The 72089-nt window shown below is 37.5% G+C and overlaps 1 protein-coding gene across 2 annotated transcripts; it reads right to left on the bottom strand.

Annotated features, from left to right (window-relative positions):
• Positions 1-23080: 23080 nt before the first annotated feature.
• On the bottom strand, positions 23081-58744 carry CAND1 (cullin associated and neddylation dissociated 1). Of its 2 annotated transcripts, XM_043887838.1 has the most exons (15): positions 58314-58744; positions 49059-49202; positions 41683-41837; positions 39415-39538; positions 38223-38479; positions 38037-38142; positions 36847-36992; positions 33862-34154; positions 32145-32286; positions 30309-31802; positions 29313-29408; positions 26782-26951; positions 26541-26705; positions 25359-25466; positions 23081-24638 (listed from the first exon to the last, which is right to left on the bottom strand). In XM_043887838.1, the coding sequence occupies exons 1-15, from the start codon at positions 58379-58381 to the stop codon at positions 24414-24416; spliced, it is 3693 nt and encodes a 1230-aa protein (XP_043743773.1). In that variant the 5' UTR covers positions 58382-58744; the 3' UTR covers positions 23081-24413. The 2 variants fall into 2 exon arrangements, with proteins under 2 accessions (XP_043743773.1, XP_043743782.1); XM_043887847.1 differs by lacking the exons at positions 36847-36992; positions 38037-38142; positions 38223-38479; positions 39415-39538 and having other exon boundaries at positions 58314-58743.
• Positions 58745-72089: the final 13345 nt, after the last annotated feature.

Genomic DNA, 72089 nt, shown 5'->3' on the forward strand with positions numbered 1-72089 from the left:
GTGGCCTGTGTTCTCACGCTCCAGGCCAGAGGCCTGGCCCTGACGGCAGGCCCATGGTGGAGAAGAGCCCGAGCCTTGTCTTCCTTCCCGGCCCCCGCCAGCTGCCCTGGGAGAGGCAGAGCTGGGCAGGAGCACAGACAGGCTTTTCGGGTGCCTGGATGGAGGTCACGGCTCAGTGTGGTTCCAGGGAAACAGCCCTTGTCCGTATTGAGGAGTAAGGAGACAGAGTAAACCCCGCTCGAAGGATGGCACTGAGGCGTGGAAACTGTTCCACTGGTTTCTTCTAGGAGTGTATGGATTTTGGTCTTACACTGGTCTTTAATCCATTTTGAGTTTAAATTTGTAATGGGTAAGAAAATGTTCTAACCTCATTCTTTTACATTTAGATGTTCATGGCAACTTTTGATTAAAGTTGATCATTTTCAAATGCCATTTATATGCTTTAATGAATTAAATAACAGAGGATACTGTCCTCCTCCACAAAGTTTTGTTTCAGTTTGATTTTTTTTAGCCCTATACTTTGGCGACCTGATGCAAAGAACTGACTCATTGGAAACGACCCTGATGCTGGGAAAGATTAAGAACAGGAGGAAAGGGGGACAACAGAGGATGAGATGGTTGGATGGCATCACCGACTCGATGAACTTCACTTTGAGCAAGCTCCAGAAGTTAGTGATGATCAGGGAAGCCTGGGGTGCTGCAGTCCATGGGGTTGCAAAGAATTGGACACGACTGAGTGACTGAACTAACCTTGTGGGATCATGGAATTTTAAATATAAGCAACCTCGTGACTCATTTTTTTTTTCTTATAAGTCATTTCTTTATAGCCTAGTATCATTTGCCTGGAAAATTCCAAGGGCTACAACCCATGGGGTTGTAAAGAGTCGGACACGACTGAACGACTTCACTCTCACTTTTGCATCATTTCCTTAAAGGAAAAATTAACCTCAGTAAATCAAAAACTGTATCAGTTTAGTTCAGTTCAGTCACTCTGTCATGTCTGACTCTTTGCGACTCCATGAAATGCAGCACACCAGGCCTCCCTGTCCATCACCAACTCCCGGAGTTTACCCAAACCCATGTCCATCGAGTTGGTGATGCCATCCAGCCAATCTCATCCTCTGTCATCCCCTTCTCCTCCTGCCCCCAATCCTTTCCAGCATTAGGGTCTTTTCCAATGAGCCAACTCTTCTCATGAGGTAGCCAAAGTATTGGAGTTTCAGCTTCAGCATCAGTCCTTCCAATGAATACCCAGGACTGATTTCCTTTAGGATGGACTGGTTGGATCTCCTTGCAGTCCAAGGGACTCTCAAGAGTCTTCTCCAACATCTCAATTCAAAAGCATCAATTCTTTGGCGCTCAGCTTTCTTTATAGTCCAGCTTTCACATCCATACACGACTACTGGAAAAACCATAGCCTTGACTAGACGGACCTTTGTTGGCCAAGTAATGTCTCTGCTTTTTAATATGCTATCTAGGTTGGTCATAACTTTCCTTCCAAGGAGTAAGCGCCTTTTAATGTCATGGCTGCAATCACCATCTGCAGTGATTTTGGAGCCCAGAAAAATAAAGTCTGCCACTGTGTCCACTGTTTCCCCATCTATTTGCTATGAAGTGATGGGACCAGATGCCATGATCTTAGTTTTCTGAATGTTCATCTTTAAACCAACTTTTTCACTCTCCTCTTTCACTTTCATCAAGAGGCTCTTTAGTTTTCCTTCACTTTCTGCCATAAAGGTGGTGTCGTCTGCATATCTGCAGTTATTGATATTTCTCCCGGCAATCTTGATTCCAACTTGTGCTTCTTCCAGCCCAGCGTTTCTCATGATGTACTCTGCATAGAAGTTAAATAAGCAGGGTGACAATATACAGCCTTGATGTACTCCTTTTCCTATTTGGAACCAGTCTGTTGTTCATGTCCAGTTCTAACTGTTGGTTCCTGACCTGCATACAGGTTTCTCAAGAGACAGGTCAGATGGTCTGGTATTTGCATCTTGTATAGAGATCTATAAAAGAACTTTAAGAAGTCTACAAGCATTCTGAAACAGCCTTACGATTCCTTAGATTTTGAAACATTATACTGATGTCATAGGACTATCATATTCTAGAATTCCTTTATGTAGAAAATACTTAACTTTTAAATATCACATATTAAATAATGCTCTTTCTCCATTTTCATTACCATGTTAAACATACTAATTCCAAGAGTTAATATCACATTGAGTGACATAAACTATTTCCAATGTTTACTTCTAGAGAAAACTCCTTTTCTACCCCCACTGATTACTTCATTTCCTTCATAATTAGAATTATTATTCTCATATTCCTATACCTAAAGCTATTATTGCAGTCATGAAAATAAAATGCTGACACACCAGGCAGTTTTGCCACACCTATATCAAAGTAGTTCATCAAAAACAAATGGACAAACATTATTATTTTGAAGACTCAAAAATAATAATAGGCAACACAGGCATAGCTGACTTTTTATTGCATCCATTTATCCAGTCCTGACTACAGGAGACTTTTATTTTCCTTAAGTCTCTGTTGTTTGGATTTTTTTTTTTGCAATATGTGTCATTACCATTGTAAAGTATATTTTAAGTCTGTTAAAACTGAGTTAACTGCCAAGGATGTCACAATTCTTTCCCCAAACCCAATTTTAAAGGCGTTTTCAAATCTTAACTATTAAGCAGGTTTATAGCTTAGAGAAACAAGGTATCTGTTATAAATCTGAGGATGGCCTGTGCCATTCAGACTTGAGAATAATGTGCTTGAGAATATTATGCTCCAGAGATCCAGTTCCCAACTTCTCACCCTCAGGGTGTAGTAGGGTCAGCAACAGTACAATCATGACTCCTAGAACCTAGAGTCCATCATCACCATTTTCAGATCAAAAATAGAATGTTTCATTAAGCAGTGACTCATTAGTAAAAATGCACATTAATAAGTTTAAAAGATAATTAAGGTAATTTGCAAAAGAAATAAAGTTCCGGATAAAGAATGGGTAGATAATTTTCTTTGAGTGATGGATAACAGTGCAATAACCACCTGGTTACATAGCTCGCCTGAAGTATGGTTCCCTGGTGAGGCAGAGCAGACTGTTTAGTGCTGGCAGGCAGACGGAGCATAGGAAGGAAGGAGTTCAAAAAGTAACAGGGAAACTTCAGAGGTCATCTGACCCATACTGATCCTGATTCAAATCCTAGAGATGGTCACTGATGAGGAGTTAAGGCTGAATATCTTATACTTATCAAGGGGACATTTTAAAGTGATGAAAACAAACCAAAAAGGAAAGAAAAGGACATCTCGTTTAGAAGTAACTGACCAAACCACAGTTAAGCCATCTCTCCCACTCCTCAGCCTCTGGCAACCGTGAAGCTGTTTTCTGTATCTATGTGCCTGGTTTACCTAACTTTAGATTTCACATATGAGACTGTACACAGAATTTGTTTCTCTCAGTTTTACTATTGCAGTTCTCATAATGCCCTTGGGGTCTGTCCATGTTGTTGCAAATGGCAATATGTTATTCTTTTAATGGGTGAATAATATTTCTATGTGTGTATTTCAAAATTTCTTTTACATTCATCCATCAATGGACACTTAAATTGTTCCCCTATCTTGCCTGCTGTAATGCTGCATTCAACATGGAATTCAATATATTTTGCTTAGTGTTTTCATTTTCTTCTGATAAATACCCAGAAATAGTATTGCTGGATCATACGGTAGTTCAAATTTTAATTTTTTGAGAAAACTCCATACGGCTTTCCATAGTGGCTATAGCAATCTACATTCCTACCAACAGTGCACAGGGGTTTCCTTTTCTCTATATCCTTGTCAATACTTGTTATTTTTTAACTTTTTGATAATAGCCATTCTAACAGGTGATATCTCATTGTAGTTTTGATTTGCATTTCCCTGACGATTAGTGATGCTGAACATCTTTTCATTTGCCTATAGTCCATCTGTATATCTTCTATGAAGAAAATGTCTATTTACATCTTCTGCCTATTTTTTAATCCTTTGGCATATTTTTTACTATTGATTTATGAATTCTTTATACATTTTGGATATTAACCCCTTGTCAGAAATAGGATTTACAAATATTTCCTCCCATCCTATTGGCTATCTTCTCATTTTGTTGATGGATTCTTGGCTGTGAAGGTTTTTCATTTGATGTGGTGCCACTTGTTCAAAGTTGTTTTTTCTTTTGTTGCCTTTCCTTTGCATATTTTAGGCTCAAAAAATCATCATGAAGACCTATATCAAAGAGCTTACTGCCTATGTTTTGTTTTAGGAGTTTTATAATTTCAGGTCTTACATCAAAACTTTAATCCATTTTGAGTTAATTTTGTGTACAGTATAAAACAGTGGTCCAGTTTGATTCTTTTGCATCAGTTCAATTTAGTCACTCAGTTGTGTCTGACTCTTTGCGACCCCATGAACCACAGCACGCCAGGCCTCCCTGTCCATCACCAACTCCCAGAGTCCACCCAAACCCATGTCCATTGAGTCGGTGATGCCATCCAACCATCTCATCCTCTGTTGTCCCCTCCTCCTCCTGCCCTCAATCTTTCCCAGCATCAGGGTCTTTTCCAATGAGTCAGCTCTTCACATCAGGTGGCCAAAATATTGGAGTCTCAGCTTCAGCATCAGTCCTTCCAATGAACACCCAGGACTGATCTCCTTTAGGATGAACTTGTTGGATCTTCTCACAGTCCAAGCGACTCTCAAGAGTCTTCTCCAACACCACAGTTCAAAAGCATCAATTCTTTGGTACTCAGCTTTCTTTACAGTCCAACTCTCACATCCATACACGACTACTGGAAAAACCATAGCCTTGACTAGACGGACCTTTGTTGGCCAAGTAATGTCTCTGCTTTTTAATATGCTATCCAGGTTGGTCATAACTTTCCTTCCAAGCAGTAAGTGTCTTTTAATTTCATGGCTGCAATCACCATCTGCAGTGATTTTGGAGCCCAGAAAAATAAAGTCTGCCACTGTGTCCACTGTTTCCCCATCTATTTGCCATGAAGTGATGGGACCAGATGCCATGATCTTAGTTTTCTGGATGTTGATCTTTAAGCCAACTTTTTCACTCTCCTCCTTCACTTTCATCAAGAGGCTCTTTAGTTTTCCTTCACTTTCTGCCATAAGGGTGGTGTCATCTGCATATCTGCAGTTATTGATATTTCTCCCAGCAATCTTGATTCCAGCTTGTGCTTCTTCCAGCCCAGCGTTTCTCATGATGTACTCTGCATATAAGTTAAATAAGCAGGGTGACAATATACAGCCTTGATGTACTCCTTTTCCTATTTGGAACCAGTCTGTTGTTCCATGTCCAGTTCTTTTGCATGTGGCTGTCTAATTTCCCCAACATCATTTATTGAAGAGACTGTCCTTTCTCCATTATATATTCTTGGCCACTTTGCCATAAATTATTTGACATATATTTTGGGGTTTATATCTGGGTTCTCTCTTCTGTTCCAAGATCTATGTGTCTGCTTTTATATCAATACCTTACAGTTTTAAATATTATGTTGTTGTTGTTGTTGAGGTGCTCAGATGTGCCCAACTCTTTGCGAACCCATGGACTGCAGCACACTAGGCTTTCCTGTCCTTCACCATCTCCTGGAGCTTGCTCAAACTCATGTCCATTGAGACAGTGATGCCATCCAACTATCTTGTCATCTGTCGTCCCCTTTTCCTCCTGCCTTCAGTCTTTCCCAGCATCAGGCTCTTTTCCAATGAGTCAGTTCTTCTCATTAGGTGGCCAAAGTATTGGAGCTTCAGCTTCAGCATCAGTCCTTCCAGTGAATATTCAGGATTGATTTCCTTTCGGATTGATTGGTTTGATCTCCTTACAATCCAAGGGACTCTCAAGAGTCTTCTCCAACAACACAGTTCAAAAGCATCAATTCTTCAGCTCTCAGCCTTCTTTATGGTCCAACTCACATCCATACATGACTACTGGAAAAACTATAGTTTTGACTATCTGGACCTCTGTCAGCAAAGTAATGTCTCTGCTTTTTAATACACCATCTAGGTTTGTCATAGCTTTTCTTTCAAGGAGCACGCGTCTTTTCATTTCATGGCTGCAGTCACCATCTGCAGTGATTTTGGAGCCCAAGAAAATAAAGTCTGTCACTATTTCCATTATTTGCCTATCTATTTGACATGAAGTGATGGGATCGGATGCCATTATCTTAGTTTTTTGAATGTTAAGTTTTAACCCAGCTCTTTCACTCTCCTCTTTCACCTTCATTAAGAGGCTCTTTAGTTCTTCTTCACTTTCTGCCATAAGGGTAGTGTCATCTGCATATCTGAGGTTATTGATATTTCTCTAAGCAATCTTGATTCCAGCTTGTGCTTCATCCAGCCAAGTGTTTCACACAATGGACTCTCTACATAGGGCTTACCTTGTGGCTCAGTTGGTAAAGAATCCACCTGCAATGCAGGAGACCTGGGTTCAATCCCTCGGTTGGGAAGATCCCGCAGAGAAGGGAAAGGCTACCTACTCCAGTATCTGGCCTAGAGAATTCCATGGACTGATTGTCCATGGGGTCGCAGAGAGTCAAACATGACTGAGCAACTTTCACTTTCATTCTCCATATAAGTTAAATAAGCAGGGTGACAATATACAGCCTTGATGTACTCCTTTCCTTGACGTACTCCTTTAAACATCACAGGTTTGTAATGCAGTTTGAAATCAGGGAGCATGATGCCTCCAGTTTTATTCTTCTTTCTGAAGATTGCTTTGGCTATTCAGAGTTTTCTATGATTCCAGACATATTTTAGGATTATTTGTTCTATTTTTATAAAAATACCATTAGAATTAAATCTATAGTTTGGGTAGTATGGACATTTTAACAATATTCTTCCAATCCATGAGCATAAAATATTTTTGCATTTATTTGTGTCTTCCTCAATTTCTTTCATTAATGCCTTGTATTTTTCAACATACACCTCCTTGCACCTCCTTGATTTCATTTGTTCTTAGGTATTTTGTTGTTCTGATGCGACTGTAAATGATTATTTTCTTAATTTCATCTCCTGATTGTTTATTATTAGCATATAGAAATATAACAAGTATTGGATTTTATATTCTGCAACTTTACTGAATTCTAACAGTTTTTTGGTGGAGTTTTTAGGGTATCTACATACAATACCATGTCATCTGCTTATGCTGCCCTGCTGTGCTTAGTCATTTAGTCATGTCCAACTCTTTGTGACCCGATGGACTGTAGTCCGCCAGGCTCCTCTGTCCATGGGGATTCTCCAGACCAGAATACTGGAGTGGGTAGCCTTTCCCATCCCCAGGGGATATTCCCAAACCAAGGATTGAACCCAGGTCTCCCCTGCATTGCAGGTAGATTATTTACCATCTGAGCCACCAGGGAAGCCCAAGAATACTGGAGTGGGTAGCCTATCCCTTCTCCAGGGGATCGTCCCAACCCAGGAATCAAACTGGGGTCTTCTGCATTACAGGCGGATTCTTTACCAGCCAATCTATCAGGGAAGCCCGTCATCTGCATATAGGGTAGTTTTACTTTTTCCTTTCTAGGTTGGATGTCTTTCATTTTTTGCGCCTAATTTTTGTGACTAGGAATTCCAATACTATGTTGAGTAAAAGTAGTGATTGTCTTGGTCCTGATTCTTGTCTTGGTCCTGATCTTGGAGATTTCAGCTTTTCACTGTTGAATATGATGTTAGCTCTATGGGCTTGTCATATATGGCCTTTATTATGTTGAGGTACAGTCCCTCTATACTTGCTTTGTTGAGTTTTTTTCTTAATCATAAATGGATGTTGAATTTTGTTATTTTTTCTGCATCTATTGAGATGATCATGTGACTTTTATCTTTCAATTTGTTAATGTGCATTTCACATTTACTTATTTGTTGATGTAGAACTATCCTTGTATTCCTCAGATAAAGCCCAAGTGATCGTGGTGTATGACTCTTTTAATATACTGTTGATTTGCTTTGCTAATTTTTTTTCTGAAAGTTTTAAAAAAATCTATGTTCATCAGGGATATTGGCATATAATTTTCTTGTGGTATCCTTGTCTGGTTCTAAATTCAGGGTATTGCTGGCCTCATAAAGTAAGTTTGGAAGAGTTCTCTTTTTTTTTTTTGGAACAGTCTGAGAAGAATTTGTGTTCATTCTTTCAATGTTTGCTAGAATTTACAGAATTTACCAGGGAAGCTATCTGGTCCTGGACTTGTGTTTGTTGGTAGGTTTTTGATTACTGACTCAATCTCCTTACTCTCAGTTCATTCACATTTCTTATTTCATTATAATTCAGTCATTAGACATTGTATGTTTCTAGGAATTTATCTCTCTCCTCAGTTGTCCAATTTATTGGGATATAATTGCTTAGTCTCCTATGATCCTTTGTATTTCTGTGTTATCCACTATAAAATCTCTTTCCTTCTGATTTTGAGTTATTTTTTTCTTGGCTAATCTAGCTAAAAGTTTGTCAATTTATTTTTCTATTTTTAAAGAAACAGTTCTTAGTTTCTTTGACCCTTTCCATTGTCTTTTTAGTCTCTATTTCATTTAATTCTGTTCTAATCTTTATTTCCTTCCTTCTAACTTTGGGCTTCATTTGTTCTTTTTCTAGTTTTTTGAGGTGTTAAGCTAAGTTGTTTGAAACTTGTTTTTTGAGGTAGATATTTATTGCTACAAACTTACTTCTTAGAACTGCTTTTGCTGTATCCCATAAGTTTTGGTATGTTTTAGTTCCATTTTCATTTGCCTTAAAATATTTTTTTAAAAATTTCTTATTTCTTCTTTGACCCATTGGTTATTCTGGAGTGTACAGTTTAATCCCTATTTATTTGTTAATTTTCTTGTTTTCTTTGTATAATTTCTAGTTTAATACTATTGTGGTTGAAAAAGATGTCTGATATTATTTCAATCTTCTTAAATTTATTTACATTTTTTTGTGGCCTAAAGTGAAAGTGAAGTCGCTCAGTTGTGTCCAACTCTTTGCAACCCCATGGACTGTAGCCTATCAGGCTCCTCTGTCCATGGCTCTTTCCTGGCAAGAACACTGGAGTGGGTTGCCATTTCCTTCTCCAGGAGACCTTCCCAACCGAGGGATTGAACCCGGGTCTCCCATACTGTGGGCAGATGCTTTATAAAGTCTGAGCTACCAGGGACCTAACATATGATCTATCTTGGAAAACGTTCCACATGCACTTGAGAAAAATGTCTATTGTGCTGCTTTGGGATAGAATGTTCTAGGTATGTCAAGTTCATCTGGTCTAACATGTAATTTCAGGTTTATGTTTCTTTTGATGTATCTGGATGATATATCCATTGATATAAATGGAATATTAAGGTCCCCTACTATTACTGTATTGTCTTTTTATCTCTTTAGGCCTGTTAATATTTACTATATATATTTAGGTGCTCCTAGGTTGGGCACATAAATATTCCAAATTTATATCCTCTTGTTGAATTGATGCTTTATCATTGTCATGCCCTTCTTTGCCCTTATTAGAGTCTCTGTTTTAAAGTCTATTTTGTCTGATATAAACAACCCTAACCTCAGCTTTCTTTCCGTTTTCATTGGCATTGAATATCTTTTTCCAACCCTTCACTTTCAGTCTGTGTATGTCCTTATATCTGAAGTGAGTCTACTGGCAGCATGTAGACACGTTTTAAAAAATCCATTCAACTGCTTTATCTTTTTAATATTTTTATTTATTTGGCTGCGCTGAGTTTTAGTTGCAGCATGTGGGATCTAGTTCCCTGACCAGGGATCAAACCTAGGCTCCTTACATTGAGAGTGTGGAGTCTCAGTCACTGAACCACTTGGGAAGTTCCTGCTTTATCTTTTGATGGAAGAATTTAGTTCATTTATATTTAAATATTTGTGGCATGTGCTTATTCCCATTTTGTTAACTGTTTTCTGGGTGTTTTGTTATTTCTCTCTGTTCCTTTGTTCTTCCACTCTATTTCTTTGTATAATAGTTTGATGACTTTCTTCAGGGGTAAACTTAAATTCCTTTCTTTCTCTTTTGTACATCTGCCATAGGTTTTCACTTTGTGATTACCATGAAGCTTACATATAACCTGTATTTGAAAGTCTTTGTCTTTTCTTTCTAAGAAAAAGTCTTACCTAAGTTGATAAGTTTGAATGCATTCTAAAGCTCAAAATTTTTGCTCCCCCTCCACATTTTGCTTTCAGTGTTATACTATCATCTTGTGTATTCCCTGATTTTGTAATCAGTTATTTTACTACTTTTGTCTGTCAAACTTCATACTAGCTTTATAAGTGATTCATCCACTAATTTTATTATATATTTACTTTTATCAGTGAAATTTACTCTCATGTATTTTCCTGTCAATAATTAGTCGTGCTCTTCTTTTCAGCATAAAGTCCCTTTTAACGTTTATGATAAGGTTGGTTTAGTGGTGAATTCCTTTGCTTTGTCTGAAAAAAACTCTCCACTTCTGAATTATAGCTTTGTGGGGCTGCCTATAAGGTTGTCTTTAAACATTTTGAATATATCATGTCAATCCCTTCTGGCCTGCAAATTTTCTGGTGAAAAATATGCTAACTGTTGTAAAGGGTTCCTTCTATGTAACAAATTGTTTTTCCTTTTAAGTTTAATATATTCTCCTTGTCTTTAACTTTTGACATTTTAATTACAATGTGTCTCGATGTGGGTTTCTTTGGATTCTTATTTGGAACTTTCTGGGCTCCTTTGATCTAGATGTCTGTATCCTTCCCCAAGTCAGGGAAGCTTTCAGTCATTATTTTTTCAAATAAGTCATCTGTCCTTCTCTCTCTTCTCATTCTGGGTCCCTGTATAATATAATTCATTGGTCTACTTGATGTTGTCCCATAACTTTCTTAAGCTATCTTCACTTTATTCTTACTTTTGCTGCTCTGATTAGGTGAGCTCCATGCTGTGTTTTCAAGTTGACTAATCCCTTCTTCTGCTTCAGCTAGCCTGTATTGAATCCCTCTAACATATTTTTCAGTATTTATTGCATTCTTCAGCTCTATGACTTGATACTTTTGTTGAATTTCTGTGTTCATCCATTTTTCTCTCAAGTTCAGTGAGCATTCTCATGACCATTTCTTTGAACTGTTCATCAAATATGTTTCATAAATTTTCCCTGATGTTTTTGTTATTTAGAACATATTCTTTCACGTCTTCATTTTTCTTGAGTCTCTGTGTTGATTTCTGTGTATCAGATGAAGCAGTTCTCTCTCCCAGTCCTGAAGGAGTGGTCAAGTGTATTAGATGAACTTGTCATTCAATCTTGCCTTGGCTCTTGGTTGTCTCTAGAATCTTTGTGAGTGTCCGAACAGTTTATTTTTAATCACTCCCACGTACTGTGGATGGGCTAAAAGGGTGGAGTTCTGGCTCAGCACCTAGATGTACACTAATTGGAGCCAGACATTCGGGCTGCAGCTTTAAAGCGTGCAAATAAACACAATCCTGTGGAACCATAAATGGAGCCCTCCTGGCCACAAAGCCAGGTGATTCAGAGGTGTGCCCTGGGCTGGAGCCCCAGGTGAGTAGATACGCTTCTTTCTGAGAGATACTGGTCACCTGTAGCAAGGCAGAGGGAGAGTGCAAAGGTGGCATCCCCTACCCTAAGTTTCCTGAAAGCATCTCTGTAGACCTCCTCGATGTGTGTCAAACCTGAAGCCTGCCTCTTAGGCCAAAATTCTAGGACGAGCAAACAGGCTTCTTCACAGAAGCACTAGGGCTATGTTTCAGTCCGCCATCCGTGCAATGCTCTGCTGAGCACTCTCTCTCTCTGATTGAACAGTCCCAGGAGACCCAGGAATATAAGCCCCTTTGTCCACCAGATTCGTGTGTTCAAAGTCTGGCTCCTGGGCAAGCACACCAGCCACACCTGCCATAAAATCCAGGACATCAGACATGCGTAAGAGCTCCCTTCCTGGAGGTACTTCTGCTCTGGAGCTGGGCAGAGGGAGAATACAAAGATAGTGCTCACCTTCCCAGGTCTCCGCAAAGGTTTACTTTCAGCCCTTTGATGTGCGTGCGTCTAACCAGAAGCCTGCCCCTAAGGCTGCGATCATGATGGGCCTCTTGCACAGAAAGACTGAGATCCTGGATTCTTTGCCTTTTGGTAGGTTTTACAGAACTGTTGGTTACACTCCTGTGAGACCTATGAGCGTAAGCCCTGCTGGCCACCAGAGCCAGGCCACACAGAAATCTCCCCTGGCAGCAGCTGCACAAAGGAGGGCACCAGATAAGGGCCGAAGCTGCTCTCCAGGAGCTGAAGCAAGGCCAAGAGCAAAAAGGTTGGGTCTATCAGCCTCTGTTGCCCAAGAGCACCTCCGTGGCCTCTAAGAGTGTTAGCCTAGTAGCCTGCCTCTTTGGCCTCTTTCTCAGAAAGACAGGGTGTTCTTCAGTCTGAGTGTCCCGGGGATGGTAGTCTGCCAAGAACTGTCTCTGACTGTCACAGTCCCGTGGGAATCAGGAATGCAAGCCCTGCCCCCGGCCTCTATAGTCAGGTGATCAGAGTGTCCTTTGAGTTCCAGCCACAGAAAACTGGGGCATCAGATGTGTGTAAAGGCTCCCTTCTGGGAGATACTGGTGTCACGGAGTGGGCCAGACAGAGGAGGTGAGGATAGCACCCACTGAGGAAAAAGAAAGAATTGGCACCTGCGAGGGCCTTTGTCCCTATAAAGTGTCCCTGCAGGGCCCTGCCTCTCTGGTGGTTGCTGCAAGATTAGCTGGCAATTCTCCGTCACATAAAGCCTGGGCACTCTCGAACAACTGCTTTTTCGCTGGGCCCTGGGGTGAGTGATCATGTGCACAACAGCCCTTTGTGTCTCCTGAAGCCGCACTGGTTTTCAAAACCAGGCATTGGGGAGGCTTGTAACAGGCACAGGTCTCCAAAGTTGGGGTGCCTGATGTGGGATGCCTCAGGGAGGTTTGTTTCCTCCGTTTCCAAGGATGGATTGATGGTGAAACCATGTCTCAGCCTCGCCTACCCATCTTAGTGTGGCCCTTTTCTCATTTGCCACGTGAAGGAGCTGTTCCACTAGTTTTCAGGTGTCTTTCAGAGGAAATGGTTCCATATGTAGCTGCAGACTTGGGAGGTCAGTGGGAAGAGCTGAGCCCACGATCTTCCTGTGTTGGCATCTTGGACTGTCCTCCTGTATCTAATTCATATCCTTATCTTTGTTTTTTTTTAATCTCCAAATATACAATAATGTTGGCAGTCCGGCACTGACTTTAAATCAAATTAGCTTAATGTTTCACCATTTAGGATACTATTTATTGGCTTTTGCTAACCAGTCTTCAGTTTAAGTTTAGGAAGCCCAGGTGGCACAGTGGTAAAGAATCTGTTGACAATGCAGGAGACATGGGTTCAATCCCAATCGGGAAGATCCCCTGGAGTAGGAAATAGCAACCCACTCCAGTATTCTTGCCTGGGAAATCCCATGGACAGAAGGGCCTGGTGGGCTATAGTCCTTGGGGTCACAAAGAATCAGACACAACTGAGCACACATAATGTAATAGTTTAGGGACTCCCCTGGTGGCTTGGTGGTTAAGAATCTGCCTTCCAATGCAGCTCAGTTGCGTCCGACTCTGCAACACCATGGACTGCAGCACACCAGGCCTCCCTGTCCATCACCAGCTCCCGGAGTTTACTCAAACTCATGTCCATTGAGTTGGTGATGCCATCCAACCATCTCATCCTCTGTCGTCCCCGTCTCCTCCTGCCCTCAATCTTTCCCAGCATCAGGGTCTTTTTATAAATGAGTCAGTTCTTCACATCGGGTGGCCAAGGTGCAGGAGACGTGGGTATAATCCCTGGTTGGGAAACTGAGATTCCACATGCCACAGGGCAACAGAGCCCACGTGCTCTAGAGCTCACGCTCTGCACACTGCAACTAAAGCAGCCTGCCATGAGCAGCTCACGCACCACAACTAGAGAGACCCAGTGCAGCCAAAAAATAACATTAGTTTATGCTGACAGTTTCTAATACTGAGGCATCCTAATATTTTCAAGAGTGACTAAAAAGTTTCTCTCAATTTACATTTTATAACATCCCTCTCCCTCTTTACAAAAAGCCCAATTAATCATCAAAAACAGCATAAGAAAAATCAGAGTGGACTATTAAGCTCCTATAGTCAGTCATTCATGATTTAACATATTTTCCCATATACATTTGTTGCTTACTGTGTTTCATCTTCTTTATATATGTTAACCTTCTTAACAATTCTTTGCAGCTAGTACATATCCATTTTACAGATGGGAGAACAAAGATATTAACAAGTTACCCAAAGTGCCACAACTAAGGGATGGTATGGTCAGATGTGAACCCAAGTTTAGAGCCTAAACTCTTTAACATCTATTTTATGTTTCTCATTAAAATATTAGAGAAGACTTAAAGAAAAAAACAGAAGCTCCAAGATGGCAGACCAACTTAATGTGCTATTTATTGTCTCCAAATTCTACTGAAATGACAGTAAACATCTGTGAATGGAAATAAATCCAAAATAATATATAGAGCAGAAGGGAAGGCCCATGTAGCTCAAAAATTCTGACAAATTCCTAGAAGATAAGAAGCAAGGAGGCATTAGAGAAGTTACAAACCAGAAAAGCAGGGATCCTTTCCGTCCAGTCAAGCTTCAGAAAGGACTCGAACCTGTGAGACATTGGGTACAGAGAGGGACAAGGTTGTTGGCGGTACTGTTTTACATAAAGGGCTGTCTGTGAACAATTAGCCCCCTCAGCTCTTCCCAACCATCCTCCACCACTCAGCAATGTTTGCATAATGTTAGAAGAGAGGTACTTTCTAAAGAAATTGAACTATATTACATGCACAAAAGGGGGAACAGGCTCTAAAGTTGGGAGCTGGCCCCTTGATTATGTCCTTGACAACTGGCATCATGGGAGGCTTCTGCAGTCCTTGACTCAGCCTACAGGACAGCAGCCGACTACGTAAAGGAAGGGCTTCCCTGGTGGCTCAGTGGTAAAGAATTCACCTGCTAATGCAGGAGACACAGGTTCAATCCCTGGTCTGGGAAGAATCCCTGGAGAAGGAAATGGCAACCCCCTCCAGTATTCTTGCCTAGGAAATCCCATGGACAGAGAGGCCTGGCAGGCTACAGTCCATGGGATTGCAGAGCTGGACATAACTTCGTGACTGAACAACACATAAAATGAAAAAAGCAAGATATCCAGGCAAAAGGTATAGCTTTAACAAAGGTATAAAGGTTAAGAGCAGCATGGTGGCTGAGAGAAATATTTCACCCTTGCCTGAGGATAAAGGTGACTCCTAGGTGTGACAGATGCTGAGGCTAAAGAGGCTGACAGTAGCCAGGTCTAGAACTTTTACTTGCCCTTATAGGTAAAAAGGAGTCATTGAAGGATATAGCACAAGACTATGAATGGTCAAGACCATGGTCTTGGCAGCTGAGCGGCCTTGGGAATGAATGCTCTCTGGGTATCCTAAGGCAGCGGGTCCCAAAGTGTGGTCTGGAAAGGCATCAGGACTGTCAACGTAAAGGACAAAAAAAAAAAAAAAAAGCAAATTATTGTGCCCCACTCCAACCTATGGAACCAGACCCTCTGGAGGGCCCAGCGATCCATTCTAACAAGCCCTCGTGGTTAACTGTGATGCACACTCACTTGAAAACAACTCTTCCAAGGTAAAATACCTCTTGCTGCTAAGTCACTTCAGTCGTGTCCGACTCTGTGCGACCCCATCCTTGGGATTCTCGAGGCAAGAACACTGGAGTGGGTTGCTATTTCTTACCTCAAGACATTTCATCTCTTCCAAGAACCTTTTCCGCCCCATGTAGAATGGATCGCATCCTCTATTGTTACCCACTCTGTCCCCTGAATATAATTCTTATATAGTAGAATTCTGTGGTGTTTATGACGCCAGTTTTCTCCTGGTAACCAGCACTTCTTTATGTCAGATATGGTCTCTCACCTGCCTTTGCAGGCCTGGCAGGACCTAGCTAAGTACTTAAGAAATTAGTTTCCTGAGTGAACCGAAATACCAATTAAGAAACATCTGCAGTCATCCAATCAACAGATGAAGAAATGAGGTCTTGAACACACAGTACTGGGGATGGATGACCTGAGAAATATTTAGCAAATAAAATTAGCAGAAGTTAGTAAGAGTTAACAATTATATACCACACTAGGTACCAGGCAGTTTTAAGTGCTTTACAAGTATTCCTATTTAAACCAATAAGGTAGCTACTTTTAGATGAAGAAATTGAGGCTAAGTAATTTACCAAAGTCAAATAGCTACTATTGAGCCAAGATTAAAAGACAGAAGCCAGATGTCTGGCAGCAGGCATTTTTATATTCTTTGTTATTTACCACTTTTTGCCTCCAAACTTGTGTTAAGATTTCCAGCTTGAGTGGTTGGATAAATGGGTTGCCAACAGCAAAGACAGAAAAACTGGGAAAAACCAGGGGAAGATGCTGAGTTCAGGTTTAGCTATCCTGTGTTTGAGATACCTTTATGGGGTGTCCAGTAAGTGATTTGATATAAGTCTGAAATACAGGACTAAGGTTTACAGATTTAGTAATCAACATGTAAACCATGAGAGATGGATGAGATGATCCAGGGAGGATTATATATAATGAGAAGACGTGAACTGAAGGGCCTAGTGAATAATATTTTAGCAAAACTAAGATACAGTGGCCTCATAGGTATCAAGAAGCCCCCTGAACACAGTAACATCCTAGAAGTCAAGGCAACAGGTAGTCAGTCTCATGGAGGGAGTGATCAACAATACTGGTACCAATCTGAGTTCAGGTAAGAAAAAAGACTGAAGACCATTTTGGCATCTAAGGCTTCACTGTAATTGGTTTGTAATCATCACCTATAGAGGGATGAGAGCCAGATTAAAGTGAAAACACAAAAAATCAGGAAAGCATACCTAGTTCTCTACAGAGATGGTATCTTGTAGAAGATACAATAAAAAAACATTTAAGTCTTTTTAGATGAGATTTCAGGGTATTTCTGAGGGTCCAGCAGATGGAACTAGTGTTAGTGGTACTGAAGATAAAGGGAAGAGGAGGAGGACTGATTTAACCGAAGACTGGGACAGGCTGGGGGCTTCCCTTGGGGCTCAGCTGGCAAAGAATCCGCCTGCAACGCGGGAGACCTGGGTTTCATCCCTGGGTTGGGAAGATCACCTGGAGAAGGGAAAGGCTACCCACTCCAGTATTCTAGCCTGGAGAATTCCATGGATTGTATATTCCATGGGGTAGCAAACAGTCGGACACAACTGAGCAACTTTCACTTTCTTCTGGGACAGGCTGGAGGAAGGCAGGCTCTGGGAGAAAGCTTGGACTTGAGCAAAGGACAACCAACTCAACCTCTGAGATGAGGATGTAAAGATAGGAATGGATGTGAGATTCTTAGGTGGAAGGACTAGAAAATGGCCTTAATTTTATTGACAAAATGATGTTAATGGTAATCCATGGGGTATGGAGACAGGGTTAAGTGTAATACTTAAAGATTTAAGGAATGGGGGAGGGGGCATCCCTAGATGCAATAAAAGGACAAGTATTTCATGAATAAATCATTTACAAAACCCAGGAGATCCAGATTAGGTAAAGACAAAGGATAAAAGAAACAGAAAATGGTGGGAAATATAGATCACAGGACTCTGAGGTCAAAAGTCAATTTAGAGCAAGTGAAGGCAGACCCTGATGAACAGGAGATTGCAGTTAGAGTAAGACAGAGTTTAAGTTCAAACAGCTCTGGATGAGAATATCTAAGCTTGTAGCCTTCAGAGCGGTAGCAGAGACAAAGTTTGATCAAAACCAAAGACAACATTGAATGGTACCTACATAATTACACTTCAGAAAACATAAAAATTGCTGGCACTTGTAGGAGACTGCTGTTTTTGTATACAACTTGAAATGTGAAGATAAACAAAAAAAATGCTTGAGGTAGATGATCCATTTCCTATGGGCCTGGGAGCCACAGCTGGTAACAAAATCTGTCACTCTGGAAGGTGTGAAGATGGTTGTAGAAGATATGGAAAAGATGGAGAGGACCCATTGAGTGCAGGAAACGCTTAGAAGCAACTCAGTGGCGGGGTGATTGAAAAATCTTGTAAGAATAGGTAGGAACGTCTGTGAGTTGTTTACCACGACCTAACTCTTCTGCCCACATTTTGCCTGTCAAAAAAGGGCCCTCAACAGAGCTGACTATTCTCACCAAGGCCTCATGAACAAGTATTTAACTGTTAGGCATGACCTTACGACTTCTTGCCCACGGGAAAGCCCTAGCTGACAGAAATGACTCTCTGTGCCTCTGCCACAGCAACTCACATTCCCAGGGGCAGCTTGGTTATCCAGGGTCCCTGTGAGGTGCTAACCACAATATTATGCAGAATGATAACGTATTCTGAACCACCCATTTTGGGGACTGTTTGTATTGCAGCATAATATAACTGTGCTTATTCCCAGCAACCAATCAACTGTTGTACTGTCAATTTCATTTCAAACACCCTGAGTGCCCCTCTAAACTTATACAGGTTCAGCACAACATTCCCTTTCATACAGTTTATTAATGTCCTAATTCATCAACAAATGTCTTACGTTCCTTCCAATCCATTCTTTAAAGTGCACCTAAGTATTTCTAGGTTTGCCATCACCTCACCCCTGAAATTAAATCCACAATGTTTACAAAGCCCTCTATAACATCTGCCCACCCTGGCCTCTCCCATTCCACCCTAAGCCATATTCAGCTTCTGAAACACCATGACCGCTGTCTCTCTGCTTTTGCTAATCCTGCTCTCATTACATGGAGTCCATGACTTCCCTGGCTAGGGTTTGTCCTCAAGCCGAGACCAGGAACCCGTGCCATAGATCGTACACATATGCGTGTTTTCCCCGTACTGTCTCCAGTGGCAAGCACATAGTACTAAAGAGTATTGGTAGCAAGGCAAAGGAGGGGAAAGGTAAATAACTTTGATCCACTTAGAAGGATGAAGGCATGATAGTAACTTTTACATAAATCTTGAACACTGTAAGCAGGGGATATAGCAGTACAGACCAGCAGTGGGCCATCTCCTCTGGGTACACACATGTTCCTCTGCGAATGCAACTGATACTGAAACAAATTTCTACATCTTTTAAATGTAGGTTTTAAAGACTGAATTTTCAAGGTTTCCAAAATGAGCATTCTGAACTTACTAAAACTGTTGACCAATCAGCCTCATGAATACTTCAAAAAAATCATGTAAAAGGAAATTCAGTTTTATATTTGTTTATGCCAGTTCTGCTAAGAGGGACTAAAATGGTTCAGAAATTTGAAAGACTCACTCAATGATTGTGTTTCAAAGAATAAGCAACCTGATTTGTGATAGTTTTTCTGCCACTTGCCTCCCACCAACCAGTTTTTATTCACAAAGATTTTTTTGTCTGCAAACATCAACTAATCCTAGAAAAATAGCAAAAATGTGCTAGTCAGGTTTAAAGTTCAAATATATAATTTTGAAATTATACTCCCCCAAAATCACTATTCGGCATGTCTTTAAATATTACAGCTAAACAGGAAATTACCTGTACTGGAAAGCAAGTCTTTGTTCATTGTATTTACTTTCTTGAACTAAATTGTTCTCTTGAGAATATAAATGAGTAATTTTGAAACTCCACCTTTTAAGAACCCAAGTGTACTAGCTGCCCTTTTATATCGTACATCAATTGCAAAGCACTCACTGCCTCACATTGCCTGGTACAGTAGAAGCCCCTTTTATACTCTTATTTCCTTCAGCATGAGGAAGCACTTTACAGCCAGGAAAAAAAAAAAAAAGCCAGTATATTAAGTGGTTTAATAAAGACCATCCATTTAAATCAGAGGAGGTTGTAATATAGAATAGAAATATTTTCACTACATCATGATAGTTCTAATTAATTTGGTGGAAGAAAATAGATTGAAAACAGTACAGTGTATTTAAATTTAGTTAGAAAGATGAACTGACACCAAGAATGAAAACTTCTGCGTGTACAGAATCTCAGTTGGTTATAGCTAACAAGAAAAGGCTCTCTATAATAGTGGTTCAACTGGGGCAATTTTGCACTCTCCCCCTCTTTCCCTACTCCCCTGGGGACATTTGGCAATATATGGAGACAATTTTGGTTGCACAACTGAGGGTTGTTGATGGTACTACAAGTATCTAAGCGGGGAGAGCTCAGGGATGTTATTATTTTACAATGCACAGGGCAGCCCCCATGACACAGAATGATTCAGTCCAAAATGTTAGTGCTAGGCTGAGAAATCCTGATCTTAAAAGAACATGCATTTTTCTACTAAAGTCTAAACTGATTTCTAGAATAAGAAACTAGGAGTTTATTTCTAGACCTTTTAGGAATGCCTAATTTAGTTCATGGATGATGAGGATTCCAAGCAAAGCACACATCTGGTTTCTTAACAATACTGCATTAGGGTTATAGTTAAGATACCATCACACATATTTAGCTGCCCTGACCCATGTAAGCAGTTGGGTTTATATTAAAAATGAAATGTCTATGAAACAAGTAAAACAGCTTTTCAAAGTAACAGGATTATTACAGGCTATTAAATCATGAGGTCATCATGGTATCATATATTAACCAATTCCATAATACAATTCTTCAGAATTTCCCTGTGAGAGAGCATTCTAGAATAAAATCAATGTGCATCAACCACTAAGTTACTGATAATGGTTAAATACACTAATTCCAACACAACCTAATTTAGAAAGAAATTTCAGATAGCCTTTTCTCATCTAAGACTTCGGTGACACAATTCAATTTGCCAAAATAATCACTAATAATCATTTAAGATCAGAACTAAAAAGTACAAAGAGGTCAGGGTATCCACACTTTCTCCACTAAAAAGCATTCTGACACATTAACATTACGAAGTCTAACAAAGTAAAATTACCTGCAATACTCCCATTAGTTTTAATTAAAGTTGATTTTTGTGAAAAACAAATTCCATTTTCAATTAAGAGCTAACTTTGAAAGTTACAAACAGCAAAAACATATTGCTGATAACTCTTGCCTAAACTACAGGTGTTCACAAAGTCTTATTTTTCTAGTATTAATAGGAAAATCAGCAACTTACTGTACTATAAAGGGAAAATAATTTCAGTGTGCATACTTCTTAAGAAAACGACCACACATGGTGAACTTTTGGTAGCTTGCCACATGATTATTTCCAATGTGTTCCATTTTGTAGCCAAAGGTATTAGGAGTTTTACTTAATTAACTAGAAAAAAAAAATCCGTTAAAACCAGAATATCCTTCTCCCAAACAGTAAAATCGAACTGTTGTTACTACTGTCCATTTTCCATTTCACAAAGGATAAATTAAAATTTCAAAAACATGTGCGAGTCTGGAGTGGCAGTAATTTAAAAATTAGGATTTAAGAGCTAGAATCAACATCTGCTGAAATTTTAAAGCTCTTTAGTATAAAAATATTTACTAAGTATAATATATCTAGAGACTGGCAGTTAATTTTTACAACTTAAGTTTTTGGTAGAATTTTTTACCTTGGCAGAAAATGTTATTTTAACTTCTAAAAAACTGTCAACATTACTATATTTCTCTGTCATGTGGTTAAATACATCTTAAAAGGATTATTAACTAGTTAACTGAATTTTCTGACTGAGGATCTTGTGTATTTCATTAAACTTCAATCATGCCTATCTATATAATCATATTCACATATCTGAAACTGAGTTAGATATAAAAGGTATCAGAATATGCCTTTAAAACCGGTTAGATATGCCCATGTTATTTATCATTTACCCAACAAAAGTGCAAAAACAAACAAAAAAATGACCTGGTTATTTATGGTTATATAAAAATTATGTAAATATCAAACATTTGTTGAAGTCTCCATATTCCAATTTGTGAAGAATTCCCAATGGTTAAGCAGCTTTAGATATCATTAATTAATATATGACCACATTTTAAAAATTATCATGCAGTGCAACTGACTTTTTTAGGTTAGGCTTTGCCATATCAAATTTCCTTTCTGCCTTAGTTTCATAACGTAACAACTTAAAAACAACCCATATTGAACTGTCTTTGAAAAGAACTTGGTTAAATCTAAACAATTTAAATGTCCTCATCAGTGAACAGCTGTTTTATTCTCCTGAGGAACCATCATGTGCAGAACTGCTAAGCAGAACTTCCAAATAATTATTAAAAGACCAGTAAGCAGTATGAGTGATAGATTGTGACTGAACCCACACCTTCCAGAACCAGGACATCACCCACTAGAAGTATGAATTTGATCCGCACGGCTTAGCATTTAAAATTTGAGTATTCTTCTTTTACTAATTTTGTTATATATGTGAATATATACATTATAATATATATCATATATATAAACACAAATCATATCGACTACTAGAAAAGAGCAGAACCTCTTTTGTTAAAAGACTAGAATTTCACCTATATTAGAAAAATTAGCCATTTTGCAAAACTCAAAAAACAAAAAACTACAAGCATTTCAGAAGATAAAAAAAACTGAAGGTGAAATCCAATATGTGAAAAGAGTTTGGATTTAACTTCAATTAACTAAGACATTCACACAACATATGCATGTCAGTCTCCTATTTGGTCCTAGAGCCTATAGTATTGTAATTTATTGTGAAACCGTGAAACCAAATACTTAAAATATATCCACAACATCTATACCACGGTAATGCATAGTACATAATATACTAACAGCTTGAAATAAATTTCTATTACAGTTTTTTGCAAATTATGGTATGATTATCACCTGCCACACACTCTGAAACAGTGCCAACTTCATGTAACGTTTCATGTCCACATACTAATCAAAATCCTTACTGGTAATGAAGTCTTATGCACGATCATCTGAATACTTGAAGTTAAGCTGTTCATCTAATAACCACAGTATGTTATCAATTAAAATCACCTCATATTTGCATGTTAAAGCAGGTAAGTCAAACAGCAGGAAAAATATTTCTAATTCACAGTTTCAAAAATAAAGGGTGCAGTTTTCAAATATCTGAATGCTTAAAATTCATCACTCAACAACTGCCTCCTTCAATACATGTAAACTATGTTTGCACAGCATTAGGAGATGTCTTTTATTTCAGAAGTTAGTTCTTACTGTTTACAGGAGCACCACAAATTTGAAGGAATAGGCTACAGTGTGAAAGGAGCTCACTGAAGGATATGTTAAATAAAATTTTAACTACAATATAAGGTACTGCAAAGCTTTGCTTCCCCCCAAGCACAGATCCTCTCATCAGGAGTAGTCAACACTTACCAAATACAATATGTAAATTAACTCTAGAAGAAAGGGGGGGGAAAAAAATCTCACTCAACTAAAGGAAAATACTATTATTAGCTAACAAACCTGTGATAGCCAGCTTCAGAATTTTCCAAAAAATAAAATTCACACGCATACAGTTATTAGAATCGTTTGATATGGAATGTAGAGGTCCAAAGGAAATCAAAGAAAAATCTGACTAAGAATTTCTAAGGGGAAATGCACACACACAAATGGGTAACCAAGAAAAACTGAGTACTTAAATATTCAAATTTTAAATGTCTAAGAAAATTTATAATAGAAAAAGTGGCAAATTGTTGTTTTGACTTGATTTGCTGAAAACACCCGCAAATTCACACTGGCATGAAGAAAACCAAAGTTTCAAAAGTTCACTCCCCTCTCTCTCCAGATACGTGTTTTCTGTGCAAAAATAAATATCTGAAAATTGCACTAATACAATAATACTTATTTTAACTTTTGTATTATGAATAATCTGCACATGCTGCTTTACAGACAATACATATTTGCAAACTTGCTCATGCAAAATTAGTGTGCGCAACAGGGATATTGTTAATCCCCATACTTAAAAAATGATACCCTACTGTCTCTCGTAAACCGCCAACCCCTCTGAGATGTAACAAGTCTTACACAGGTAATTCTCGTCTGCCAGCTAAAAATCAATTTATGTTGCTGAAACAAAGTTACACAAGAAAAAGAAACATGGTTTTTGTCTTGCAGAATTTTTGATTTTTAAATAAGAGAAAATTTATAAAAGAAAGAAATTCATGGTCACAAAATTTTAACATTTTAATCCTAAACATTACAGGGTAAATATACTGGACCCTATCTCCATCAATCCTAACGTTTAGTTGTCATTTTAAATGTTGCCCTAACCACTAAAAACATTAGTGGTTTTACAACCTCTGGATTATGGAAATACATATTTCTGAAATAAATGCTACAAAAACAACAATGGAAGAAAGTCAAACTGTCTCCACGAAGGGAAAAAAAAAAAGTGGAACATTTTGAAGCTTTTAGATACTTCTCTTTTCATGTCTTATGATTAACCTGTCAAATCAGTGCATCATATGGTCAATGTAATGGTCCCAGGTTGAACAAATATCTAACTAGTGTCCATTGATTCCAAGTTAGTGGATGATGAATCTTTCTGGATACTCTCAAAGATGGCTGCCAGCTCAGGGTTAGAACTGATCTGCGACTGGAACTCACTCATCAGGGGACTCTTCTCTGCTTCTGGAATGGTTAGCAGCGCTGCCACTGCTCTCATGGCAGATCGCTTTAGTTCATCTTGCTTTTCAAACTCCTGCTTTACTGAGTTTGCTTTTACCTGGAACATTGAGTAAATTTATATTACATGCTATAAAAGGCAGCTCTTATACCAACAAAATCTAAGCACATAAAAATAAAGCAAAGCTACTCTTGCATAGATCCAAAAGGCACATTATTCTTCAAGCAGAGGTGTTTTGAAACTTTTTTAGCAATAGCTGTCTCCTTTTAAGGGAATATTTTATATAAGGCCCATTATAAAAACCAGAGTAGGATCTGCTTAGCAAGTCCTACTTTGTCGTCCATCAAACTACTGTTTGATGTTACCATATTTGTTCATTATTCTTCAAACATGTCATGTACTGAAATCTCTGTGCCTTAATTCATATAATCATTTTTGTATGAAAAGTCTTGTTTCACTTTCTGAACCTAAAAATAATACTGATTTTTTCAAGGTCCATTTTAAATACTGTCACGTGCATATATGAAGCCTTCTATGACTCCCACCCCCATTCACCTCCTCCAACAGAATTAAACACTTCATCCTCTTTTGTGGCCTTATCACTTTAACCATATCAGTACTTTAAAAATGTGTCACACTGTTACAACAAACTTTTAAGAACAGCATTTAACAGTGGTAAGCTTTCTAAAACATCCACAATTTTTGAAGCTAACTGCTACACAGGGTGCCAGCATAGTTAAATTTGGAAAACCACAGTACAGAATCAACTGAGAATCCTGAACATACCAAGTCTGGCCTAAAGCAACACATCAGTATTACCTTAGTTGTACACGTGGCACGTAACGGCTCAACAAGCCGGTCCAACCTTTGCAGCACTGCACTTGGACAAAGGGTAGACAATCTCACCAACATCAAAAATGTTAGCATCTATTATGAATAAAAAAGACAAAATTTAGATTCTGAATTTATTTTCTAAAGACAAATCCCAAATTCTGACAAAGCTTTTAAAAGAAAATGACTAGCCTGTGCCACAATGTTTCATTTTTATGTAGTCTGCCATTTGGAATCACACAGAATTCAAATCTTAGAAATTTTAGCTACAAGTACTAAAGTTATCTTTCATATGGTCCATGAGTACAGAACTAGAAAAGTGATTCTCAATCTTGACTGCACATGATTTAGAGCTGGGGAGCTTTCCAATTTACTTTTTTTTTTTTTTTTTACTTCACTCACTGGGATAGGATCATAAACTAACTCTTTTTCAAAAAGTTCATGTGCACCAAATGGAAAAAAATCAGTAAGAAGATAACTAGAAGAAAAGCTTTATAACAAGTTTCTACTGTCTTAGATTTTTCTAAAAAACAAACAAACAAAACCAAAAAGCCTGCTTATTCAGATTAATCCATTAAAGTCCAATAACCCATAGTCTTTTATCTTAAGACTATAAATTATAGAAGGATCCTATTCTTTCAGGGCTCTTTTCACTGAATTCTGGGAAAATCAGGTTATTCCATATTACATTATGGAAACATCAAAGTAAGAGTTCTGATAGTTGAGCTGAATACTGCTCAACTACCACTTCTGCCCTGCTTGATCAAAGGCCCTGAGTAGAAGATTTTTCAAATCACCCTTTTATAGTTCACATTTTAAATAGGAAGATAAAAAGCAGCTATGAGCAAAGATCATGCTCTAAGCCTAAGAGGTGGTAAAATTTCTTTGTGGTTGTGTCTACAGATAGCTTTGTGTATAACATCCTTTAACAACACTCTGATTCTCACTTCCTCTGCCAATGAAAAGGTTTCTGGATTTTCCTATGTGTCAACTGATGTTATTACACTGCACTGCTACTTTGTTTGCATATTAGAGAGTTTCTAACACACTAAAATCATGACAAGTAAACCAATCGTTCTCACTGAATAACAAGAGTAAATTACAAAGGTGAAAGTCACTAGCAAAAAGTATTCTTCTAAAACATTTTATCAACAGGCACAAACATCTCACCTTAATGTCATAATGGTCCTTCAAACCATCTTCAACGTGATTAAGAAATTCAAAGATATCAAGTCTATCCAGACAACTATCTAGAAGTGTGTACATACACTCAAAAGCTGCCTTTCTAATATCCAGGCCATCATCAACTGTATGCTTAAACGGACCCATTTCTACCTGTTGAAATACAAAGATATGTAAATATTCTAGAAAGTAAAAGACAAGCTTAGGTAAACAGTGTAATCTAACGTACCTCTCTTATAAGCTCCTTTCTAACTTTTGTTTCATTATAAAGGTGTGGAAGAACAGTATCCAGAAGATCCCTTATTAATGATGGCTTATTATGTGCTGCTGAGTTGAATGTGACCAAAGCTACTCTTCTTACATTTAAATCTGGATCTTCTAATGTTTTTAGGAAATCACCTGAAGAAGTCAAAGAGAAGCAACGTAGTTATATGGCAAGCTTAAAATTAAATATGCATTATATTGCTATTTTACTAGTGTTGGTATTATTGCTATTTCTTCATTGTGGATCATGAAATATGATGAAATACTAAGTGAACTATATAATTTCTTTTGACAACAGTTAAACCATCACATCGGAATGTGAGTGCATTTAATTGATATTCCTATTCTCAGCACCTTTAAATGCAGGAGTGAGGGCTCCCAAAGCTCCCAATTACTTTTATAGATAGTAGTTGATAAAAAGGTGGGTGGCAAAGAGAAGTGATGGAGTCAGCAACCATAAGAACTAGTAACATGAATGACTCTCCTTAAAGTTCAAAATTAGTACTCACCCTAAGAAAACTACCAACAGAAGTGGAATTGTTTTTTTACTCAAAAAGTACTTATTGAGCATTTATGGCATGAGGCACTGGGGATACAGCTGTGGGCAAGTTAAATTTATGCTCCTATGAAGTTTACATTATATGTATGCTATAGTTTACATCCCAAAGGTGAAATCTTAAAACCTGAGTTCAAAAGATAAACAAGGGTAAGGACAGATCCACTGCTGGAATACTGTTAACAAGTGTACAATTTATCAGATGACAGAGAAATGTGCCTCCAAAAGCTTATTTTTATCTTTAACAAGAAATGTATAAATTGACAAGAGGTCTAAGAGTAGAAAAGAAGGAAACTGAAGCCTGACATAAGACAAAAGTTAACTAGAGAAAGTGCCCAGGCACTCTAAACACAGATATAAGTCTGACTGTTCTTGCACATGGGGGAAAGAATATAGTGCGAAGATCTCTGGAGTCACACAGACGGTGATCCAAACCGCTTCACTTGTCAACTGTAAGACTGACTTTTAGCAATTTATCATAGGCAAGAGCCTCAGTTTCCCAGTTTATAAAGTGAGAATTATAAACTTTCAGGGCCACGGAACAGAATAAATAGCATGTACGTTACTGAACACAGGGTCTGGCACATGTATTCATTCGTAGCTATTCATCAATATGTTATCTCAACCCTATGATAAGTAATCTTTTAGAATACATGGTGGGGAAAAGGTGCCAGAAGACTTAAATGTATCACAACAGCAATTTGATAAAATGGGAAATGAAACAAAAGCTTCAAACATCATAGATTGGTAACCTCAAGACTGATCACCCAGGCAAGTTCTGACTACAAAAAAGGTTGAGAGACAGCTTGTGTTCAAAATGAATTTAAAGCTCCTCACCTCGGTCTGTTTAGAATTACTATGATGGTAAATTGCTTTTAAGTAAAGCTCCTAAAGTACTGTTATCATTATGGAAAAATAGTGACACAATCTAGGATCAGTGGTCCCCAACAACTTGGTCTAGGAATTTCAATTTTAAACAACCAGAATGATCATCATCTAACTGAGTAACTACACCAGTGACGCACACTTGCTGACTGTTGTCAACCTAGAAAGATGTCTCTTGAGATCTGGCACAGGTCTCTTCCTTTGTTTTATCTTGTGTAATGCCAAAATTGAGAGTAAACAAAGAAAAAAGAGAGGAGGAGAACAAAGGCAAGAATCTTCTGACAGAGACTTCCTATGAATTATCTCTACATCTCAGCATTCGCATCCATTTATTCTCTATGTCCCTCTTACTCTGAACTAGTAATCCCTTTGTGTAGTTCATTTAGACTGTGTTTTTACCCCTTCTGGCCCACAGCAGAATGGAATGAAGCGGCTAAGTTTCTATGCATACCCCTCTATCCTCTCTGCTGATATCCCCATTCTTTTGTCAAGAAAACATGAAGAATTAAGCTACTAAAGACTCTAGGGAAACTGATGATGAAAACAACGTAGGAAGTTATAAAATCATGAAAAATAATAGAGACGACCTTTTTCTTTCTTGGTTATCTCTTCTTAGGCTGACAGGGCTAAATACCTCAAGAATTATCTTTTTTAGTCTTAAATTTCCACCTTAAATTTAGAAGCCTCCACAGAGCCCCTTGGGAGCTAGAGGGATATAAGTAATAACAGAAAATTCAGGCATCACAGCTCAAATGAGATTCATGTACAACTGGGAAGAACTTCAGACTGGTCAGCTCACGTAACACTTCCCTTTACCCATTAGTTTACTTTAGGTCATTTCCAAAACACTATCATCAAATGTGTAGTTGACTTTAAAGACATCCTAGCATATTTACCTAATTTCAATTATTTGCAAAATTATGTTTTTAATGAAACAATTACCAGATCCTTAAAAGTATTTTAGTTCCTTGGAGATATATTTAGCTACTGAAATGATTTGGGTTTTGACAATTAACTACTATTTATGCAGTATTTTCATCTTCATTTCCACTTACCTATGCAGTTCTTTAATAGTGGATCAATAGGTTGTGGATGATCAGAAATAGTAAACTTCACAGCTGTAACCACTGAGCTTCGGGCATATGATGAACCTAATTAAAAATAAATTTTAAGTCTACTGGTATTTAAGTCCGCTAAAATCCATGGACATCTTTATCATTTTCAAACCACTTCAAGTAACATCAGTGTCTGTAACTCCTTAAAATTCCTTCTCTGATCAAGAAGGGTATTTCTTCTTTCCCTCAGGATACTAGTGGAGCAAAGTTTATTCATTTTGTGAAATATAATCTCGCTAGATCTCAAAAGGAACAATTTCTTCCAAGGAGGCAGCCTGAGAAACCAGCAGTGAAGGATCTACCCCTCCTAAAAGGGAACTGGTTTAACCACATCAGCAGATAAGATTATCAAATTTTTTATTAAAAATGGAAGCAATTTCTAAGAATGAATGGCCATTATTACCTTCTCCTTGGATAATAAGGGTTAACACTAGTAAATCTGAAAACTGTTCCCAGAATTTTTCATTTGAACTTAGTTCACCAATTTTAGTACTGTAATTAATATAAGCATGGTACTCTGGCTTTATCAATTCAAGAGACATCTATCTTTTCAACATTAAGACAAGAGAGTAACATTAAAATATATTCAACACTAGAATTGACACCAGATTTATTTAATCATTATCTAACTACACTCCAATTCTTTTAAACAACAAAATATCATTTGAACATGGCTCCATATCATAAGTTCTACATGTAACAAGATACAGCATTAGTCATCTTTCCAGGCAACCAAATACTAATAAGAATTTTTGGGGGGAAGGGAAGGGGAGAGGCTCAAAAGGGAGGGGAGATATATATAATGTATATATGTAATTATGACTGATTCATGTTGTTGTACAGCAGAAATCAATACAACACTGTGAGGCCATTTTTCTCCAGTCAAAAATTTTTAAAAATAAAAATTTTCTTAAATAAGAAAATCTAGGTACCCACCTGATATTAAATACCCCTTAAGCCGTGGAAGGAGAGTTTCTGGATCAATTAGAGTGAGTTTGCCTAGACATTCAGCAACAACATTTCTGGTTCCTTCTTCTGCACACTCACAGTGCTTTAGCAATAAGGCCCAGATGTTTTCAACATACGGTTTAAGGCCCACCACTGATGCAGAGCTAATAATTTCCTTCAAGGAATGAAGCAGTAGATACTGCCTTTTGGGTTGACTGGTTATTTCTTGTAAGACAAACGGCAGGTATTCAGGAAGGTTGCCCACACTAATGCTGCCTAATGCATAGGATGCAGCTGATTTGACTTCTTCACTAGGAGATGAGAAGGCTTCTAATATGACAGACTTTAGTTCCAGCTGCCCACTTAAGTCAATATGATGCCCAACTTCTCCAAGAGACAGTAGAGCTAAGAGGCGAATTGAATCTGTAGACCTTGAGTTCTTCACATCTTGAATAAACTGACCTACTACAGCTGGTCCTTCTTTAGGGCATGCTCGAGTAAGAGCAGCTACACATTTGGCAATAGAATAATAAGACTGCTTATGAGTAAGAGCTGTGCTCTGAGAATAAACTGGGCCAGTGAGCATGCGCAACAAATCCATATATCCTAGATTATTTGTTCCAGTAACAACCAGAGCTTGGAAAAAGTCTAGCATGGCGCTAAGAGCTCCCCCTTGCAATAAAGGTGATCTAACAAGTCCAATAAGTTCATTGAGAATGGATCCACTTATCTTTGAAAGGGAGGAGGGATACACTTTTGCTAGTGTGGTTAGAAAACTGATCGCCATCTGTGAAACATGCATATCACTCTCGCTGATAAGAGGTGGGAGCTCATCTAGAACTGCATCAATCATGGCAGCAGTCAAGCTGTCACTGTAGTTTTTAATTAGAATATCTAGAGCAGAAAGCGTGCCCAGTTTCAAAGCTCTCTGGTTTTTCCTGAGGAACGAGGCAAGGATAGGCACCCCTTCTCCCAGGACAGGCCTCAAATCTATCTTCAAAGGGGACCCGGCAATCAGTGTCAACGCCTTCACTGTGGTTAGCCGTGTAATCTCGTTCTTCAGTCTCTCCAAGAAAATCTGAAGTGTATTAGGCAAATCAGAGCCCAAATTGTCTCCAAGGTTGCAAATAATTTGTCCCATACAGGAAATAGCCCTTTCCTTGACTTCCTGATCAATGTCAGCTGCTTTTAACCTCTTAATGGTACAGGTAAATAGATCTTTGATGTAAGGAGTCGCATCAAACGAGGAAGGCTGATCTAAAGGACGAATTACTTTGACAAGTTGTTGAGTAACAAGAAGAGCTTCAGATGTAATCTTGTAAAATGGGTCTCCAACACAAGCCACCACTGGGGGGACCAAAGCTTGAACGTGAGGATGGAAGACTTGAGGAGAGTGGTTACAGAGGATTACATACAGACAGGACAAAGCATCGATCTTCAAATTTGATGAGCTTGATTTATCATTCAGTGAGAAAATGATTCCTAAAAACCCAACCAAAAAAGAAAAATCCAGTCTTTTTATGCATGACAACTTTATGAAAGCGAAAATATAAAACTAATCCCTAAAAGACTGCTGAAGTTTCCACTTTATATTATCTCTAAAGTAATAGAAATTCCACAAGCTCTGATAAATATTAAAGTAAAATATTTTAGGGTATGGTTTTAAACTTTTTACTTTTAACTTTAGATATTCAATATTCCTATTAAAAAGTTAGTTCCATGTGCAAATTAAGTTGTCACAAATCATCCTTTTCAAGGAAACAATTATTTAAGCTTATCTAAGTCTTAATAATTCCCAAAAGTGATATACTATTTCTTGCATACCTGGTACAAGTACAGGAATGTGTTGCGTTAGGGCCCCGGGTAATACATTTACCAGTTCAGTTAACATGTTAAAACAACACTGTCGGGTCTTCACGCTTTTCTCTTTCATCTGTTTGTGCAGAGCTTTAACAATGTTTGGAACCTGTAATTATCAAGTGCTCATTAGCTGGTTCAGTTATTAGTACTTCCTCAGTTCACTTAGCACAAATTACAAGGGATGGGGACAAATGGAAGAATTTTTCTGGTCAAATTCCTAATTCTGCTAACCGCTAACAATTTGTTCGATACAAACTTTGTTGCATCTACTATACATATTCTCTTGTAACTATATTTGCTTGATACTGATAAATAGAGAAAAGCTATCATTAGCTTTCTACAGAGCAACAGAATAGCCTTTCTTGATTAATTTTACTCATGAAATGCACAAGACTAAATAGAAATCTAAATAATAATTTTCAACCAAGACTTTAGGAACATAATTTATAAACTTAAATAGTACATATAAGCAATTAAATGAAAAAAGACAAATTATGGAAACGAAATCATTAAATGGGTCCTTGTTTTTGCTTTTCGTTGGCTCTTACAATGAAATCAACCTCACTTCAAATGTAGTTACAAGCAGCAGGAATATGAGTCAAAGACGTCACTTCTATATTTTCTAATGTTAGTGAAACCTAAATAGGGTATTTGCTAATAAGTCTTAAGGATAGCAGGATACAGACACATACCATATTGAACAATGATGTGAGAACTAGAGGCAAAAGAAAACACCTATCTAATTAATTCATCATAGCACCATCAAAATTTTTTGTGATTTTTATCTGCTTTCCATATACTTAAGTCAATTACTTATGTCTTGGATACACTTTCTTTTTCTTCTACAATTAATCTTCAGTGTTCACCTTTAAGTTCACCACAATCTTTTAAAATTTTTACTACTTAAAACAAAATAGCTATGACATGTACATCCCTTCTCCTGGTTTAGTTGTTTAGTCTCTCTCAAGATCTCTTCTGTAATCCATAAAAATGGACATATATGTACCCCATGGGGCTGCTTTAGAGACTACATATAAGATAGGAAAACACCTAGTGTGTACTAAATATTCAGTAAATGGGGACTATACAGACCTAATATTTAGATCCTAAAAAAGATGTCCTAAAGTGAAAAAATATCTATTTTATCAATAATAGGTGGCATATAAAATCAGTAATAATATCAATAATGATACATGGCATATAAAGCCTGTGTGGTAGGCTTCAGTGTATGTTTAAACAGAGCATATCATTTCCACCTTGGGTAGACAGTTTTAAGTAAACCATTACTACAAATGAGAAAAGTGAGGCTTAATAAAATGTCTAAATAAATTGTCCAAGACCACACACACACAGAGTCCTAATTTCTCTAAATTAGAAGAGAAAGAAGCTATGAACACAAGTAGTCCAATTCTACTGCCTTAAGATTTCTCCATTAATACATTAAAGATAATGATATTTTATTGAATCTTAAAGCTAATATTGTTCAGCCAAGAAAAATCAAGAAAACTTCAATCAGAATAAATTGTAAGTAATGTTATATGAGGATCCATAAACTATTATACAAACATATCCCAGAAATGTTTCTCTAAAGCTATTCTGGAACTCCTATTTCCATACAAAAACACCATTTTAAAAGATCACATTTACTAGCAGGACTTTCAAAACCACGCTTTAAACTGACCTGACTCTGAAGCATTGTTAAAGGTGTTTCTCCCTGTTCCATTGCGTCAGGATCACACAGCCAACTTTGCACAGGACGAGTTTGCTTCAAAAGAGAAAGGTACGCATGAAATACATCTGCCTTTACATTCTCTTCGCGCTCTTTAAATCTGGATATCAGTGCAGGAGAGACGGTCTTGTAGAATTCTGGAAGCATTTCATGCCTTGTGCTAACTACAGCATCCAAGCACTTAGCAGCTGCACGTCTCACTTTCCAACTCATGTCATCATCGTCACTGTATTCATCATCACTCCCTAAAGAGAAGTTTTAATGTTAACAGACTATTAAACATAAGAAAAGTTTAATACAGAAAGTAAACTGATACTCCTAACTAAGATAGTTTTCTAACTTTTAAGATATACAGCCAGAGATAGGTTTAAAAAGAACTAGTTCATAAACCAGAAGCAGTGTTTACTTAAAAATCTACATATAAACCTCTAAAGAAAAATGATCTGATTGTGTTTTTAATTTGTTAAACATGTTCTCGTTGATGATGAGAACACATTAAACACTATCATTTATTAACACATTAAACTCTTCAGATTACAAATATGTGTAAATGTCCCAACCTTTTAAATAATAAAAGTTTAAATAATAAAAATTGAATAAAAGTTCAACTCAAAAGATTCACTTGACACTTCAGGAAAATCAAACAACTGGGGAGTTTGTAAGATAAACCATAAAAAAAATGATTACCAATGACATATCACACTGTGAAACTAATTTTTCAGGGGAGAAAAAAGAATCCTGACATTAGCTTTGTTTGTGGCTACATGGCTTTCCACTAAATTTGTTGATGGACTATTAGGAACAAATATGCATATTCTCAACTTATCAAAATATTATCTTAATATAGCTTAAAGAAGCTATACTTTCTCAGTTACAACAATAAAATGCTGTCCACAGAATAGAGCACTAGCTTCTCCAAACTCCTGCTAAACATTACAATATTCTAAGCTTAAGTATTAATAATTCCGTCTCACTTATACCAAATACTGTTAAATCAAGGCATTTGATTTGAAGAAAAATTACAGGGCACTATCAAGTAGACTATTTAAAGCAAATAAAAGAAAAATTTCCAGTGGCAACCCAACTATGGGAATAACTTTACAGAAATATACTTTATTGAAGAAGTTATAAAAATTAAATAGCCTAATAACTAAAACTATGGTTATATAAGTCACAATAACACTATGATAAAAAAAAATTAGGTATCAGAAAATGATGAGGTGCAATACAGAAAGAAAGAATGCTAAAAAGGGAGATAGGAGTATGCAGTATGGGAAAGTCCTGAGATGGGAGACTGGATGAGGGAGGTATGTAAAAGAAGTGATCAGGTATAACCCCAAAGTTTTTGGCCTGAGAAACTAAGGAGAATAGAGGTGCTATTCTGAGATGGAGAAGTCTAAAGAAGAAACAGGTTAATGACCAGGCAGTGGAGGAAGGGTGGGAAGAAGATATTTTGGACATCTGGGCAGTGTACCAATTAAGCAGTTTTGCATATATGAACCTGGAATTAACAGGAAAGATCTGGGATAAAGTTTGGGTTTTCAGCATATTCATATTAAAGCCAAAAGACTAGATGAGATCAACAAGATTACAAGAAGTCAAGAACTGAGTCCAGAAATACTCCAATTTAGTGATCACGGTGATGAAGAGGAATCAGCATAGGGACAGAGAAGGAATAATCACAAAGACAGGACTAAAACCAGGAGAATGTGATTTTGTGGCAGTTAAGTAAGGAAATGGTGCTGGAAACTGAGGAACAGGCAGAGTCAAACATCTGAGGTCAGGAGCAATCACTGCAAGACTGGATTCAAAAGAAAACGGGGAAAAAGGAGCTGGAGAGCATTTATTCTTTTGAGTTCTGTTATAGTGCAGAGAAACTGAGCAGTATCTGTTAAGAGTCTAAGATGAGATTAAGAGAGCGTTTTTGTACCTCTCTTTTTTTTAAGATGGATGAAATTACAGACTTTAGAGCAAAGGCATTACCTAAATTCATTCAAAGAACCAAACTTAAAAGTATAATTAACAGGAAACCCACCAACACATAACCCAATAACTTACTTAAACATTGCTATTATGATTCTTTAAACAGAACAGAGACAACTACACACGAGCAACCCTGTGCCCTTTGCTGCTCCTTCCCAGTAAGAACCACACATCTCAGCACCACCACGTCAATCTCAGGGACCTCAGAAAATCTCAGCACCACCACGTCAATCTCAGGGACCTCAGAAAATCTCAGCACCACCACGTCAATCTCAGGGACCTCAGAAAATCTCAGCACCACCACGTCAATCTCAGGGACCTCAGAAAATCTCAGCACCACCACGTCAATCTCAGGGACCTCAGAAAATCTCAGCACCACCACGTCAATCTCAGGGACCTCAGAAAATCTCAGCACCACCACATCAATCTCAGGGACCTCAGAAATACTTGTATTATTCACGAAAGTTAAGTGGAGCCTCAAATAATACTTAAAATTTCTCATTAAAAGTAACTGCATAAAACAAACCAAACTGCTAGGAATATGTTATCTATAGGTACAATTTTAAAAATAAGATTCATTTCCCTCCTTACAAAAACACTGTGTAATCACTGGTAAGTACTTGCCAAAAGAAAAATACTTAGTAACATTTTTTTCAGCTTATTTAAAAAAATTAAATTGGGACAGAGTAATTTTGTTATCTACTTTTCATTCAACTTACTAACTGCTGTAACAAGTATTTACCTAGAACATGATTCTGAAAATGCTGCATACAGCTCAATACCTGGATGCACCATAAGTAAATTGACTTGCTCCCGCTGAGTATCGTGGTTATTCACACTTTCTCTATTATAGGCAAGCAAGCAAACAGTACATTCTGAGGCTAAGAATCATCTCCATCCATAATTAGTTCTTTCATGAAAATATAGCAAATCCTTCTACTTAATTTGAAATACCTTGGTCGTCATCATCACCACCATCTGCATCCATGGCGTTTTCATCTTCATCTTCATCATCATAATTATAATTAGGATCGTAAGTAAGATACTTAAGACATATATTTATAATGGTAGAAACATGGGGATACACTTCCTTAGGACATCTGTAGAAAAAACAAAAGCTGCCTTGAATAATTGTACTTATCTTCTTGATTCAATATCTGTCAACTTTATTACCAGATTTTGTCTTCCCTTTAACATAACATTGGAAAAGTAGTCTCCAGCCTTTTCAACACCAAAGATCCTTCATCCTTCCCTCTCACTGACTTCATGTTTTAGAAGAGATTTACTTTCCAAATTACTCTTTTTTAATCAATTTTAAGATGAACTCTTCCCTCCTACCACCACCACCACCATTTTAACAATTTCGAAGTCAGGATGATTCTTACAATAAATGGTAGGACATGGTTAGTGTGGGGTCATACAAAGAGAGATCTGTATACACTCTATCTTTTCAACATACAAGTATAACACAAAGGCCAAATAAACGCATTCTTCAGTAACTAGCATTACTGGTGAAAATGGCAGGATACATTAATTTAGGTTTGGTCTTATAACAAACTGCTTACTATTACTACAAACAGCAACAGTCAAGTCGCAAAACGCTGTGCTACAATGCTGTCAATCCTAGCCAGGAGTGGGGGGGAAAAAAAAAAACAATCTCGCTACTTAGCCAGTGTGATCTTCTCACACATAAACACAGTTATTATTAGAACCAAGGTTTTCAAACTGAGAATCACTGCCCTAGCAAAATAGATGTAACAGATCTCAAAATTGTTGAGGAGATACAAAATTCACTAGTATGTATTTCTAACCAGATAATTAATTTGTTCTGGTAAACCACATTAAGACAACTGAAAGACAATTATATAGACCTTTCCCAAGTTCTTTAAGTTCTAACAGTAAGGAGGAAACATTTCAAAATAAATGTGACAACTGTATTTTAAAATAAAGATGATATTCACCTCAAATACTATATTGTTATCACTTATTATTTAAAACTTAATTAAAACATCTGAAATCCAAAATTCAACCCAGCTGTGAGTAAAATAAATCCATTTTTCCTCACCCACCAAATCTGGATGTTCATTATTATACTGTTCTTAAGAAAAAATTTTATTTGAAAAATAGAGATCTTAAAAACTTGCCTTCTCACAAATGATTCAAAGGCTTGAATGCAGTACTCTCTTAATTCATCGTCATCTACATTACAAAATTTTACCACCAAAGGAATTATCTTCTCAAGGTATTCACCTAAGAAAAGCATATTGGTTCTTATAAATATTCATTAATATGTTTTAAAGAAAATTTTTAATTATATAAATATTTCTTACCTATTCTATGACCAGCTTGCCTACTAATAGCAGCAATACATTGTATGTAGGTTCTTGTTGTTGACATGGAATCATTTTTTGACAACTCTGACAACAGATGTTCAATAAGATCGACAAAAACTATATTTCCACAGCTCATAACCAGATGGCCAAGAGCAATAATGGTTCTTTTCCTCACTGCAAGTCTAGGGCTGGTCAACTGGGGGAGCAGACAGGTCAGAATTGAAGGATGGAAATTAACAAGAAGTCCTCCTTGCCTTAAAATAAAATAAGAAGAAAACAAATAAATTCAAGATGTCCAAGAACTACTACAATTTCTGCCCTCTGACCATCTCTTGATTACTTCTTCTCCCCATTGTCTTTTCTCTACAAATCTATACACGTAGTTTCAACCACTTTGTTGGTTCAACGCCTCTCTCTCTCTCAAATCATTTCACATGCGCAGTTCAGTGACTCAACAGCAGTCACACACGTGTGTCCGGTGCCAGTGCAGTGCTGAAGTCACACACAGGACAAAAGGTCTAGCTGAACTCCCACCACTTATCACATCAGTAAGACTCCACTCAGTCAGAATCATCTCCCACTACCTTCTGTTCATTCTACAGTCTGGAATACTAGAATTTAATGTTTCCCAACTCAAGACTACTCATATATTCTGATATAGTCTATCCTTAAGTACATACACCTGTGCTCTAACCACTTTACAAAACTAAATCCAGATGCGGTTTCCATAACAAACTTGTCAAAGTACACTATACTCTGCGTTAATATTTAGTCCAACTCTGCCTTACATTACAGGCATTTGGCTTATCGCCTATAGTGAAGTATAAGCTTTTTGTGTGCTCGGATAGCTCTTCGCTTTTACGGTGTATTTGTACCACATGAAGGCACTTGATTATTTTCAAGTTCAAGTGAATTAGCCACAAGTAATGATGACTGTATTCAAGAAAATAAAGGGTAAAAAAAACTATGCTGAATTATTTAAATTACATATTATTTTTCAAGCTACAAGAAATATCCTTGCTATGTAATATTACATAAATGTAATTAGCTTTTTTCTTCCCTCACCCCTAACCACACATTTATAAAACAATTTAAATATGAATAATTTGACATTTTATTATATTTATCAGAAAGTGTTAATAAATCCAAGTATCTGTATGTAAGTAATAGAAACCACAGTCATGTTTACCTGCTTAACATATCAGCCATAATATCTAAGGCTTCTAGCTGAACAGAGACATCTTCCTGCTTTGCTATTGCACTGGTAAGACGCCCAGTAATCTTTTTACATACATTAGCAGCTAATGCAGAGCCTGCATGAAAAAGGAACCATAATAATTTCAAAGCAAGTATGTTGAATTCCACCTTAAATTCATTCTAGTTACTAAACACTCAGCAACTCTAAACTTGATTTAGAAACTGACTCGAGATCCATGTCAGAAAAATGTTTCAAAATAGGCTGCTTTTCAATAAGTTATTAGACATAAACAAGAATTAGAGATAACTGCAGAAGAGTACATGAAACAGGGAAAACAATATCAATTCAGTAAACTCATACAGCACAACTATTTCTGTGCACCAGTGGGAATGCTAGCTATGGAGCTATTAGCAGCTATAATGTTTACACCTCTAAACTGGAAAGCACATTAACATTTTTCTCTACTTGAGTCATCTTTAGTAGTAACCTGATGAGAACCTTTCCAATCTAAGTAGAAATGTTGTTCCAGGAGACCCATCAATAAAGGTTATTAATGGTTTAAAGTAGATCTGTATTGTTACTGACCAGAGAGAGGAAAAAAAGGAAAAAGAAACTGTGAAAGTAAAAATTTGCATGGTTAACAGAATTCCTGTTAAGAGCCAGAAATCAGCTAAAAACAAACATGTTTCAATGAGAGGGAAAAAATGAGGAAAATTATCAATATAACTAATAAAAGGATGCTTGCTCCTTGGAAGAAAAGTTATGACCAACCTAGACAGCATATTAAAAAGCAGAGACATTACTTTGCCAACAAAGGTCCATCTAGTCAAATCTTTGGTTTTTCCAGTAGTCATGTATGGATGTGAGAGTTGGAAGAATTGATGCTTTTAAACTGTGTGGTTGGAAAAGACTTGAGAGTCCCTTGGACAGCAAGGAGATCCAACCAGTCAATCTTAAAGGAAATTAGTCCTGAATATTCACTAGAAGGACTGATGCTAAAGCTGAAACTCCAGTACCTTGGCCACCTGATACAAAGAACTGACTCACTGGAAAGACTCTGATGCTGGGAAAGACTGAAGACAGGAAGAGAAGGGGACAACAGAGGATGAGATGGTTGGATGGCATCACCAAATCAATGGACATGAGTTTCAGCAAGCTTCAGGAGTTGGTGATGGACAGGAAGCCTGGCATGCTGCAGTCCATGAGGTCTCAAAGAATCAGATGTGACTGAGCAACTGAACTGAATACAACTATAAATAACATACTTCAGAGTTGGTGAAATATTTTTGAAGTAACTAATTAGTAAGGGTAAAGTAACAATGACATGATACAGTGAAGAAAAAAAGCCCATCACCTCTGGGTTAAAAAAATAATGGGTATGAATCTTCTTCTTCACCTAACAAGTTAATCAAAACTTTGGATGAACTGACCTAATCTCTCTGAATTTCAATTCTCTTATCAACAATCTACATCATTATTAAGACCTCCCATGACTGACGTTTAGACAAAGTGAAATAGTACATATGCATCATCTAGCATGACGGCACAGTGATTAATAAATATCAAGTAAATGAATGAAAACTACATACTGAGACTACATTTTTACCAATATACATCTTTCCATGAAAGAGAAATTTCACTCCATTTGCAGATGAAACAGTAACTTTAGACTGTTAATTTAAGCCAATAGCTTAGTAGTCAAGACCAATTCTAAAACTTACATAAAAATTTCTGTTGGAGATCAAAAGCTAATTACTTGACAAATTCATTAACTGTAACTGTTCTAAACTTTTTAAAATTGTTAAGTAGTTATAAAAGGCTAAGCCTGAATTAAAGATACTAGTAAACTGAAATCTTTCATAGCTATCTTAATAGTGTTAAGTTTTACACCATAAATTCTAATGCAAAGCAAAATTAATACTGAAAATGGAAAGCTAATCAAAATAACTCATGATTTTAGTTATCTTTTCTCTCATTGCATACACTGGTTTAACTCTTTTCTGCAAGTCACTGTACATGCAATGATATAAAATCAAGTTCCAACATCAAAAATTTTCAAAACTGGCACTCCAAAGAAATACTTAAATTCAATCAAAATAACTGATTTTTAAGCAAAAATAAGACTCTAGACTCTTTTCCCTTCACTGTTCAAAGGGATGTTTACAAAGATCTCTCTCTGTGACTAGGAGGAAAAAAAATTAGAGGAGAAACACTTCCATTTATAAAAGGAAAATAGAAGGAAAAAACACTCTTGCTTACCACTGGAAGCTGGAGGAAGTTCTCCAATTACTGTTTTGAGGCCAATACTTGAAATATCTCGAAGCTGTTCTTTATCAGAAAGCATGTTAGTGCAGAGGGTATCTACAATTGTCTCTACTTGGTATTCTTTCACTTTACTCACTAAAGGACCAAGACTGTAACACAAAAAGAAAAAAAAAAAAAATTAACCTAGATAAAAAAACAGAAAAACAGACAAGTAGTATACGAATAAGAGTATTAAAAATTCTTGATTAATAAGCTTCTTGCAGTTTCCAATTTCTTTCCACTTATCTTCTTCATAGTATCATGAAACTCAAGATGCTTTCACCTGACCCCCACCCTTGGCAAACCCTTAAAATACACATCTTGTAACAATAAAAAAGCTAATTAGGAGTCTGTTCCTAACAAGAATCCCATGATTTACCTGCAATAGAAATTCCATCCAACCTATCACATTTTGCCAACTGTGATCCTTTCTTCCTACCATCTAACACCAACTTCATTCAATTCATATGCCCAAGAATTTATATTTCTTTTATTTTCTTGTTTTAAGCATCAAGCAATCAGTTGCAGAAAGCAAACAATCAGAACCTCTTCATGCCTCCAAAGCGTCTTCTATGTCTTTCACATTAGTACCTCATACTGCTATTATTTAGCACTGCAGGTAAGTCTGCCGGCTGAGGATGAAGGCAAGCTCTCCTTCTGTCCTTCCCACAGAACTTAGCACATAGATAATACTCGGGGCATGACTGTCCATTGAAGAGCCAGAGTACTCAAGACTACTGAATAACAAAAGTATGGCCCTGATCTTCAAAAATTTACCATCTGGTTGGTGAGGTAAGGAACTCACATATAACTATTGTAGAAATTAACTGAAGGCATTCACTACTCTGCGCAACTAGAAAAAAAAAAAGAAAGAAAACTTTTAAATGCAATGTTAGTATTTATTCACAGACAGGAGACCACACCTCAGAGACAAATTTTAGGTACTGGCATTTACTGGATAGTTAGAAAAAAGAGCATTTCAAATGGAAGGATCAGATGCTAGAATGAATACAATACACACTAAAGAGATGAGAAGTCAAAAGACTTGCCTGACTTAGTCATTACTCATATTAAACTTTCAAGGTCGCTTTTCAGGGACCCCAAATCAAACTTCCATTTGTTGCTATAAAATATTGCCCCAAAAAAGGTATTAAAAAAAAAAAGACAAAACAAACCAACAGGGACTTCTCTATTGGTCCAGTGGTTAAGACTCTGCCTGCCAATGCAGGGGACATGGGTTTGATCCGGCTCCAGGAAGATTCCACATGCCCCGGGGCAACTAAGCCCACGGGCCACAACTACTGAGTCTGCGCTCTGCAACAGAAGCCAGCCTCAAGGAGGAACCTGCGCACCACAGCCAGGGCGGCCCCTGCTCACCACAGCTAGAGAGAGCCCGCGCACAGCAGTGAAGGCCCGGAGCAGCCAGCAAAATAAATAAAAACCAACAGCAACAAAAGAAATAGAAAAAAGGCAAAATGGCATGCTGAAAGCTTCCTACATCAATATTTACAATAAACAATGAACTCAAAAAACAATGCCATCAAAGGGAAGAAATTATGAAACTGAATAGAAGGAAAAAAAGCAAGACTTAACCATCTGCTGTCTACAAGACACATAATTTAAAAATAAAAACAGACTAAAAGCTGAAAGTAATAGAAAAAAGATACACTATGCAAATACTAATCTAAAAAAAAAAAACTGGGGCAGCTATATTAACATAAGAAAAAATATATTCCAAGATACAGTATATTTAAAAAGGAACATTTTTACTCATAAAAACATCAGGAAGACATAATTATAAATATGTATGCCTCTAATCATACAGCTTTAAAATACATGAAGCAAAAATTGACATTATTAAAGAGAAAAACAGATAAACAGACAATGATAGTTGAAAATTTTAACACTCCTTCTCTCAGTATTTAATACCAAGAAGAAAAAATCACAAAGGATATATAAATCTGAACAACACTACCAGCTACCTTGACCTGACATTTATAATATACCGTACCCAACTTCCATAGAAAACACTTTCAAATATACACAGGGAGCATCCACCACAGTGAAGTCACTCAGTCATGTCCAACTCTTTGCGACCTGATGGACTATACAGTTCATGGAATTCTCAGGCCAGAATACTGGAGTGCGTAGCCTATCCCTTCTCCAGGGGATCTTCTGACCCAGGAATCAAACCAGGGTCTCCTGCTTTGCAGGCAGATTCTTTACCAACTGAGCTATCATATGCTGAATCATAAAACCAATCTCAATGAGTAGACAGAACAATACAAACCAAAACAAAATAAACTTCTGTAGAGTATGATTCTCTGATCATATGCAATTAAGTCAGAAACCATTAAAAATAAACACCCAGATAACCTCTAAATATTTGAAAATTGCTTCTAAAGAACTGGTAAATCAAAGAAAAATCACAATGGAGATTAAAAATGCTTCAAACTGAATGATAAAAAAATAATCACAAACTACTTGGAGAAAATATACCTTTAAATGTTTAAGAATTAGGAAAGGAAAAAAGGAGCGGAAAGAAAAATAGTTAAAAAAAAAAAAAGCAGCAGCGGCAGCAATCAGTAAAATAAGGCAACACACAATAGGGAAAATGACAAACCTTAAAGTCAGTTCTTTGATAAGATTAGTAAATATTGTAAATCCTTGATTAAATGAATTGAGGGGGAAAGAGAGAAAACAAATTCCTAAAATCAGGATTAAAAGAGGGGGATATTCACTGACAACAATTGTTAAGGTAGAATATCCCGAGGAATGAACAGAAAGTACTGTAATAATTATGAGATAATGCAATTAACGGTTAAAAGATCTAGTATTATTTTAATTGCTGATCCTCTTCAAATATTTCTATAGCTTCAACACAATTTCAATCAAAATTTGAGCAAGCTTATTTTTAAAAAAGAACCTGAGAAACTGATTCTAAAATTTACATGAAATAAAAAGAACTTAAAAACTCAAAATACTCTTGAGAAAAGAAAAATGAGTCCAGAAAACTTACAAGACCTTACTTCAGACTTCTACAGATCTGTACCAGTGTTTCTCAACCAAGGGAGACTTTTGCCCTTCAACAAAAATTTGGCAATGTCTGGAGACCTTTTTGGTTGCCCCTACTGAGGGATGGAGGAATGCTACTGGCAAAAATAGTGTGTAAAAGCTGAGAGACTGCTACATATCCAACAATACATGGAACGTACAAGATAGTTCCCAATAACAAAGAATTATCTGGCCCCAAAACCCAAAAGCACCAAGCCTGAAAGCCTGAGCTATGCTAACAAAACAGTATGGCATTGGCATTAGAATAGACAAATAGATCAGTGGAACATAACAGAGTCTGGAAATAGACTTAACATTTTTATAGTCAATTGACTTTTGACGGAGATGCCAAAACTGTTTTGACAGTAGAGAAAGGAAGATGCTTTCAATAAATGGTGCTTCAACAACTGGATATCCATATGGGAAAAAAAATAACCTCAATTTCTGCTTCATAAAAATTAATTCAAGATAGATCACAGGACTAAAAATAAAAGCTGAAACTATAAAGCTTTTAGAAAACAAGGGAAAATCTTTGCAGCATAATGTAAACAGATTTCTAAGAACACAGAAAGCAATAACCATAAAAGCTGAAACGAATTTATAAATTAAGTCAAACTAAATTTTAAAGTAAATTAAAAATTTAAGATCAAATTGGGAGAAAATAATTAAAAACATATATGTGCAAAAGGACATATACCCAGAATATATGAACTACAATTCAGTAGTAAAAAGAGAACCTCAATTTTAAAAAATAGGGAAAGTCCACAAAAAAATAAATGGCAATAAACCAAACAGCATTAAACATCAGTAGTCATTCAGAGAAATGGAAATTAAAACTACACCTATACACCAACTGGAATAGATAAATTAAAGAGCAACAGAACCAGGACTTCCCGGCAATCCAGCAGTTAGGACTCCATGCTTCCACTGCAGGGGGCACAGGTTTGATCCATGGTACGGAAACCATCTGGAATGTTGAGAGTCGTAGCCAAAAAAAAAGTAACACGACCAACCATTGATGATAATGTGGAACAACTGGTTCTTTCATGTAAAATGGTACAAATATTGTTTGGAAAACAATATCAGTTTCTTAAAAGTCTAAATGTTCATGCGTGCTAAGTCGCTTCAGTCATGTTCGACTCTTTGCAACCCAACGAGGTATCAGGGACCTCTATCCATGGGATTCTCCCGGCAAGAATACTGGAGTGGGCTGCCATTTCCTCCTCCAGGGGATTCTCCCCCACCCAGGGATTGAACCCGAGTCTCTTACATCTCCTGCATTGGCAGGCAGGCTCTTTACCACTAGTGCCACCAAATAAACAGCAATTTCATTCTTCCTAAGAAATAAAGACATATGTCCTAAAAATCATACAAGAATGTTCACACTACCTTTATGCACAATGGCCAAACCCTAAAAAGATATCAATGAACTACTAATCAGCAGCAAAAAGTCACAAAACACTAATATATCCAAAATAAAACCAACTTAAGGTGAACAATGTTGACCTCTAGTAAGAAGTTGTGAGGTAAGGATACAATTTTATGTTTTTCAAATGGTAATCCAGTTTTTTTTTAAAAAAAGGTTCAACTTTTCTCATGATGCCACCAACTGCATCATGTAGTTTCCATTCTATTTTCCACTACTGGTCTATGAATGTGTCACTACCTCACTGCTTTCATTAGATAAACATAACAGTATGTTTTCATATCAAGTAGGGTTAAACCAACACATCTCCAACTCCAGTGATTTTCAGGGCTTTTGTGGTCTATTCAAGCAAATATCCTGCCCCTCTTTGTTCTTCATACCAAAATGCTCTTTAGAATCAACCTGTCTAGCTTGTGGGGAAAACTTACTGATTTTTCGAGTTCAGTTACCATTAAAATAACCCAGAACTAACAAGTCTATTGAGTTAGTCTATCCAGGGACCTGAGATGTCTTTCCATTTGTTCACAAGTACATTTTTGCTATTGGTCAAGAGTATTTTAAAGCTTCTCTCCTATAAGTTTTTTTTTTTTTTTTTTTTTCCTATAAGTTTTTTAAAAGACAAAATTATATGCTTACTTTAAACCACACAATATCCTCACCCAAAGTCACCATTGTAACATTTGTTACATTTATTGCTAGGCATTTTGTCTTTCTGTTGCTGTAATAAATAGACATTTATTTCCATATCTTGTTTTATTTGCTTATATGAAGGCTAATTTTTGTTCATTAATTTTACAGCACACTCCTTCACTGAATTTTTTACTCTTTTCTTGATTGACTTGTTTTTGCCTATGACCTTTTAAAATTCTTTTATGTCTTAATTTCCTCCTCCTTGTCTTACAGTAGCTAATATCATCAAAAGAAACCTAATGAAGATAGAGAGATATTTGTGTTCCTGCCTTTAGTGTGAAAGTATCTGGTAATTTATTGACTTTTGGGTTGAGGTGTTTGTGCACTTTTTAAAAAAGGACCTATGGATTTCTTATTATTAAATGCTTTACTTGAAAAAAATGATGAATTCACTTTAATGATACAAAGCATCTCTGACCTGTTCTTCACTCTGACATTAAATATGATGCCAGTTTTCAGAAGGTATTTCATTCCTCTAATTATATTAAGTAGTCTAGGTGTTGTATTTTATTTTTTTCTTTTAAATGAAGAACCAAAGTTGAATCTCTTCCGTACCTTGACAACTAACCAGATAGTTTTTTTTCCCCTGATCTATTAACATGATGAAATAAACATATTAATAAAGCACATAATATTAAATTGTCCTTATATTCAAGATGAAATTCACTTGGTCATGGTAAATTACACTTAATATACTACTATTTTATTTTGAATATTTAAATGAAACTGATGTGTAATCTTCTCTTTTAGTGTTATATTTAGGCAGAATTTGTTATCAGTATTTTGTTTAAAAGTATTTTGTTCTGAAATAGTTCTAGAACTATCTGTACTGGAATTATCTGTTGTTTGAAGTTTCAAACAGTGTGCGGAAAGACTTTTGGGCACGGAGTTTCTTTTGGGTGATGAGTTCTTTGATAAATTTTTCAATTTCTTGATAAAGCTACTTAGTAATTTATCTATTAGGACTTTCCCTCCTCCTAGAACCTGTTCTTGAGTTTTATCTCCTAATACAGTATTTTTGTTTATATCTTAATTTCTTTCTTATATTACTAAATATATGTCATTTTCTACCCAACCTGTTAAATTTTAAGTATAAGAGATCATCAAAAGCTCAGGTTTCTAACACGATTCATACTCAAGTGAATAAAGATCTGTGTACCTCTCAATCTGAGACAAAGCCTAAAGGCTAGTAATTGTTCAGCACATATGTTAGACAAAATTTTATTTGTTAATAAGCACATACCAAAATAAAAGATGAAAATAACTACTGAAGTAAAACTAGACTCATTTGCTCTATTCTGCAACTTATTTTTTTTGAAGACCCATTTTATTTTAAACTTGCAAATGCCCCAAATTAAAGAAAGTTGTATTACATGTCTAGAAAAATCTATGCTGACCAATGATCTCACACTTTGCCTGTTTTTACAGCAGATGTGTAAATCCTTAGCCTAAAATAAATTTAAAGCCTTTATAAGAAAATTCAAAAGTAATAATGAGAATGCTCTATTTAAATTAATACCAAATATTATAGGCCATACGAAATGAGATTAAATTCTATAATTTAACTTAATAGGAAGCCAAAGGTTGTACTTACCAATAACTATGTAAATTTTAAAGATTTCTAATATTTGATATGCATAAATTAAAAAGATGCACTAATACCATTTACCAGGAACTCAAATTCTCTACCCACCTGTCAATATCACGCCTAAAAGATTCTCTCAATGCACCACTCTCCAAGGTAACGGGAATTCTTTGTAACCACTGTATCATCAGTGTTAAGTGAACTATGGTTTTAACTACTGCTATCCTTTACTAAGTCTTATTATTTTTCACTTCCCTTATCATTGGTTTTTAAACTCCACCCCACCTTGGAATATACAGTAAGTAGGCCTTTTAACCTAGCTAAAAAATCTGGCCAAACAAGTAAGAGAACTACTCTTTCTAAGGTGTCATAAGATATAAGTACCATTGTCCTAGCCAATATAGAAACTACATATAAGGATATGTGTCTACACATCAAGTATAAACACTAAGTCAAGTCACCTACAAACTCTAAAACACTCCACAAAGGCATAGAACAAAACTAAGAAAATTTACCAGTACCATATTGAGCTTTTTAAAAGTTGAGGTGGTAGGAAGCAAGTAAAAAACAACTCACCATTTGACAGCTAAATTCTGTACCTCTCCATTTTTATCTTCCAGTAACTTCAAAATCATTTTCACTACCTTTCTTTCACTATCATCATCCAACTTGATGGAATCTTTCTGCAGTTCTGTCATCAAATCATTTGTAGCCATAAACCTAATAAAAGATTAAAATTTGTCAGTAATTAAAATTTTTAAGCATTAATAAAAATCACTGTTTTCAAATCCAATGCTATCACTCGTATATAAGTCCTGACGTACTCTTTTAGATAAGGTTATCACTGGCTTTATTTTCCTCAGGTTAGTCTTGATTTCAAATTTATTGACAGGACCTTCAGTGAATGCTCATTCAGTCTAATAAAGCTGACTCTTGAGCAACGTGGGCATTAAAGGTGCCAAACCCCTGTCCTCCACATCTCATCAAAAATCCATGTATAACTTTACAGTCAACATCCACCTCCACACAATTCTCCATCTGCAGATTCAACCAATGGCAGATCATGTAGTATACACATGGTATGCATTTAATGAAAAATTTTCCCATGTTAAGTGGACCTGTGCAGTTCAAAACCATAGTTCTGGGGTGAACTATAATTGCATCAAGGCTTTTAGGGGAAGAAAAGTGCCTCTTTACTTTTACTTTGTGTGATTTGAATTTTATTTAGGAAGTCTTTAACATTAAGAATACCTTCCTGTGTAATACTGTTGTGTCAGATTGGGCGGCTCATATTACAAACCACTGGGAAAATTCCAAAATGCAAACTCTCACCTCCATCCCAACTCCCACCACCAGAATCAAGTGTATTTTCAAAAGGATGTTTTGAAGCAGAAAGCTGTTCCACCAGACATCCAGCCCCCTTTCCTTAAGAACCACCAAAGGACAAAGGACAAAGTTTTAAACTACACACAAGCATAATTCTTATAAAGTCTTGTTAAACTGCTTAAAAAGAAAAGCATTATGGTCAAATTGGGATAACACAAGTAAATTAAGCCTGTGCCTTTAAAAAATTAACACAGTTCTAACTGGAAGCCCCTTCCCATTTTACATGATGAAAAAAATGATTTTAAAATCTCGTAACAGTCCAGAAAGTTAAAAAAAAAAGAAAAAGAAAAAAACTGAATAGAACCATGCACGCAGTTCTACACAAAAGGCATGAAAAGCATCTTCACCAATTATTTTACTTAGATAAAATCCATTAGACAGGCATATCAGTTAGAAATCTAACTAAGAATCTAAGAATCTCTGAAATGTTAATCATGAGGTTGAAGAGAAAACACGGTGATAATCAACTTAAATTTAAAAAAGCATATCATCCCCATAAAAAGTTATTTTATAGTTCTGAAGAAACTACTGGTACAGAGATTCCTTCCTTTATTTACCATTTTTTTATTCACTGCTTGATATGCTACAAAGGCTGGATTATGAGCAAAGGACCCTCAGAGAACTTATACTCTAATAAAGAAGTTGATTGATTTCAAAAATCCATAATTAACAGTTAAACATTTTTAAAAGCTGAAATGAGCATCAGCAAAATTAGCAATAGATAATATTTTTAAAAACCAGAAAACTAGATTGAGATAGTAAGAATTACTTTTTAATTGTGACCCTGAAACCAGAAAGTTCCCTCTGGTAATCTGTTAAAAAGTTTGCACTGTAAATCTTAAAAAGAAGTTGTTTGACCAGTTTGAAAGCTGTCCACGGCAGACTGAAAAGCCAATTTGTAAAATGTCTCTTACACATTTATTGCTTTAGGTATGGCACTAAGGGCTGAAATGATAAACTCAGACCGAGTCCCTTCCTTTGAACTTTTCATCTCACATGGCAGACAAACAGGTAAATTGGACAAATCTCACACAAACTTTTAAAAATACTCAAGGGTGTGTGGCAATGACCACACCAAAGAACTGACAGTTTGGATTTCAAAGGTTTAAGACGGGTTTCCCTGGAGAAAGCTGGTTTGGGATTTTAAACCTGTGTGCGTGGTGGTGGTGCTGGGAGGAGCATAGCACCCCAGAGTGAGGAGCAATTCAGGGTGTCTGAGACACAGGGAAACCTAACGGGAAGATGGAAATACAGGCGGAGGTTAAGATGGGAAAGGTTGTATATACTCATCCACTACGTCCTGAGAACCTTTTATCTGTCAGGTACTGTACTAGGTGCTATGGATACAAGGGCTAGCAAAAGCAAACACAAGTGCTTCCTGCTACCTTGAAGCTTACCTAACAATCAAATTGAGGCATAATGATTTTTTTTTTTAACTACATATATGAGTATTTACATCATATGTAGTTAAGAACTGAGACAAATGCTATGAAGGAAAAGAACATGATACAAAGACAATGGGATAACAAAATAACATGACCTAGACTGGAAAGAAAATTGTGTATCAGAAAGACTGACATCCTAAATATGAACAAGAACTGTGTGTGGGGAGTGGGAAGGTTATAACCAAGTAAGCAAGGGCCAAAAGATTAAAGAGATTTGAAGACCTTACTAAGATTCTAGTCTTTATTATAAAAGTGATGCGAAGCTACTGAAAAGCATGTGAGGTAGAGACAAAGAGTAAGTGCAATGATCAGATTAACACTTTGCAAGTATTACTCTAGTTCCACTGTGGAAAATAGTTTGAAGAGAAACAAACTTCATTTAGCAGACTGAATGGAGAACAGTAAGGAGAGCTACTGCAGCGGTCTAAGTGAGAAATGATCACAGCTAGAATTAGAGTTATGGCAGTCAATGGAGATGGAAAAATGGACACACAGCCAATTCTCATTATTAGCAAAGTAAAATGTGTTGTAACCCCCAAATCAATTCTCCAATGCTTTCACGTCATTTGCAGACATGTGAAGAACCATGAAACATTTGAATCACACAAAGCACGTATCCGCACACACTCCCAGCTGACACTGCCCAAGGTGATGGTCTGCCTTATTTCACCTCTCAAACTGTAAACAAGCATGCTCTTCTCAATCTGTCTGGGGCCACTTTTTTTTTTTTGCATGTCTGTGCTTTTGTTGGTAATTTTGCTGTTTAGAGTGGCCCCTCCGGGGGCAGTGCTGAAGTGCTGGCTACTGTCCCCGAGAGCACACAAGGTCATGACGTGTCCTCCAGAAGAAGTACATATTAGACAAGGAACCACTGGGAAACAAGAAACAACCCCATTTGAGATTTACAAGATGAAAAATGAACAGGCTTTTGCAGTGGGTCAGACATGGGGTAGTGGCGGATGGGTTAAGCACAAAGCAGCAGGAGGGACGCAGGGTCTGGTCACAGCGGCTGTGTCTCCTGTCCCGGCGCAACGTTCCGGAGTAACCCCTGTCACCTTAGACGGTCCACTCACTCGTCTTACATGAGAGGGACTGAGACTAACAAGCCTGGTTTCACTACAGACTACACGGAATGGCCACTCCTCTGATCCAAATCAACAAAATCTCAGCAAAAGTGAAGACGTCAACGTCATGAATTACTGCCCTGAAGACCAACTTCATCTGCTCTTGGCCAAAAAAAACGAAGATTTGGGGGGAGGGGAGAGATGCTGAGAAAGGGGGCCCAGTAGCCTCTACAGTCCAGGAACTGTTCTGAGGTTCATACCTAAACTTCAATTATAATACCCAAATGAATAATCCAAACAGATCTTATCTTACAGTGAAAGGATGTTTTCCTATATATAATCACACAGAACACCCATTTCAGTAAGTTAACTTAGCAACACAAAATACCAAACACCCTCCTAAGAGAGTGACTGCAACGTCTGCTCTGCAACAGCTGCTCCTCCGCTTTACCACGTCTCCTTGTAACATTCAGGAAGGTCTCAGGTGATGGAATTGCCCCTTTCTGACAACATCCACTCTAACGCAAACCCCTGCCTCCTTAGACCTTCCCCAAATTATCCAAACAGGTACTAACAACCTCTAAAAGGTAACAAACCCAACCTGTGGGAGGGACACCTATACATATGAAAATTTCAAGAAGGAAAAAATGGGAAACAGTGTTTACATACGAAATAAACGAGCAAAGAAACCACTCACTAAGTTACCTGGAGATTGTTAGCACTTTGAGGGAGAGTAATTTCAGTCAGCTCAGGTGGGCAACCTCTTAAGAGTTTATCTCATCTATGGGAATTAGTGCTGAAGGTAATGATCAGCTGTGATATTTAGGAAGAAAATTCTAATGGAAGAACTACCAACGTACTGGATTAAAAAGAGGCCTGAGATAAGGAGACTAATTTGAGAAATACTCATCAGGGAACTAAAGTAAAGAAGAAAGGGTGATATCAAGGGTTCCAACTGGGACATTTGGTAGATGGTAACATTAACAGGACAAAATTGGAAAAAAGTTTTAAGGTGGGAGAGGAGGAAGTTGTGAGCGAGCGGACTTACTTCTCTGGGAGTCCCAGGTGGGTTAACCCACAGGCAGTGTCGTCTCATTCACTCAGATATATATTCTGGGGCTGCCATCATTAGAAACTGTGCCAAGGCTCTGCAGAATGTTACAGGCTAGACGGCCAGAGACTGCAACTTAACACACGTGGCTTATTTCTACTGAACTCAAAGTTCCCTGAGGAGGAAACTTATTCATCTTTAATAAATCCAATGTGGAGAGGCAGAAATAATGGTAGAAAGAGATACTCTGTACTGTACAGTGAGTGGCTTTCACAACACTTCTAATACACAAACACAATTTTGCTTGCTTGCAACAGATTTAAAGGCTATTGGCAAACTGCATCTTCCAGTGAACAGATTACCTTTCAAAGATTTCATACACACCCCACTGCTCTCTCACTTTTTCTCATTACTTCTCTTAGTCATGAATCAACTTGGGACAGTCTTAATACTGTTCATGTAAATAAAACTAGTTTTTAGTCATCTTTCTTCTTCCCAGTTTCCTCAATGAGGTCCCTTTCTCCTCTTGTTCAGTGGTGAGACCTAACCATTGCTGACAGTGAGTGGTTGCAGTACCTGTATCCACACCTCCCTCCAAATCACATTAAGTGAAATCACATAAAGTACTGCCATCAACAGGCAAAGTACTTAAAAAATGCTCAGTAGTCACCTTCTTAAATCTCTACAAATCTATTTCTTCTGATTAAACCTACTTTTCTTCAAGCACAAGCAGAACAGATAATTTAGTCTCTCCTGTTATAACTGTTGTCATTCGGTCACTCAGTTATGTTTGATCTTTGCAACGCCATGGACTGCAGCACGCCAGGCTTCCCTGTCCTTTACTGTCTCCTGGAGTTTGCTCAAACTCATGTCCACTGAGTCAGTGATGCTATCCAACCATCTCATCCTTTGTTGCCCCCTTCTCCTCCTGCCCTCAATCTTCCCATAATACATTATTGTAAATGCCCACACAGTACTTTCAACTATTACAGGATCTGTAAGATCCCTTCCAACTCTGAAAGCCAATGATTCCATAACAGGCCTGAGATTTTTATTAGCATTTTAAATAGCTTTCAAGAGCAAATATTTTCCAATAGTCCAAACACATAAATAAATTTGGTGACAAACCGTTATCAAGCTGGGAAATTCTACAATGCAGTAAATTATTTTAAGATCACATCAAATAATGAGTAGATTTTACAATGATTTCTTCAAGAAGCTTTCCCAATACTTATTTTTTTTTCCTTAACTCTGGAATTAAAATGCAATTCAACTAAAACAAGTTATCTATTGAGAACTACCAGGACCAAGGCCCTAAATAAAGTGGAGGATTCAGTTCAATAAGACAAGGTCCCTGCCGGCGTCTAACAAGGTTATCTATACCCTCTCCCTGAGTGGTGTTTTGTATAGAGTGCTCTCACACCTGCACTCATCTTCTCTAACTAGAGCTTCAAGACCTAGCTCAGATCACACCTTGCACGTGAATCTCCTTGCTTTCATGTTCTCTGCCACTTATGCCTGAAAGCTTAATTCAGCCCTGGGTTACTTATCTTTTTACAAATGTCTTAACCATTCAACAAGCATGCAGGTAATACTGAAGGCAAGCACTAATCTTCAACTTTTTGGAGTCCCTCTTAGGGAATTTAAAGTGTCTTCTAGCACAAACCATTCCATAAGCCTAACTTACAAATGAAATTGAAGGTCTTATTCTTAATGTCCCCTGGTAAAAACCTTGGTGAAGTAGAATATGGTAGTTAAGAGTTTATGCCCTGAGGGTATCTGGAAATCCTACATCTACTACTGTCAAACTGACCTTGGGCAAGCACTTATTGCCAGATCGAAGCTTCCTCAACTGTAACAGAGACTGCTTGTATCCACTTTATTAAAGTTGTAAGGATCAAGTGTATGAAGTCCACAGTAAGTATTAACTATTACGTACAGAGAGATAAAACAATGGTAAAAAATTTTTTTTAGCTTTTGATTCCCTGGAATACTTTAATTCAGTTGGTGGTGAAGTACATGAAAATAAAAGCAGAATATCATTAGTTACCTCAACCCACTGAATATTTAGGATTAATATTTATAAATGAAGCATTTGCATTATTTGTGCATATTAAAGTTTTCATTCTGTTATCTACAGAATCACCTAGCACTAAGCCTTACCATCCCATCTTCAAAGAATACAGTATACTAAAACACGAAAGAAAAAGGACCCTAGGTTTTGGTTTTCTCTCCCAATAAATTTGAGCCTATAATTTAAGTCCTACAACAACAAAAAGATTCTTTAAAAAATGCTGACACTCCAAAATTTAGAAGCCTGCATCCATTTCTTTACCCCCCTCACATTAAAAAACTATGTAGTTATTCAGAGACCTGAAAATCTGGCCCTGTAAGGGACGTTTTGTAATCATTCATGTCCAAGTTGCTCAAAAGTAAAAATTTAATCTCAAAGTAGTCTGCCCAAGATATCAGATAGCTTACAACAAAGAATCCTACAGAACTAGAACCTATATTTGTGACTAGTAGTCATATTCTCTCTGGATTCCACCATGAGGAAAATGATTGTTTCTTCCTTTTGGATGTACTGTTTTCTTTCCCCCCTTAGCACAAGGTAAAGTAGTCTGCATACATTAAGATTTTCTATAACATTAATTAATCTTATCCTCAAGATCCTTCTAGCATTAGGTATTTTAAAACATGTGACTACAACTATGATATTTCCAGCAAAATAAACAAGCATATAAATTTCTAAAGACAAATTAGAGAGCATCATTTTAAAACAGAACACATGTATTCAAATACAGAAAAATCTTGTACTTGACCACAAATGCTGTTTTAATTAATCTCTTAAATGTCAGTTATTTAATATACATAGTGCTTTGGTTTCAAAGACTTGTCTATTACTAAATGGTGTGAGCATATTACAAGTCTTTTTTTTTTTTATTACAAGTCTTAAAAACATAGTTATTAAGAGTATCTTTATGACAAATTACTGAAAGTCAGTTACTGTTCCTAGGCATATCTTCTATAACATTCACCAACTATTAGAAATATATCATTTTTAGGAGATTAAGTAATCCTCCAAGCAATGTTTTGATTTATTCAAGCCCAAACTGGTAGATAACCCTTATCAAGTTCAACACTGAGTATTACTCTTCCACATAATTTGTAAAAAAAAAAAAAAAAAAAACCACCCTCAAGCATATATGTATTACTTTGTTTTACTAAAAATGTAAGGAGGCTTCAGTCAATAATCACATATGCAGTATTATCACATGACTTGATTTCTGTATTTTCAATGGCTTGTACGGAAAGCAAGCAAAGCTCCAAAGGGAAACAACATTCTAATCCTGTAAGGAACAAACAACTTTTATTTCCCCCAATAATTTTTATTTTCACCCTAGAACTCACAAACCTAAAAATACCCCAAATAATCATCTCTTCCCAAAACACTAAAATATTTATTATGAGCAAACTAATTTTAAAAGTTTCGAATGCAATACTTAAAAACTCCCTAGGTAGCAAAACTTTTTGAAAATCATTCTTGGATTTGAAGCCACAGAACCAAAATGTATTTCATTGGCTATTTTAATATACCAGCATATCAATTTAACTAGCAACACGATTATTACATTTTTCATAATTCTTACACAAACAGAAAAAATTTCCCCCAGGACCTAAGGTTTGGGTATGTTCTCAGGTTTTAAAAGGTAACTGTTCATACAAAAAAAAAAAAAAAAAAAAACCCCTTCGGCCGAAATTCAAATTGAAGACTATTTGTTCTTCACTTTAAAACGCACAGAAAATACAACCACTAGTGAACAAAACAAGTATCAAAAAATATAAAAACCCGCTTCAGATTGGGAGCTTATTTAAATTTAATTCGTGATGGAACAGAAGGCGGGAAGCAAAGAATATAACAATTACTACCGTGCAAAAAAAGAAAGGAGAAAGAAAACAAGATAATCTGTGAAAATATAACAATTCTTCAATATGCATGTGACGAAGGTCTGGAACCAACAGCACAAGTCTCCAGGAACAGAACTTTATAACAAACCTTCATATTCACCGCCCCCATACTAGAAAACTCCCTTCAATACGATCCATTTGTTCCCTTTACTTTTTTGTTTAAGGTTCAGCAATTCACCTTTATGGTAGTAATTTTGAATATAAGGAAATAAGACTGAAACCCTGAGTTCCTGCTTGGGTTTTTACCTGCCAAAGAAAAACGACAAGAGATGCTGGCGGGAAAACTCTAGGAGTCAAGTTTCCACCATCCTGGCTCCCCCTCCACCTTCTTACCACCTTCACTAAAGGGATAATCCAAAGGAAAAGTTTATAACTCAACCCCGAAGACTTGTGAGGAAAAGCAAGTCGTTCAAGCAGAATGCACCTAGGCCCGCTCACATCTGCGGGCAAGGAGACGCAGCTGGGACCCCGCGGGGGCAGCTGCAGCAGCTCGGGGCCCACGAGCAGGGCGGCCTAGCGCCTTGGGCAGGCCGGCGGGTAGGCCTGGCCTCCACGTCTCCAAGCCTAGAGTGACTCCCTTGCCCACAGCGGTGCGTGATCTCGCCCCTTCACGCTACCTGGGACGCGAAGTCACGTCCTGGGAAGGCAGAGCATGCGGTGGGGGCGGTGGGGGACGCAGAAGGGGCCTATGACCGGAGATGGGCAACGGCCTAGAGGAAATAACGGGGGGAGGGGGCTAGAAGGTGAGCGAGGGAAGGGGCCTGCTGGGATCGGGGAGCGGAGGGTGGCCTGGAGGTGTCGGGAAAGCCGAGGAACCAGTTAAGGCCAAAGGGGTGGGGCAAGGCCTGTGTGAGGGCCAGGGCCACGGATGGGGGACGCCCGCCGAGGCGGACTGAGGGTCGGATTTCGGCCTCACCTGAAGTCCTTGTCGCTGGATGTCATTTTTTCCAGCAAATTGGAGATGTGGTACGAGGCGCTCGCCATGTTGACGGCCTCAATCCCGCCCGCCGGCGTTGCTGGTGCTGCTGCCCGCCGCCGCTGGGGCTCCTCCTCTCGCTCGCGGCAGCTCCCGCTTCCAGGGTCGCAGCGCGACGCAGACGCTGACTAGGGAGGCGCCTCGGCAGGCTACCCCCTCCCCGGCAAGGCGTGGGCCTGTCCCGGGGGAAGCAGAGGCTAAGGGGCCGGCCTAACGACGGCGCTGCTCGCCGGAGAACGGGCTCATGAGCAGCGTGGAGTACAGCAGGGCCTCTCCGAAGAGTCGGACACTTCCACTCCCTCCGCACTCGTTCCCTAGGGCAAGAGGCCAAAACCCACCTCCTTCGCTCCGGGGGCGGGCACGGTAGACGCGGGACGCTACGGAAAGCTAAGGTCAGAGTTCACGGAGGTCTCCCCACGCACGCTGTGGAGACGCCAGATAAAGGGCAATCCTGTTGGCTGAGGCCCATGTCAATCTACACGTGATCCGCCTTTCAGAGGCCTGCCTACAGCCAAAGGAGCTGATCTCGCGATACTTAAAAGCGACGGTTAAAGGACCGGGTGGCTAGGGGGTTGAGGATACCTTCATCCGAAAAAAACTTGTTTCCTGTACGACAGTAAGAAAAAAAGTTTACGATGTTTAAGGCGCACAAGGCCTGGGAATAAAACTAATTAACAGGTTAGCTTGGGGCACCAACAGAATAATTATTAGAAGGAGCTTTCGTTTGGAATCGGACGCGGGGCCTACATCCACTTAAACACGATGGTGTAATGTTGCCACGTGAAAACCACAAACCCCAGAATTCAGTCGGCATGTTATACTGGGTTAGGGTATGATTGGCTGAAGAAATTTGTAGCTTCCTTATTGGCTCCCGTGTGAGGAGTGAATGCTGGGATTTGTAGTCTGGCAAGGCAGCCGTGCTGGCTGAAACCTTTGGAGCGCGGCGGGCGAGGTTTCTGCAGCAGATTCTAATTTTCTCGTACAGCTGTATTTGGTGTTATGGGGTGTGTGCAGAGCTAGGCTGCTGCGGTCTGGGCAGGCGCATTGCGGCTGAGTTGATGTTCTTGGTAGAGGCCTAGTAGCGACTTCTAGCACTCCTCCAGGAATGTCATAGTTGCCTCGTTCTCAGAAGGCAACCAGTGCTTCTGCTTGGGCTCTCAACGTGCATTGAAGAGCCAGACCCCTGAAGGAAGAAGGACGTAATAAAACCAACGGCCATGACCGATGATTGTATTCGGGGCTTACTCCTTTTGTTTAGAATTACTAAACGATTACCCTCTGTGTGCAGCATTTGTGGAATTGACAATCCTGCAGCTATTTCATTGTTCCTTAAAACATACACAGACAGCAATCGCGTATCAGATACCAAATCACGTGTGAAGGTGGCCAAGTTTTTGTCGCCTTCATTCGAATTGAAGCTAGCTAAAAGGCCTTCCTAAAAAAAAGAGAAATCCTAGTTAAGAGAGGAGGAAAATACAGTCTCAATCTGTTATTGCTCCTGTTGGGAGAAAAAAATTTTAGTGGCTTCTTCCAAGTGTTAAATCTCAACGTTTCTCTACCGTTCTTTCCTATATCACCAAATGTTAATTTAGTGTCTTTGAAAAGACAGACATAGGCAATAACAAAATAGATGAAACATGATCTGTTCTCATTATTCACATTTAAATGTCACCTCATTACTTGTTTACCATTTTGTATTAATGCTGTTTTCCTCCGCAGTAGTACCATATCTCTTCCCTCATTTTTACCCAGGTCTGCTATTACTAGGTCCATGAGTACTTCAGCCATAATTCCTTTCTGCTCTGAACAACATTTTCAGAGTATTTAATATAAACTATACACACACCACACATCACACACAAGCTACTCATTTAACTTGTGTGAACCCCAAGGCCTAAAATCTCAATAATTTAGTGATAACCCCCCTCTTTTCTTTAGCCCGAATCTAGTAAGTCTAATACATCTAATAAGTCATGTATCTGCCTTCTGTGTGTATAAATCCTTTCATTTATCAGTTTACAACTGAACTATAATATTTGTAGTAAGACAGCTTAAATTTCAATCCTGTTTACTGCTACTTATTAACTGTCTGAGGCAATTCATTTTAAGCTCTCTGAGCCTCTGTTTCTTCAAGGGTGACACAATGATGGACAGACTGTTTCTCAACAGGGCTGGTTTAAGAGTCAAATGAGCCATTGCCTTAGTCGGCCAGGATTGCCATAACAAAATTGGGTGATTTAAACAAGAGAAATTTATTTTTTCAACAGTTGTAGAGGCTGTAAGTCCAAGGTCAGTGAGCCAGTTTCTCCTGAGGCCTTGGCTGGTAGACAGCCACCTTCTCACTGTGTCCTCACGTAGCCTTTTCTCTATGCACCCACATCCTCCTATCTTTGTCATAAGGACACCAATCATAGGGCCCCACTTTTTAGCCTCATTTAACCTTAATTGTATCCTCATTTAACCTTAATTACCTCTTTAAATGCCCTGTCTCCAAATACTGTCATACTGGAGGTTAGGGCTTCAACATATGAATTTGAAGAGGAGGGGCAGAATTCAGTCCATAGCAAATATCCCATATAAAGTGCTCAGCACATTGTCTGAACATAATAATAACTAATTTTTTCACACTTGCAAAGGTCATGCAAAGAATCTTATAAAAGTTGACTATTATTATTACTATATTCTCTGTCTTGTCCCTATCCCAAACCATCCTACATAACCAGTTTAGAGTTTGCCGAAACTTTGTTTTTGTGGTGTTACTCACCAATTTTATAAGTTCCCTGGCTCTCTGCTACTGAACAAAGTCCAAATGTTTGAAATCAGTGACTTCCTTCATCTGTTCCTAATCCTTTCTGATCTTTCCCCTACTATTATAGGAATTGCTCAGGAATTCTGCTTATAGGAATCTGCTTTTTAAGTATGAGAGACGCAGAGAGGTTAAGAAACTTGCCGGAGATAGCAGTGAAGAGCAATCAGGATTAAAACTCAGGCAGTGTTGCTTCAGAACCCATGCCTGCAACGTCTGTACTGGAATGCCTCTCACCTCCCCTGTCTCCCTTCCTAAGATCTTGAACCAATCATCATGTTTATATGCTAGCCTCCAACTATAGTGTAAGTTCTTTAGAGTTTATACCAACTTCAAATCACTTCTGCTCCACTTAAGTTCTTACCCTGTGCCAAATTCATAGTAGGCACTCAATAGTACTTAATTTTATTTAGTATTCTTGACCACTTAGAGGTTTAATTTGTATATCACTGAGTATAGCTTGTCACTCAACAGTGGGAAAACGTTTTCCTTTAAGAATCTGTAAATGCTAAATTAATGATAAGTGCAAAAGAAAATAAGTCTAGATAAGGCTATCTTCTTAGAATTTTCTTCTTGGCCAGTAGTTATAATGCAAAACTGAGGCAAGAAATTTGATTTTTTAAAAAATGGTGGGATGTTTAAAGAGAACAGCATTGAAACAAGTATACTATCAAGGGTGAAACAGATCACCAGCCCAGGTTGGATGCATGAGAGGGGTGCTCAGGGCTGGTGCACTGGGAAGACCCAGAGGGATGGGATGGAGAGGGAGGCGGGAGGGGGGATCGGGATGGAGAACACATGTAAATCCATGGCTGATTCATGTGAATGTATGGCAAAAATCACTACAATATTGTAAAGTAATTAGCCTCCAACGAATAAAAATAAATGGAAAAACAATTTTTTTAAAATAAAAAAGAGAATATACTAAAAAATGGGGTCTTTCTAGCTGTTGGGAGGTCCTTCAAATATGAACCAGTAGTTTAGCTTGTTTCTCATTTACTGTCTACACTGTGCCAGACACACCTTCCTGTCTATATCAGGACCACCTTGGGAAGAGAGGATTCAAGGAGAAATGTGGTTATTAGTTTGCAGAGTGATGGGTCTTTCCTCCTCTTCCCACTCAAAAAGAAAAAAAGAAAAAGAAAAACCCAAACAAGAAAACAAAAGAAACCCACTCAGAGAAAATGAGTCTCTCTATATGAAAAGAAGGACTTGGAAAGCTTTGAGGTTTGCTCAAGGTGTTATTCCAGGTGAAGGAAAATATTTGACAGAGTGCATGAGACAGCAGTAATCAGAAAACAAAACAAGAGAGAAACAGTTCATATAGGTGCCCCAAAGCTTCAGATTAATCACCCTTTGCTTGGCCACCTATTGATCTATACCTGTTTGAGGAGGGCAGAAGAGAAATGGAGGCTAGAGCGGGATATTGCATTATAGCAGCTGCATTCCCTCTTATTTTTAAAGATACCCACCAAGGGTGGTGGCCATCACCCCTTACAGAAGTGACTTTGTCACCGTTGTCCTCCAGTGCCCTCCGTCTGGTGTGGCAAGGATGCTTGTGTCTCCAGTGGGCAAACCAAACAACTCTCTCCGAGGGGCTGACAAGTTGGCTTGCGTGCCCTCTCTCTCTGCCGTATGGAGACACAGAAAGACGGTAGTCACCTGCAAGCTAGAAAGAGAGCCCTATGGTATTCTGTTATGGTAGCCCAAGCCAACAAAAGTCTGCAGCCACCTGATATATTCAAGCATAGAATTTCTTAAGGTCCTGCCCATTACCATCTCAAGGGAAAGAGTACCATAAAACATATTTTGGTAATCATTGTTCCATTGCTAATTTTTTTCTGAACTGAATGCTGAACTGGTGATGTGGAAGAAGAGGGTCTTGGTAGAGAATAAGTTTAGGTGACGTTTATCTTAGTACAGCCTTATGCCAAGTACATGTGAACTGTACTTAGGTCATACATTTGCTGTAAATTGAGCTCTGTACTTACTTCTTACATTTGCTGTAAATTGAGTTAAAGGATCTAAGGAACATAGAGCTATTTTTTCAACTAGTTATTAATTTTTGAAATATAATTGTTGAATGTCAAAGCTGACATGTTAATAAGGGAGGTAAAGGGCAGTTCTGAATTGTGTTTCAGTATAGACAGCTTTGCACACAAATGAACAGATACAAAATGCTTCCTATTACAGATCATTTGTCAATACTGAATTCAACTTAGGTGCAAAAGGAAGTAAATGCTATACAACACTTATCTTAAGATTTATTTCCATTTGATTGAAAACACCCCAACAACTAGAGTTTTTCCTATAATCTACTGTCTTCTATATAACTGATAGAAGTTCTTAATTTTTAGTGGCACTCTAAATCAAATTTAATTGTCATTCTGTGAAGGAATTACTCCTTTAGAGATAGAAATACATTTGCATCATATTAGATAAAATCACAAAGATTAAGTCACAAAGTTTCTTCACTTGGAATATCTTCCATTTCTTTCTCACTTTTGACTTTTTTAGTAATATTGACCATCATCTGGCATTTTAAAATTATAACATTTTCTGATATGAACTTATAAAGGCACTGTCCAGGATTTTCAGACAACTAAAAATAGAACTTTTTAAGTGTAAAGCTGGTTATCAGTTTTGGCAGAAGGATGCAGGAGAAAGGGCTAGAATTCGGCAAATGCCGCATTTTGCTATAAATACAAATGTTTGCTGACGATGACTTGTCCTGTTACTTTAAAAGATAATCTGCTTACTGCCAAGTGGAAGTTTTAATTTGAGGGAGGGGGGAAAGGTGTGAAAGACTGAAGAGAAATCCTGAGCCCACAGAATCAGGGATTGGAAAAAAAATCAGAAAAAATAAAATTGAGGCAGGGGAAAATTACCAATTTTAGTGAAAACGAATTTAATGAAGTGGTACTGAGATTCTCTCAGCAATAAATATTTATACAGTGATATTAGTCCATTATTATTACTTATACTATCAGATAAAATGGTAAAAATATCACCTTCTAGAAAAAAATGCCAACCATAAAATATATTTTTTGCTCTTATCATTTTGGAAAATACAGACTTTTCTGTGTGATCAAGTAAACTCTCTTTGTACTTTGTGGAGAATGCAATAAAATTTTCCATCAATCTGTAAGTGTGAGAGCTTTGTTATAATGGAGGTAGTTATTAACATTTAAGATATGGTGCAACCTAGAATTGGTTTAGAAGAAAATGTTTATTGATTGAGGCAAACTATTACTTTTAACAGTATAACCAAAGCTTAACACAGGAAAAAATATTTGCAGAACATTTATTTGACAATGGACTTGTATTTAGAACTCATATAACTCCATAATAAGACAGAAACCTATGCTTAAAAATAAGCGAAAGATTTGAAAGACACTTCACTGAAGAAGCTACAGAATGACAAATAAATGAAAAGGTGCTCAATATCATTAGTATCAGGGAAAGATAAAGCTACACGAGACATCACTACATATTTATCAGAATAGTTCAAATCAAAAAGAGTGATCTTACCAAGTGTTGGAGAGGATATGGCAGAACAGGAACTCATGTACTGCTGGTATAGAACAGTTTGGCAGTTTCTTAAAAGCTAAAATAATCTACATATAACAGGTATTCCATTCCTGGGTGTCTACCCAAAAGAAATGAAAGTATATGTCTACACAAAGACAAGAAAATGATTTTTTCTTACCAGATTTATTTGTCATGCCAGACTGGAAACAACCCAAATATTTGTCAACAAGAGAATAGATAAGCGCATTGTAATGTATCCATACAGTGGAATATGTCCTGGAGATAAAGAGGAGCAAAACATTAATACACACCTATGGATGAGTCTCTGAATCATCATTCTGAGTGAAATAAGTAAGAGAAAAAAACATACATAATCTATGAGTCTATTTTTACATAATTTTAGAAATTGAAAGCCAATCTGTAGGGACACAGAGCAGACCAGTGGTTGCCTAGGAATGAGTGTGGAGACAGGGACAGATTATTAAGGGCTCCAGGACAGTCTTGGAATTGATGAAAATGTTTTTTAATTGCAGTAATGATTTCACATATGTATATAAACAAAATGAAAAGGCACCCTATAGATTGGGAGAAAATATTTGCAAATGGTGAACTGATAAGGGCTTAATTTCCAAAATACACAAACAGGTCATACAGTTCAACAACAACTACCCAATCGAAAAATGGATAAGAGATCTACATAGCCACTTTTCCAAAGAAGACCTACAGGTTGCCAATAGGCAAAAGAAAAGTTGCTCAACACTGCTAATTATTAGAGAAATGCAAATCAAAAATACAATGAGGTATCACCTCACAACAGTCAGAACAGGCATCATTAAAATGTCTACAGATAACAAATGCTCCAGAGGGTGTGGAAAAAAGGGAACCCTCCTACACTGTTGGTAGGAATGTAAATTGGTGAAGCCACTACGGAAACAGTATTGAAGTTTCTACCACAATGTTTTAAAGTAATTAGCCTCCAATTAAAATTTTGAAAAATAAAAAAGAAGAAGAACTATAGAGTTGCCGTGTGTGTAAGTTGCTCAGTCATGTCCAACTCTTTGCGGCCCCATGGACTATACAGTCCATGGAATTCTCCAGGCCAGAATACTGGAGTGGGTAGCCTTTCCCTTCTCCAGGGGATCTTCCCAACCCAGGGATCGAACCCAGGTCTCCCACATTGTAGGAGGATTCTTTACCAGCTGAGCCACGAGGGAAGCCATGAGAGTTGCCATATCATCCAGCAATCCCACTGCTGGGCATATACATAGAAAAAACTATACCCCCAAAAGATACAGGCACTCCTGTGTTCATAGCAGCACTATTAACAATAGACAAGATACAAGCAATAACCTAAATATCCATTGACAGATGAATGGATAAAGAAGATGTATATGCAATGGAATATTACTCAGCCATAAAAAGAATGAAACAATGCCATTTGTAGCAACATGGATGGACCTAGTGAAGCAAAGGAAAGACAAATACCACATGATACCATTTAATGTGGAATCTAAGATATGACACAAATGAACATCTACAAAACAGAAACAGACTCACAGACATAGAGAACAAACGTGTGGTTGTCAAGGGGGAGAGGTAGAGGGGGAGAGAGGTGGGGGAGGGATGGATTGGGACATTGAGGTTAGCAGATGTAAGCTATTATATATAGAGGGAATAAACAACGTCCTACTGTATAGCACAGTCCACTATATTCAATGTGTGTGCTTAGTCGCTCAGTTGTGTATGACTCTGACTGTAGCCTAGCAGTCTCCTCTGTCCATGGAATTTTTCAGGCAAGAGTATTGGTGCAGGTTGCCATTTCCTATTTTAGGGGATCTTCCTGACCCGAGGATCAAATCCACATCTCCTGCATTGGCAGGCAAATCCTTTACCCCTAGTGCCACCTGGAAACCCAACTATATTCAAAATCCTGTGACAAATCATAATGGAAAAGAATATGAAAAGAATGTATATACATATATGTATAATTGAATTACTTTGCTGTACAGAAGAAATTAACATATTCTAAATCAACTATACTTCAATTAAATAGTTAAAAATAAACAGATCTATTTATAAGCTATTAGTTTTCCGAACATGTAGTCAATTATTCTGCCTGTGTTCTACTCCCATATTTCCAATGGTTCTGAGACAATTCTGCTTAGATATTGCACAGTTACATTACATTCAATATGTTATACATATAGCCAGTTGATTCAGAGTGCAGGCTCTAACTCACAAAGACCTAAGTTCAAATCCTGGATATACCACTTAATCCATCATCTGGACAACTATTCTAAAATAGAATAATGCTAATAGTATCTAGGGTTGTATGAGATGAATGTAAAATGCTTGGCACAGCTACTTTATAAATAATACCTATTATTAAAAACCAAAATGATTTTTCTCCAAAAAATGAGCCCTCTTGCCTACCACTGCATTTCTTCTCATAGGTCCTGCAAATGTTCCCAGCTCTTAGATGGAAAATCTTGGGAAGATATTTGAATTTTGTATTTTTATATTCATTACCTATCTTCACTTCAACACCAGTTCTTCATTAAAATATCACTTAGATTTTCCCTTTCTGATAAATTCCCAATACAATTAGTCTCTCCAGGCTCTCCTCAATTTACTACCATATAGCATTCATTAAGCCCTTGCCACCCTAGATGCTAGCTGGGTGATTTAGATAAGTTACTTAACCTCACTGAACTTCAGTTTTCTCCACTGCAAATTGAGGATGACTGTATAATGCACTTAAAGTCCTTTTTACTGTGCCTGATACAAGAGTAATTACCTGAAAAATGGGAGTTACTTTTACTATTTCCTAATTCTATTCAATATTGATAATTAATGGTCATTTTAGCTTTTGTGGTTGTCACATCTCGCAGTTGCTTCATTGATTTTACAGTTCACAGAATCCTCTAAACATTTCCATACTTGCATTGGACTGTGGTTAGTCCGCTGGTCACTCCCTCCTCTTTCACAGCTAGTGTATTCCAAATGATTCTCAGCTCTGACTGAACTTAGAATCAACTGAAATGCCTCTTAGAAATACTCAGCCTGCACCCAAAACTAACTAAATAAAATCTCCAACTCTAATGTGCAGCTGGTTTTGAGAACCACAATTTTGTTTTGCGTGTTTGTTTTTGGTTTTGTTGTTCCTGTTTTGCTTTGTTTTGTTTGGCGTTTAATTATAGGATTTGCTTTAGGTTCTGAAGATCTGGGAGGAGGGCATAGCAACCCACTCCAGTATTCTTGCCTGGAGAATCTCATGGACAGAGGAGCCTGGAGGGCTACAGTCCATGGGGTCGCAAAGAGTCAGACATGACTGAAGCGACTTAGCACGCACGCACTGAAGATCTTATTTGGATCTTGTCTTTACCATGAGACATGCTAGCTACCGCTTGCAGTTACTGAGTTTCCGCAAATTTAGATGTCATGCAGCAATATCCTTGACCAAATCATTGGTAAAAAAAGAGAAAGAAATAAGATAATAATATAAATCCTGGAGAATTAATGAATGAATGCTGAATTAATGAGAAATTCATTAATTTCCTTAATTCATTAATCAGCACATCGGAGAATATCATTAATCAAGTGCTTTAATTTTAAATCGACATAAGAGCACTGATGATACCTCTTAATAACTGCAAACATCATCCCTTCTAAATCTTCTGCAAAGGATATTTTGAGAGAACCTGTCAAAGGACTCTATATATTATAATCCTATCTGAACCTGATATGAGGTTTATCTAGTATGATTTTCTTAATAAATCTATTCTCTTCCTAATCCTAGTTTTCCTTCCTCAGTTCTTAAAGACTGAACAAATTTATTCTAGAGTTTTACTGGGAGTCATAGCAAGCTCTTGATCCCATAGTTTTCAGTCTCTCTTTTATTTATTTATTTATTTTTAGATTTTTAACCTAACCCTGTATTTTAAGCACCTTTTCAGTTCTCTCCAAACTCCTAAAGATTACCAATAACTTCCTGGCGGACTGAGATTATATCATTTAGTATCTTGAGATATTGTTCACCCAAGCCTGGAAATAAACAAGAGCAGATGAGTATTTTTCACTATTTTACTGTGTTAATCTCCATTTCTTCTTATTACCACTAATTTTATTCTTTATAAGTGATGATAAATCTTCATAGAAAAGACAGAAACATACTTAAGGAGCTAACAGAATTAGGGAGTTAAGTAATCGACTTAACATTCTCTATTCAGTAGCATTGTACCGTTCACCCCAATGGCATTCGTATACACCATTCTTGTTTCCTTAATTTATAAGAGTCATTTTTCTTGCTGTTAATAGTTTTCACAAGCTTCAGAATCTCCTGGGCTTTTAGCCTCACTGACATTTCCATATATTTCTTGCTGCTTCTCAAAATTATTTCTTCCTTTTCTTCTCCTTCTTCTTCTGAATCTTTCCTTCATATTTCTTTTCACATTTTTTTTTTCAAAAGTCTTTTAAATATAAATTCATGTACTCACTGGAGAATTCTCTGTGCATTCATATCGATAATTTTATATTCCTCCCCTTTCCCCTTTCATCACTGTCAGTCAGAGGTTGGCAAACTTTTTCTGTAAGGAAATAGACAGTAAATATTTTAGGTTTTCTGGGCCTGCAGTCTCTGTTGTATTTACTCAAGTCTGTCATTGCCGAACAAAAGTAGCCATGGAAGATACATAAATAAATGAGTGATTATGATCCGATAGAACAATATTTATGGGCACCTATTTGGGGCTTTTATATATATTTCACATGTTATAAAATATTCTTTTGATTTCTTTAATATCATTTAAAAATTAGTTTCAGCTGATGAGTCTTATCAAAACAGGTAGTTGGGTGTAATTCACATGAAGGCTGTAGTTTGTCAGCTCCTGCTAAAGAGGAGTCAAAGTCTTTAATACACACTGCAGTCAGTAGGGGAAAGTGATGATAATAAAAATAATCACGTAAATAAACTCTACTCTCTCTTAAACACATTTCTGTTGGAAACTTGTGGGTTAAATTATATCTCCCTAAAAGAGATGAGATACTAACCTCTAGTATTTATGAAATATAATGACTAGATTTGGGTCCCCAAAGGCCTGGCATGGTCTTGTGGCTAGCATGGTACCATGTACAAAATGAGGAATCACAAATGTTTGGTCATTTGAAATGATAAATGCAAAAAGAGCTACTTTGAGTAGCTAGCATGTACCATGTACAAAATGAGGAATCACAAATGTTTGGTCATTTGAAATGATAAATGCAAAAAGAGCTACTTTGAGTATATGTATTCACATTGTATATATATTAATGTACAGTTTTAAAAGTCATTGCATTGGCACTTGAAACTTATATTGTTCTTTAAAATATATTTTTGTCGGTTTTTTAAGGAAAGGAATATGGAAAGGACTATGGAGAGAAGGTCAGGGATTACAATAGTGTACTATTCTAGAGAAAAATATTAGGAAACAAGAGAATACGATTTAGGTGGACAGATACTGAAAATAAAAGAAATTCATTACTTGAGAGAATGGCTTGTTTTATATTCTATGTCTAAAATTCCTGTTCTTCTTTGACTCTTCCCAATAACGATACATTAGTGGTGAGATGGTTTGATGCCACAATGCCACCACGCCAGGCCTTTGGGGATCCCAGTGTAGTGACAGTACTTCATAAAATGCTGTCTGCAGAGGGGTTTGGACTCTGCAGTCAGTCAGACTTGAGCTCTTCTTTGTCACCTACAAACTGTGATCCGGGGCAAAATAGCTGATATTAGTTTTCAGGCTGATGATTCGAAATGCCACAATATACAACATGTGGACTAGAGGGAAGTGACTAGTTCTGACAATAGTGAGGACGGATTTCAGAGTTCTAGAGAAGGAAATAAAATTAGAGGGGGACTTTGAAACATGGCTAACACTACAGAAGGTGGAACTGGAATGGGCCCAGGAGAAAACAAAATATTCTTTAGTTTATAAATAAAACACCCATTGTTTTAAAATATTTATCTTATTATTTGGCTTAAATGTTTAAATAATATAAATGTTCTTTTATTACTATATGTGTATATCAATCTGCTATTTTGTTGTTTATATTTTATGAAATATCCAAATGAATATGCTGTGGAAAGTGCTCTGGTCTGTTATAACCCAAAATATATACATTTTAAACTATCATATATAATTAACCAAAAGTTACTTTTAAAGTAAAAGTTGAGGAATTCCACACATTAGTCCCATGCCTATCCAGCAGATTTTTTTTAAAATTTGTATTAAAATCTTGTATAACCCTAAGTCTATTTTACTGGCTGCTCTCAAGCTGACTTTAACTTTGATTTGAGCAGAATGTTTTCCACAATATGACAAACAGCTTAGATACCAGGAAAATTCTTTTTCATCATTGCACACAGCCTCTAGAAATATTGTTCTTGAGAAAATGTGATATCTTTTTCAAGTGTTGCCTCATCCTATTCCTAACGATTAAAGACATCAGGATAGTTGCTAATCAGGGGACTTGTAGATTTGAAAGAAAGTACAGGCTATCCTGTACTTGTCCTGCAGGGCAGCGGTCAACTCAGTGGGAACAGGGTGGGTGTGTCCCCTCTGGAGATTATTCTAAACAACCCGTGGAGATACAGCCAGAAAGTAGGAGAAATTTGCTTTACATATTTGTATTTAAAAATTCTACTTGCAGAAGTTTTATTATGTGCATCATTTATTAGTATAATAACATGTATACAGTTTGTAAATGAATACACCACCTGTGGTGGAGAGATGTGTTCACTTATTTTTAAATGTTAGGGGTATGCAATTAAAAACACTGGGTGGAGGTTAATCATTACAGCCCCTTCTTCCCATTTTCCAGATGCAGCATCAGTCCAAGAGAGCCTAGATTACATCATTCCGTGGGCTGTGGGCACCATGGCTATGCTCTTGTTAGAAGCTGCTGTGGCCCTGAAACACTGCACAAGGAGAATTTGTGCCTTTTAAATCTTGGGTTCTGGGGATTATGCCAGGGTTGGTTACACAGCAGGAAAAAGTCAGACCCACGATGTCATTCAACATATCTTCTCCCAGAGACTAGATACACTTGTGAGCTAGATTTGGACTTTTGTGCTTGCTTCATGGGCATAAGTTTTCTGTTTTGCTTTGTTTTGTTTTAAACCTCAAATTACCCCATATCCCATGGCCCTGGTTTTAGTAAGTATCCTTGTCCTGTTCTGATTTTTCAGCTTCAGGTTGTCAATAACAAACAATAGTACCTTCATAATGAAACAAAGTGCACCATTGTTGCTTATTGAATCATTTTGCATCTCACAGAAAATGTAATGGATGATAGTGACAGGCTTCTTTTACCTGCCATAGCTCCAAAAGAGGAGGACT

The sequence above is a fragment of the Cervus elaphus genome, chromosome 3, assembly GCF_910594005.1.
Source record: "Cervus elaphus chromosome 3, mCerEla1.1, whole genome shotgun sequence".
Classification (NCBI taxonomy): Eukaryota; Metazoa; Chordata; class Mammalia; order Artiodactyla; family Cervidae; genus Cervus; species Cervus elaphus.

Bases quoted from the DNA above. Each gene is read 5' to 3' on its own strand.
- CAND1 (XM_043887838.1), bottom strand. From the start codon at position 58,381: ATGGCGAGCGCCTCGTACCACATCTCCAATTTGCTGGAAAAAATGACA. The intron at 39,539-41,682 runs GTAAGCAAGAGT...TTTTTCATGCAG, and splicing joins ACTTCCTCCAGCTTCCAGTG to GCTCTGCATTAGCTGCTAAT. The intron at 38,143-38,222 runs GTAAGAAATATT...TGCTTTTCTTAG, and splicing joins GCAAGCTGGTCATAGAATAG to GTGAATACCTTGAGAAGATA.